Source organism: Musca vetustissima, unplaced genomic scaffold (genome assembly GCF_032173495.1).
Source record: "Musca vetustissima isolate MV318-11 ecotype Yass unplaced genomic scaffold, APGP_CSIRO_Mvet_v1 utg8857, whole genome shotgun sequence".
NCBI classification, from domain to species: Eukaryota; Metazoa; Arthropoda; class Insecta; order Diptera; family Muscidae; genus Musca; species Musca vetustissima.
In genome coordinates this window covers 245,947-318,035 of record NW_026883455.1, presented here as the reverse complement: position 1 = coordinate 318,035, position 72,089 = coordinate 245,947, and the positions used below count along the sequence as shown (strand labels likewise).

The 72,089-nt window shown below is 34.6% G+C and overlaps 5 protein-coding genes across 5 annotated transcripts in view; 3 read left to right on the top strand and 2 right to left on the bottom strand.

Moving 5' to 3' along the window:
* The first annotated feature begins 14,419 nt into the window (after window positions 1-14,419).
* LOC133330322 (protein obstructor-E) lies at window positions 14,420-21,798 on the top strand. The gene is made up of 4 exons (XM_061538768.1): window positions 14,420-14,597; window positions 20,920-21,114; window positions 21,191-21,394; window positions 21,455-21,798. The coding sequence occupies exons 1-4, from the start codon at window positions 14,543-14,545 to the stop codon at window positions 21,709-21,711; spliced, it is 711 nt and encodes a 236-aa protein (XP_061394752.1). The 5' UTR covers window positions 14,420-14,542; the 3' UTR covers window positions 21,712-21,798.
* A 12,074-nt stretch (window positions 21,799-33,872) lies between these two features.
* On the top strand, window positions 33,873-57,384 carry LOC133330320 (protein obstructor-E). The gene is made up of 4 exons (XM_061538766.1): window positions 33,873-33,942; window positions 53,192-53,407; window positions 53,470-53,664; window positions 57,161-57,384. Exons 1-4 carry the CDS (start codon window positions 33,894-33,896, stop codon window positions 57,382-57,384), a joined length of 684 nt encoding a protein of 227 aa, XP_061394750.1. The 5' UTR covers window positions 33,873-33,893.
* A 4,783-nt stretch (window positions 57,385-62,167) lies between these two features.
* Window positions 62,168-64,406, bottom strand: LOC133330317 (uncharacterized). Its single transcript, XM_061538760.1, has 3 exons — window positions 63,938-64,406; window positions 62,810-63,878; window positions 62,168-62,740 (listed from the first exon to the last, which is right to left on the bottom strand). Exons 1-3 carry the CDS (start codon window positions 64,394-64,396, stop codon window positions 62,346-62,348), a joined length of 1,923 nt encoding a protein of 640 aa, XP_061394744.1. The 5' UTR covers window positions 64,397-64,406; the 3' UTR covers window positions 62,168-62,345.
* A 3,378-nt stretch (window positions 64,407-67,784) lies between these two features.
* On the top strand, window positions 67,785-68,360 carry LOC133330319 (adenosine 5'-monophosphoramidase HINT1-like). Its single transcript, XM_061538765.1, has 2 exons — window positions 67,785-67,865; window positions 67,950-68,360. Exons 1-2 carry the CDS (start codon window positions 67,813-67,815, stop codon window positions 68,356-68,358), a joined length of 462 nt encoding a protein of 153 aa, XP_061394749.1. The 5' UTR covers window positions 67,785-67,812; the 3' UTR covers window positions 68,359-68,360.
* A 119-nt stretch (window positions 68,361-68,479) lies between these two features.
* The window catches only part of LOC133330325 (rab-like protein 3), a 4,827-nt gene continuing 1,217 nt past the window's right edge, over window positions 68,480-72,089 (bottom strand). The window contains exon 3 of the mRNA XM_061538785.1: window positions 68,480-68,772. Coding sequence (XP_061394769.1) covers window positions 68,480-68,772 — 293 coding nt within the window. The remainder of the gene's footprint in view (window positions 68,773-72,089) is intronic.

The window sequence follows — 72,089 nt, the reverse complement described above, 5'->3', positions numbered from 1 at the left end:
ATTGAACGCTGTTTTGACTGCTGACGCGTTTAACATTTCCATTGGTTTATTGCATTAGTTAACTACTAAAAATTAATATGTATTTATTTTAATGGTTTTTTTCGATGGCGTTCATATCATTAACATCTTTGAGAAATGCAGAAATGGTACATGTTGTTAAATTCATTGGGTTAACGAATCTAAAATTCGATATAAATATTTCATGTAAATTATGTAAATATAGACTACGAGATAATATCTAATATTTTTGTGACATGAAATTATTGTATCTCATTTCAATTTATTTTACTGCAACATTGGACTCATATTTTGTTAACATATTTGCCCTATATTGGTCCACCTTTAGTAATATGCCTTATGCATAAGTGGAGAAAATGCAATATAACAAATAATGGTAATTATTATGTAATATTTAAGGAATTAAATAATCTGGGCAACGAATCGCCATGTATTTCGAAAGTAATTGGTATATATTTAGCAAATAGATCAAGACTTTTTCATAACCTCCAAAATAGGCGGAGTGTATATTAAATGTGTCATTCATTTAAACCAGTAAGGAAAGTAGTAAAGTCGGACTGGCCCGACTATATGATACCCTTCACCACTTTGGGTATATTCTACATATGTATCCGAAAAGACGTCACCTTTGAAGGAATTTTGAAATGAAATTGAACGAACTTAAATATGTGATTTTTATATCTTTCTGTAACCTATGGTAAATTTCATTTCATTTGTGTAAATTGATTTAAAGCAAACATGGCACACGCTATTCAATATGCTGCACCATTTAAAATTTAATCTCAATCAGACACCTATTGATTATTTGGTCTAAAATTAACATATATAGGTCGAAATTATATATGGAATCTACGATATATCTATATCTGAACCGATTTGAAGCAAACTTGCCAGAGATTAATTTATATTAATTTCAGTACGTTGTGTCGATCGGCCTAGCTGTGAATCTTTAGTGCACAATTTACTTAATATCGGACGAAAATATATATATATATATATAGGAGGTGTACACATCATTCTAGACTTAATTCAATACGCTATGCCAAAATTCGTGCAAATTGAATGATTTTCATTTACCTAAAATCGAACGAAACTATGTACGGGAGCTATATTTAATCCGAACCGATTTTCACGAAACTTAGCACACACATTTTAGACTTAATTTAGTACGCTATACCAAAATTTATGACAATCAAAAGACTAGCAGGGACTTTGGTGCAACATTTACCTAAAATCGGGCGAAACTATATATGGAAGCTATATCTAAATCTGAACCGATTTTCACGAAACTTAGCACACGCCATTCTAATTCAATACGCTATGCCAAAATTCGTGCAAATCAAATGATTTTCAGCTACTTTTGTGCAGCATTTACCTAAAATCGGACGAAACTATATATGGGAGCTATATCTAAATCTGAACTGATTTTTGCGAAACTTAGCACACATGCATTTAAATGCCACTGCTGCTGCCGGTGCCGATTTCGCCGACTGAGATGACAATTGCAACATAACGCAGCTACTGATTCTGTCGCTTCTGGGTTGTTTTTCTGCCCATGTTGGACTACCAATTGCACATCACCTTTTGGATGAAACATCTTCACCTACAACAGTTGCTGATGATGACGACGACGATGATTGAACGCTGTTTTGACTGCTGACGCGTTTAACATTTCCATTGGTTTATTGCATTAGTTAACTACTAAAAATTAATATGTATTTATTTTAATGGTTTTTTTTCGATGGCGTTCATATCATTAACATCTTTGTGAAATGCATAAATGGTACATGTTGTTAAATTCATTGGGTTAACGAATCTAAAATTCGATATAAATATTTCATGTAAATTATGTAAATATAGACTACGAGATAATATCTAATATTTTTGTGACATGAAATTATTGTATCTCATTTCAATTTATTTTACTGTAACATTGGACTCATATTTTGTTAACATATTTGCCCTATATTGGTCCACCTTTAGTAATATGCCTTATGCATAAGTGGAGAAAATTCAATATAACAAATAATGGTAATTATTATGTTATATTTAAGGAATTAAATAATCTGGGCAACGAATCGCCATGTATTTCGAAAGTAATTGGTATATATTTAGCAAATAGATCAAGACTTTTTCATAACCTCCAAAATAGGCGGAGTGTATATTAAATGTGTCATTCATTTAAACCAGTAAGGAAAGTAGTAAAGTCGGACTGGCCCGACTATATGATACCCTTCACCACTTTGGGTATATTCTACATATGCATCCGAAAAGACGTCACCTTTGAAGGAATTTTGAAATGAAATTGAACGAACTTAAATATGTGATTTTTATATCTTTCTGTAACCTATGGTAAATTTCATTTCATTTGTGTAAATTGATTTAAAGCAAACATGGCACACGCTATTCAATATGCTGCACCATTTAAAATTTAATCTCAATCAGACACCTATTGATTATTTGGTCTAAAATTAACATATATAGGTCGAAATTATATATGGAATCTACGATATATCTATATCTGAACCGATTTGAAGCAAACTTGCCAGAGATTAATTTATATTAATTTCAGTACGTTGTGTCGATCGGCCTAGCTGTGAATCTTTAGTGCACAATTTACTTAATATCGGACGAAAATATATATATATATATATAGGAGGTGTACACATCATTCTAGACTTAATTCAATACGCTATGCCAAAATTCGTGCAAATTGAATGATTTTCATTTACCTAAAATCGAACGAAACTATGTACGGGAGCTATATTTAATCCGAACCGATTTTCACGAAACTTAGCACACACATTTTAGACTTAATTTAGTACGCTATACCAAAATTTATGACAATCAAAAGACTAGCAGGGACTTTGGTGCAACATTTACCTAAAATCGGGCGAAACTATATATGGAAGCTATATCTAAATCTGAACCGATTTTCACGAAACTTAGCACACGCCATTCTAATTCAATACGCTATGCCAAAATTCGTGCAAATCAAATGATTTTCAGCTACTTTTGTGCAGCATTTACCTAAAATCGGACGAAACTATATATGGGAGCTATATCTAAATCTGAACTGATTTTTGCGAAACTTAGCACACATCATTCTAGACCTAATTCAGAAGACTATACCAAATTTCGTGTAAATCGAAAGATATATATGGACTTTGGTATCCCATTTCCAATAATCGGACGAAATTATATACGGGAGCTATATCTACATCTGAACCGATTTTCTCCAATTTCAATAGGGTTCGTCCTTGGGCCAAATAAGTGACATGTGCCAAATTTCATCCAAATCGGAACATAAATGCGACCTGTACTTTGTTCACAAAAATACGTGGACGGACGGACGGACGGACAGACGGACATGCATAAATCGACTCAGAAAGTGATTCTATGCATATTCTCAAAAGGAACCATGGGTCTATCTCAATTATTTTTGCCTGTTACAAACATATGCACAAAGACATAATACCCTGTACCACAGTGTGGTGAAGGGTATAAATACAGTAAAATCTCGATAGTCCGGACGAATAACGTTTTTTGTTATGTTTGTTTATGTTTACAAAAACATAAAACTATGATCACTAAATTAAGGGGACCCCCCCCCATTCTCGGTTTCAAAATTTTTAATTTTTATACCCTCCACAACTATGTTGTCAGGATATTATAGCTTTGTGACGCCCCAAGAGTTTGTAACGTCCTAGACCCACCTTTAAGTATACCGATCGACATATCTCGACTAGGTGAGTCTACCTACACATGTGTGTCCGTCCGTCTGTCCATTATAATTTGTAAACACGATACAGGCCACAGTTATTGACCAATTTTGCATGTAGGATGGGTTGTAGCCAATGAAGACCCCAATTGTTTTTGCTAAAGATCGGTTAATATTTAGGGGATGAAATAGACCAAAAGCCAAAGTATAAGCATGCCTGATAAATTTGATAAAGATTGGTCAATATTTAGCGAGTGAAATGGAACCTTACTTTAGTGTGAAAAATTACAAAATCTGTATTTTATGAAGGACATAGACGCGAAAAGTTGATATTATTATATCCAAGAGAAGTGGTTGATAAATTGATACCAATTTTATTGTCGTATGTACTCGGATGTGGGAGTTACACTTAAGGGGACCCCCCCATTCTCGGGGTCAAATTTTTTTTTTTTTTTGATTTAATTCGAATCTACACTAATTCAAGAATGTCCCTACAAAATTTCAAGTGAAAATCTCAAGAACTCTTTAAGATATATCCGATTTATTGTGTCAGCATCAAGTGACGGCTAAAGGGCTTCTCAAACTTTAAACGCGTGTTTCTCTTTTGTGATAACCCACGGTGAAGGGAATATGGACAAGTAATTAGAAGGACTGTACTGAAACTAAAAACCCAATCGATTCCAAATTTTGGGACGTTTTTCTGTGAGTGTGTAGCTATTGTATGAACTAGGATAAATCCAATCGCTGAAGAGCTTCCTTATTTTTTAACTTGGTTTGTGGTCAAAAATATGCGATTTTCCAAAAATATTTTTTCTACAGTCCTCCATTTTATTAACAACAAGAAACCAATAACAAAAAAAAAATAAATTATTTTTCTTCCATTTTAAATCTTGAAATTTATATATGCAAAGTTACAAAACTTAACATGCATTGGTATTGATTTACCAGCCCATTGAAAATCTTGAATATTTAAAATCGAGAATGGGAGGTTCCCTTAATAAACAATTTTACCAATTTTAAAACCTCAGTAATTCGAAAAAATTGGTAATCCCGATTAGTGAGATTTTACTGTACCTCGGAGACTCCATAAAGTATATGCATTCTTGATCAGAATAAAATACTTTGTCGATTTAGCCGTTTCCGTGTGTATGTCCGTCTGTCTATTGAAATCAGGATAGAGTTCGCAATAGTTAAGATATAAGTCCCGCTTAATTTTTGCTATGTCAAAGTTTGTAGCCTAGATTTCCACACTAATTTGGTATTTAATTTTTAAGAGTATAAAGAACATACTAGCCGAAATTCAATGACTTTAGAGGGCCCGGCCTTTTGAAGAGATTCTGAATATAAACCAGTAAGGAATGCTCAAAAGTAGAACGGCGCGGACTATGTGATACACTTCATCACTTTGAGTATGTACAAAATATGCTCTTAAAATTCTTATTTTCATTTTAATCGGACAATCATTGGATGTTTGGTGTAACATTTGCATTAAATCGGACAAACATATATGGGAGTTATACGATATAGACAATCGCATGTGAATCGCAAGAAATATAGGGGCGTTAGTGGTGCATAAAATCGGACGAAAATCTATGTGGGACCTATATCTAAATGTGAGCCGATTTTCTCCAATATCAATAGGGTTCATACTTGGGCCAAATTTCATCTTATAATTTTTAATATACAAACTGACGGACATGAAAAAATAGACTCTATGCATATTCTTAAAAGTAACCATACAAGCATATGCACAAAGACATAATACCCTGTACCACAGCGTGGTGAAGGGTATAAAAACTCGGCCGGCCCGAACTTAACCATGTTTGGTAAATTACAAAATATTAACTCAATGTTTATATATTCTTTATTATAAACACATTTAATGGACCATTATTTTCCTTCAGTATGGAGGTGTTGATTTTGAAAAATCTGAACAGAAAACATAATTTGTTGACATATTATTCAGGTTCTCGGTCTATAACATGTGTTTGCATAGAAAAGTTGATAATTAATATGGTTTAGAGACCTTGCTATTAATAGTCAAAAATTGATTAATTTCCCCTCAGAACCATTCTTGCCGTCTAACTCCAATGGAGGTTTATCTGGATGACCTTAATCAATTGTCCTGCAATAAATGATTTTCCTTACTTTTATTGCTGGGTACGAATCGCGCCCTACCCGTAGTCTTAGCAAGAATTACCAGTGAACCCCTGTCTAAATCTATCACAAGGAGAATCCCCTCTTTATACCTTTCATAACACTGTGGTACAGGGTATTATGTCTTTGTGCATATGTTTGTAACAGGCAAAAATAATAGAGATAGACCCATGGTTCCTTTTGAGAATATGCATAGAATCACTTTCTGAGTCAATTTATGCATGTCCGTCTGTCCGTCCGTCCATGTATTTTTGTGAACAAAGTACAGGTCGAATTTATGATCCGATTTGGATGAAATTTGGCACATGTCACTTAATTGGCTTAAGGACGAACCCTATTGAATTTGGGGAAAATCAGTTCAGATTTAGATATAGCTCCCATATATAGTTTCGTCCGATTTTTGGTAAATGGTACACCAAAGTCCCTATATATCTTTCGATTTGCACGAAATTTGGTATAGCCTACTGAATTAGGTCTAGAATGATGTGTGCTAAGTTTCGTGAAAATCGGTTCAGATTTAGATATAACTCCTATATAGTTTCGCCCGATTTTAGGTAAATGGTGCACCAAAGTCCCTGAAAGTCATTAGATTTGCACGAATTTTGGCATAATGTATTGAATTAAGTCTAGAATGACGTGTGCTAAGTTTCGTGAAAATCGGTTCAGATTTAGATATAGCTCACATGTATAGTTTCCTCCGATTTAAGGTAAATGGTGCACGAAAGTCCCTGAAAATAATTTAATTTGCACGAATTTTGGCATAGCGTACTAAATCGTGAAAATCGGTTCAGATATAGATATATCGTAGCTTCCATATATAATTTCGTCTTATTTATGTTAATTGTACACCAAATAATCAATAGGTGTCTGATTGAGATTAAATTTTAAACAGGGGAGCATAGTGAATAGCGTGTGTCAAGTTTGTTTTGCAAGGGTATCATATAGTCGGTCCAGCCTGACTTTACTACTTTCCTTTCTGGTTTTTCAATACACCAATGATTTCTTCTAACGAAGACCATTTGTAATTGAGGAATGTCTACTTTCATTATCTCACTTATACTTTCCATTAGTTTCCTCAGCGTTCCTGAGCAAGCCCAAGGTTCATGAATAAGATCGATGTTTAATTACCTTTGATTAATTTTTCCATCACAACCACTGTCGCCGTCTCATTCCGATGGAGGTTTATCTGGCGGGCCTCAAACATATATAGATTTTATTGGGAGTCAGACATCTTCTACTACTCGTCGCTTCCCTCACTTCCGTCGCTAGGTGTTTTTCTCTCACTTTCTTACAGCAGGTCTTATTATTGGCCGACAGTTTTTCATATTCAAACTTCAGTTGTGTTCGTAGATATAAGGTTTCATGAGCAAGAATCGGGTAAAAGAGGAAAATATTGCATACAAATATATAAAGATTTTCCTTTAAGGGCTTTTATATTTTTTCCATCAGAGCCAATGTTGCCGTCTCACTCCAATGGAGCTTGTTAATCTGAATGTTTACTGTTCAAGAGATAAACGACGATGGACAATGAAAGAGGACATGTTTTACAGAAATGTTCTTCATTCGATTTGACTGTAGATATGTCACCTCAAAAAAACCTTACAAATATGTAACAATTTTGCTTCATGCACTTTAGAGCTACCAGCAACAAAATTAATTACTTTTTTTGGATTCATAATATACTAGCCATGAGCTTTGACCCCCATAAGATTTTCGGAACAACATTGAAAATTCTCCTAAATTATAAGCATAAAAATGGTTCAAAATGACTAGCCATCGGACCAAATTGGACATTTATTTGTTTTTTTATCAAATTTTGTCATATGCATATAGTCTAGATATTCGACAGTTCAATTCAATAGATTTTTGGAGATTCAGACGACATATCGATTTTTTCTCTTCTGTTAATCTCTCAAATATTTTTTCGTTATTCTGAATTTAAATATCAAATAAACTACAAAATATATTTCAATTTCGATATTAATGATATGTTTGGCAGTATTCCTTTAATTAAACCTGATACCAATCGTCTTCATTATAAATACACATTTTCTGTACCCAAAAATATACCAACGTATCAAAATTAATTTGCATATTATTTTACTTAGAATTCGGTCAGCAGATTCAATCGTTGTTGTCTTATAAAAACGTTTTACCAATAAGTAATTAACAAAATTATATCACCATGCATTAAAAATTCTCAATTTTGCAACAAAGAAGTTTAAATAAAAATTTGGCCAAAATGGAATGAGTGTATATGTTTGTGATTGTCACTAAAGAAGGAAATAAAATTGGTGCCGAACTGTCTTTATCATACACATATCATTACATACATATTGAATTCTCATGCATACAGAAAGTTAGTATTAAAAAAATTATTGAAAATACAATATTACATGATTCGATATAATATAATCTCTGAGTACCCTTGAAATCGATCAATCTATCTTTAAAATCACTATTTTATATTTATTTGTTATGAGCCATTTCTTTTAAAGGAGTGTCTAATTATACTTTTCTATGTGTACTAAAACTTTTGAACCGAGCACCTTTATTTTAACCACCTCCATGATTATAAAACGGTACTATGCACTTTACATAAGTACTCAAAAAAAGAGAAAGAAAATTTAAAATTCAACAATGAAAATCTAATAAGAAATTCCCTACACCACGCCAACACACGATCAGAAGAAAGAAGAAATGGTGACATAAAACTAAAGACTGTTACACTTCTTCGATTGTTTTATTTCTCACATCACTCACACACAGCCATAACTTTAAAACGTTTATTGCATTTTAATTTGTTTTCTTTGAAAATCGCATTGGAATATTAATTACAAAGCACCTTTCAGTTGAATCTAACAATAATTGTTATGCTTTGGACATGAGCTTTGTTGCCATAACAGTTTCAATTAAAAATAAAAGAAATGGTTTACAAAAGTAGGGTGTTGTTTTTTAAATTAAATTAGAAAATTTAGATTTTCTAATAAACTTGTAAAATGTGAAAATCATATCGGTGCTTCAAATGAAATTGTTGTTAAATTAGATACTTGGCAAATTTTTTATGAAAATCATAAATTAAAAAACAAGAAAATAGTCACCTATCCACTATGTTTATACCCTCCACTATAGCGTGGAGTGGAGTAAATATATCATTCCCTTTGCAACACCCCAAAATATTCATCAAAGATCCCTTATAGTGTATATATTCTTTGTCAGAATAAATTTATATTTCTGTCTGTTGTCCATTTTCAAGCTTGGTATTGAAAAGGGATAATATATCGATTCACGTTAACTGCACCCTCTCTATTTTGGGGAGTTAGAACACGTTTACCAACCAAATTGTATGCAAATTGCTCCATTTTCTGTATATCTTTAAGCTTTAGTGTTACCCGCATTTTTATACCCTTCATCACACTGTGGTCCTTTTAAGAATATGCTTAGAATAACTTTCTGAGTCGATTTATGCATGTCCAACCGTCTGTCCATGTTACATTTTAAAGAATGTACAAGTCGTATTTATGATCCGATTTGGATAAAATTTAGCACAGGTTATCTATTTGGCCCAAGAACGAACCCTATAGAAATTGAGAAAAAAAATCGGTTTAGATTTAGATATAGTTCCCATAGAGTAACTTCGGGTAATGTGGACCACCATTTTCTTTTTTGATATTGTGGGCGTAACAACGGTAAAAAAATAAAAACAATTTTTTTTTCACAACATAGTAGATTTGTCGGCTAAATATATATCAGGTCAAACATTATATATATTTGTCTAAAAAAAATTTATGGCATTATATTTCAAAAAACTCTAAACTGCGAATAAAAATAGCTTGGCGGGAAATGTGGACCAGTATGTGTGGGTAATGAGGATCAGTAAGTTAAAGGTAGGTTGTGGATTGGTTGTGATAAATTTACATTTATTGCACTCTTGGATAACAATGAATGTAAAAATATATGGGTTAATGTTTTAGAATAGCCCCCATTTAAGGATACCGACCCATTTGCGGTATTTTGAAGGTCCTGGCACTTGTAATTTCGCATATCAAGTTTTCAGAGGATAGAATACCTACTCGCATATTAAATGCGCCCATGTTTCGAACTCCTCCTCATGAAAAAGTCCCACTTTTTTATAGTGGTCCACATTACCCGACATGGAATATTTTTATTAAAAAATAATTGTCGGCTTCAAAAATGAATAAAAATTATTTTTATTTTTTTAATTTTTTTGTCAAAGAAAACAAGAAAACCACATAACTCTTTATATTCGAGAAAAATCAAGTGTTCGACTATTTTGCAAAAACGTTCGACTATTGTGCTAAAAATTTTTAAATCAGACTTTTACAATCATAGCTACATTTTCTACTACTAAATTTTGAATATTGCGCATGGGCGCATTTATCTTTCGATTTGCAAGAATTTTGGCAAAGCGTATTGAATTGTGTCTAGAAAATCGGTTCAGATGTTGATATAGATTCCATATATATTTTCTTCAGATTTTATGTTAATGATGCACGAAAGCCCTTTCTTTCGATTTGCACGAATTTTAGAATAGCGTACTGATCTAAGTCTGGAATTATGTGTACTGATTTTTGTGAAAATCGGTTCAGTAGTTGTTTCCCAGCGTTCCAATAAATATAGCAATTAAGACGATCGCCGAAAAATGGAATATACTGAAGAACTATACCAGGATACCGAAAGATTTATTTATTGAAATACTGACTCTTTGTATAAAAGATATTTTATAATTCAAGACAAGGTGTACGAACAACGCAAAGGACTTCCAATAGGTGCACCAGCGTCACTGATCATAGCTGACGTAATAATGGAGGAATTATTGGACACTTCTATAGAAATGATGAGGATGAAACCAAGGTTATTAACAAAGTACGTGGACGATATTTTTTGTATAGTAAAGAAAAAGGAAGTGGAAAACACACTAAGGATTTTGAATTCATTCGACAAAAACATACAATTTACGCACGAAGTAGAGAAAAATGACAAGCTCCCATCTACAATAATAATCAGACAAGACAATAACCTTAAACTAGATTGGTACCAAAAACCAACAGCATCCGGAAGACTGATAAATTGTCATTGAAATCATCCCCGTAGAGTGAAAATAAACACGGCAACGAATTTTATATATAGAGTGTTCAATATAAGTGACCAACAATTCCATCACAACAACGAAATAAAAATACGACGCATATTAAAAAAGAACAATTTTCAACAAAAAACAATCGACGACCTATTAAAACATGCAAAGCAGAATAATAACGTGAGAATTAGAGACGAAAATGAAAAATGTTATAAATCTTTGACATACATCCCTGGATTTTCGGAGAGATTTGACATATCCAACTTTTACAATAAGGACAAATACCAATTAGCTTTAAAAATCATCAACTGTAAATGTCAACAATATGTTCAGCAAAACTAAAACGAAGACTAACAAGTGAAAAAGCGTTAAGTTCGGCCGGGCCGAACTTTGGATACCCTCCACCATAGATATACTGACAGGTACTAGAAATGAAAATATAGGGAACATACCAAAAAGTGGACCTATACCAACATTTCTAAAAACGGATTGTGTATACCTTAATACAGATTGCAGAAAATTATTAAAAATTTATTTATAATAGATAATTATACCCTCAGCATTATGGCTAATGAGGGTGTATACACTTTAACACGGTGAAAATGTGTCTGAATGTGGTTCCAGACCCCATGTTTCTTTAGACCAAATCCGTTTCAGAAAATTTAGATTTCATCCAAACTTTGTCCATCTTATTATTTCTCCAAACTTAGTTCAAATTCGAAGAAGGGGAAAATCGGTCCACTCCTTCTGGAAGCTCCACACAGAGACTAGGTACAAAATACCAAATTGCAGCAAATTCGATTGAAAAATGCGCTCAAGGGGCTATCCGAAAAAATTGACCTATACTTATAATTTTTTGTTGAGAGATTTGCTACGCAATAAGAACTTAAAGTACCAAATTTCAGCGAATTCGGTTGAAAAACGCGCTCAAGGACCCCAAAATACCGAAAATTGGGGGTACCCTTATATGGGGGCTACCCGAAAAAATTGACCTATATTTATAATTTGTAGTATAGAGATGTTCTAACCAATAATAACTCAAAGTACCGAACTTCAGCGAATTTGGTCGAAAAATGAGATAAAACCCCCCAAAATACCGCAAAATTAGGGGTACCCTTATATGGGAGCTATGACTAAAAGTGGACCGATAAAGGCCATCATCGAACTTGACCTGCCTGCAGACAAAAGACGACTCTATGCAAAATTTTGACGATCTATCTCAATTCGTTTAGACGCTAGAGTGATTACAACAGACAGACGGACATGGCTATATCGTCATAGAATTTTACGCTGATCAAGAATATATATACTTTATAGGGTCGGAAATGATTATTTCGATGAGTTACAAACGGAAAAACAAAATTAATATACCCTCCATACTATGGTGGAGGGTATAAAAAAGAAGATAAGTGCAATGTAGTTTATAGGATGCATGTAACGGTGACGAATCTGATGTATCAATTTGTAATCAATTGTTTATTTTGTAACAGATCCCTGAATATGATTGTCGATGACAATCGAAATATTGGAAGAATAATAAACTAATAAAACATAAACAATTTTTTTTCATTGACCTTTAGCCGAAACATCATCAAAAACATTAATTATTTTTATTTTCACCTTATTTACCTTAGTACTTAGTACTATTACTTTGAATAGCCGCTTAACGCTGTTTTTTTTTGGCACGGAGTCTACAACGATGATTTACAACGTTTAATTATTACCCGGAATATTCAATTCATCAGTAAAAGAGAGAAACAACTAATGTTGTAATTAACGGGAGCAAAAAGAACTGGGAAAACAATACGAAAATAGAACGACGGGGCAAAAAGAACTAGTTGAAAGAGAGCAGAAGGAGCGACTGGAGCAAAAGGAACTAAGAGAACGAAAGATCATGACCTATAGTTCCTCATTTGGAATAATTCCTTTGGACTATTTTAAATGGTGGCCGTATTTCATGGCAAGGAAAAAATCCCCATGCCAATATATTCCCACCACAATGTTTAATAGTTTTTTTGTATATTGTGGAAGAAGTTCGGTGGTCGGTGGTCTTCTTACATTCAGAGTTAAATAACTTGACTTTAGTTTCGTTTGACCATAAAATCTTCCTCCACTTTTGCTCTTGTAAAAATTTTAATCTATTTTTAGGAACAGTTTATATAAAAGTGGAACTAATCGACCACTTTTGACTTTTAAATTATATCTTAAAGAGGTTGCAAATGTATCATTCTTTCTATGGCGAACAATTTGTCTTTCTATGAGGAGTGTGTTCTGTGATTTTTTCTTCTAGTTTAAGCTAAATACTAGTAATTTGCTGTATTTTGGACCATTTTATATGAGCAGCCAATTTGTCTGTAGCTTTTACTTTCATAATAAAGTTTCCTTTTAAAAATCCCAGACTTCAGGACTGCAGTGATTGTCTCTTCCCATTTTCAGTTCTAATATTTGATTGTCTTATTGATAAATTCGATATTATTATTCAAAATTAATGAGACTAACCTTTAATAAAAACTGAAAATTCTATTACGTTTTCCAAGTTAATCTATTTTAGTGAACATGTGTTCTCCCAACAAAATCAATATTTACACTATTTTTAAGAAGACAGACGCTTGCAAATTTTTAACTCTTACGGGGTTATATTCTTAACTATAAGAGATTTAGAACTGGTGAACTTTTTGGAGAGCGGGTGAATCTAGAGACTTCGTTACCTGAGTTTGTATACAAAAATATCCGTGAAATATGTATATATCGTTTCCAAATCAATCCTCTTCACTTTAAGGAAACCAGCAAAAAACTACACATTTGAAAATGTCAATGAAAAAATATGATCACTGAACTTAAATAAACTTATGAAAAACACATGTTTGCGCATGTCAAGATAAGATACTTGGCCAAATTGTGGTATTTCGGTATTTTCTTAATGCCTACCTAAAAATAAAACCTTTAAAAGATTATGCATTTTTTTTTATTTTACCAACTCTTAAGCTTGTTGACTTGTAGTTTGTTTTTATCTCAAAATTATGTCTCCCTCTAAACGATATGCAAGAAAAGCAAGCATGTTTAGCACACACGTTGATGTTAACACTTCAGCGTTTAGATGTCGTGTGCATCAGACCCCTGGCCCCAAAATTTGCTGAAAACAAAACGAACTCCCTACCCAGAAATGAAACTAGTAAGGCAAGGCAGAAGCTAACAGCAAATATAAACCGCAATAACAACAAAGCGATGATCATCAGACAGACACACAAACAAACAATTAAACCCACCAAGTATTGCAGGTTTAGCTTTAGTATGCGCATGCGCACGCGTTCCACAATGGCAACTTACACCACTCTCTCTGCCAACTGCAGCAGCAAAAAGTTTAGCTACGCTGCTGTTATTCTTCAAAAAGAAAGAGCGGCTAACGTTCCACCAATAGTTCCAGCCCAGCCAGCGTTCAGTTAAGACGTCGTCTATATAAACTGATACGCCATACAAGTTTCTCCAGTGTAGTGTGGATTACTTTTAAGGACATAACACCTCAAAACCGAACAAACAGAGAAAAAATGAAGCAATTCGTTGTGTGTACCATTGTGGCAGCTTTGTGCGTTGCATCTGCAAGTGAGTGTTACAAAATTTTGTATAACTTTTTTTTGTTTTGCTGTGTGTTGTTAAGAAAAAAAAATTAAGAAAAAAAGAAATAATTGAGAAACAAATTGTAAACAAAATATGGCTGAACCACAAAAATATATATAAACGAATCAAGTTATTTATATTTGGTTTGAAAATATGTGGATGCGGAAAGTGCCAAACAAAGTTATGAAAAACATTTTTTTGAGGAAGAAGACAATTTAATAGAAAAAAATATTAAAAGTTGTTCATTGTGAGAAGTGAAAAGGGGTCGAAGAGTCATTATATTTTACCGGAAAATACCCTCTTTTTGTTTTCAATTTCTTTCTATCGCTCTCTGGCTTAAATTTCATATAAAAAGTAAATGTAATATCCCATTTGTGAAAAGTGCTGCATAGTTTGAAGTATTACTGATAGTAATTTTTGGCGAAATATATATGAAAACTTCATGAATATTGAACTGAAAAATATGCTCTTCGTCTAAAAATTAAAGAAAAATCCTGTTACTCCTCTTGGGAGCATAAAACTTTCACAGAGCATCTCCATTTTACTCGATTAGACCTTCATTTTTTATTATTACAGCTACGTAGATGATGGCCTGTCCTAGGTGATTGGGATGCCATCTATTATTGCCTAGAAAAGAAGCCTCCTAATCAAGTGCTGCGATTTTTCTCTAGGTGGCACAATGTCACGTCATTCCCATTTTTGTGTTATCCTCATGTGTTTAGGCTGAGATTGTTTATTAGGATGGCAGGTGGCTTCGGATGTATTTCATTTTGAGGGGATATAAGACCCTTTTTACAAATATTCGAAAATAAATTTAAAAAAATCCTCCTCAGCTAGGATTTGAACCCGATACTCATTGGTTTATAGTCTGGCACAAAATACCCTGCATTACGCCAATTCAAAAACAAAGCTATTGGGAATATATTTGGAACTGTTTTCTCAAAATCTATTAATAAGGTTATCCGGCTAGCCTGTCCTAGGTAATGGGGCTGCCATCTATTATTGCCTATAAAAATGCTCCTATCTACTGTTGCCATTTCCTCTTGGTGGCACTATGTCCCATCGTTCCTATTTTTGTGTTATCCTCATGTGTTTATGCTGAGGTTGTTTCCGATGTAGTTCATCTTGAGGATGTGTTTTTTTAAATATTCGAAAACCACTCCTCTGCTGGGATCTGAACCCGAAACTCATAAATTAGAAATCCAAAAATATTTGTCTAGAAAAAGTGCTTTGAAATATTAAAATATATTTAAAGTTCGAATTTCGGATTCTCGCAAGTTAAAGATTTTCAAAGCTGAATATTTCTCAATTTTAGGTATTTTTAATGCTAAAGCTCAAGGCGAGTTTGGAATTTTGTTTCTAGTCAAACGAATCTATTCACAAAGTTAATAAATCAAAAATTCTCTTCCTGAAATTTCCAAAATTATTTTGATACTGTTTTCCGAAGCTCTTTGTCAAAACGTCTTCAGTAATTATTTATGCATTCCTTAATTTCCCATGAACTTCAACTCTTCTTTAGATATTCCGGACCACTTTTTCCTTACAGTGTTGGTTTTTTTTTTTTGTAAAGATTTCTGCAATGTTGCCTGTTATATCTTAAGGACCGTTTAGACTTAGGTTTTATCGCAATAATGTACATTACCGAGATCCTATGCTAAATCGAGATAATTTCAAATACAACCCTAAAAATAAATGCAGAACTTCTCCCAAAAAGTACAAAAATGGCAAAGCTTATGTTAAAATTTTAATTATTTTGCTTCGTGGTCTAGTTAGCCATTCTTAAATTCAACATCCAAAAATGTCCAGTTTATAATCTGAAATAGCCACACAATCAACTACATTACATTACAATCGAAAATTTAGATTCCCCTCAATTCAATGCTTTGTCGTTTTGATGGTTTAAAAGCTTTCAAAATGATGAGTATTGATTTCTATGGGAATTTATCAAAGCGTGGCTTTATTCAGACCGCATCATATCTATTTAATTTTGTTATAATTTAACGCCTAAAACACGTGTTTTATGAAAATACGTCATCTATCATGAAATTGATACTTTAAATGGCATGTTTTATTAAAACCGGTTTCATAGAAACAAAACCTTAAATTTTATAGCTGCCTGATTGTTTAAATTTTTGACGATATAGCTGCTTAATTCTTTGCGAATTCTTGTCGATTTTAATTTAAAACCCCCCGGCTAAAGTCTACTGACGTCTTTGAATTTGCAAAAATATAAATATTTTGCTACCATTTAGATGACAGCTGATCAACCAATTATCATAAATTTGAGACTGCATTCACAATACTAACAAAAATTTTCCATAACTAATTAACGAAACTGAAAGTTTATAGTCTTTTGAATTAATTTAATGTTACCGTCCCATTCAAAAAAGCCGGTCGGATGTTGTTTGACCGGTCATTTTATGATAATTCCCATAGAAAACATTTCGCAATATTTGAACTTGAATTTCGTTGGCTTCTTCGTGTTTGTATATTTTAACATTTATTAATAAAATTAAAATAAATAAATAAAATATGCTAAACATATTGGCATTGACACCAAAAATCAACCAAGCAAACAATTTTGCCAGACATTCACCTAGGCGGACACGAGAGAGAGAAAAATATATAAACAAACTATACACAATTTCATAACCTGAACTTCAAGTCATGGCAAAAAAGAAAAAAAACTTCCCCAACACATTAAAAGTCATTAAATTTAATGCAGATATATACAATAACAAGACAATATTTCCAGTCATAATTTATTTAGCTTTCTGGAAAAAAGCAGAGATAAAATGTTAAACTGGTATTTTAAGTTTCAAACTCAGACATTATGGAGGCTGCTCTATTTGTATGTGCAGTTGTAATGTCAATTACCTTCACTCCTAAGGGTTAATCAATGACATGAAATAGTTTTGAAATTGCGTGCAATTACCTTGCAGCATTGTACTGCACTGCACCGCCGCACCCTTTAAATGTCAAACATTACAAAGTGTTGTCATGCCATTCACAACTAAACCATCGAAAAGTAAAAGTATTATGAGTAGTTGTCTGGTTTCAGGCAATTTGTTATTGGTTTTCTCTGGAAATCCAGAAATGCCACAGTTCAAATATCTATTTACTTTTAATGTTAAATTAACATTTAAACTGGTTCCAAAGCCGATGCTGTTGACGTAGACATTTCGCATGAATTCTTTGGTTGGCAGGCATAGAAAAATTGTCTTCTTGTTAATAACTTGTTTGCGAAAATAAAAAAACAGATTAGATAAAACGTGGTTTAAATGTTTATAAAATTGAATAATGAGACATAAAATCATTGATAAAATATATGAAATATTTTTTTAAAGGCAAATGTCAAATTTTCAATTTGGCAAATTACAATTTTGGCTAACTTTGACAATGATCGTACCATGGCACATTAAAAAGGTAGTCCACTTAGCGCAGCTGATGTCTCCATTAACTGTCAAAGTGCGCAGTTTTTACTTGAATTCGATGTGCAACGTAGTCCATTTAGAGCAGTTGATGTCTTGATTTACTGTCAAAGTGTGTAATTTCTACTTGAATTCGATGTGCAATGCTGCCAACTTTTTGAAATATTATAAGGAAAAATTTGACAGATGGTCGGCACAAAAACAAATGTTATTGTTTTGATACATCACCTTATTATTGCATCATGCACTGTTCTACTTGCATTCGATATGCAATGTTGCCACCTATGTGAAATATTACTAGGAAAAAATTGACAGATGGTTCTAATGTGCAATATTAAATATATATTTTTTTTAATTTCTTTCTTTCATCCTTGCACCAAAATGATATATAGTAACTAAAGATAGGTGTTATAATATTTTTAAAATAAATAAAACGGCATGTGCATTAGAACTGTAATTCAATGTAAATGTACTATAAGCCTTAAGAAGATCAGCTGATTCATTGAGAGGAATATACATACATTTTCATTTCGTTCTAAAGGATTTCCGGTTTGGTAGCAATAAGCTGACGAACTTCTAAACATAGATTTATGTTCAAAATATATCCAATGTAATATTGTAATGTCAAATTTTCCATAAACCATATGACCAAAATTCTATTAAATGAAACTAATTTGTCTTTCTCAATTCATTTTTTCTATTGTTGTTTCATACAATTATTGACCATTCGGACTCTGAATGAAATAAAATTAACTTTTTAAAATATTTGACGAAACATCTGTTTCATAAATCAGCTGCTCGAATACTGCTTGAATACTGTTCGCAGTATCTTCCTTCTAATTTAGAATATAGCATTTGATCGTGGATTAGTATGTATATAATCTCAAATACAACACTGTTTTTGTATCACAAATTGATAAATCGCCCTAAAAGTACTAAAAAGTACAAATTAGGCGTACAACAAAATATGGCAAGGAGCTGAAAGAATTTTTATGGATATTAAATAACTTTAAAGTAACACATTTTTATATATTTGTATTCAACTAATGGAGAATAATTCCCATTTGAATTATGAGAATGTTATTAAATAATATGCATAAATATGTAAACAAATATCAGCTGACTGACTTTCTATCAATTTAAAACCAGTGTAAACATCTAGGATTTAGTTGCTCGATTTAAAAATCAAGTCGATTTAGAGAGCATAGTCTAAACGCGTTTTAACATCAGCATGTAAGAGGATTATTAAACTTCCCTTTAAGGACACGTTTATATCAGACCTAAAACATCTGTTTTATGTTTTTTTATGCAAACTTAACCGGTTACAATTTAAATACCTCTCTGGCACCTTTATACAATTCTCCCTAACAATTAATACCGCCAAAAACCACTTAAATCCCCCCAACATTTTCCCTGAGTGCATTTCAATTTCTGGTTTTAACTCTGCCTCAAATGCAACGCTGTTAACTGCAGCGTCACTGCTGTCGGCAGCAACGTCTGTCAGCTAATTATGCAATTTGTATGTATGCTAAAGTAAATCTAATTGTAAGAGAGGCAAAGTATAAATCCACCTCTGATTAATTTTTTTTTTCGAAATGCATTTTTTTCTTTCTTCTTTTTTAAAGTTCAAAAGCATAGAAAATATTTGAGTAATGCATTTAATTGCCATGGCAATAGAGACAGCAGCAGACAACAACAGCTCATTTGAATTGAATTCCATTATAAATCCACAAACAACAAGCGGTGCATAGGCGGAATAACTGATAGGTTTAGTCATCAAAACCCGTTAACGAATACGACGTACGTACTTGTGCATGTGCTATTATTATGTTTAGCTGTGGCTGTTGTTTCTTCTATTCGGCCGACTTATTTGGTTATTTAGTTGTGGAAAAATTTCCTTGGTTTTAGTTTTGAAATTGAAATTGTTTTCGTATATAGGTAGGTAAACCCATATTTACAATTGAGGTTAATGTACTCATGATCGAGCGATAGAAATTGAAACTATGGAAAGTGAAATTTCATATTTGGAGGTTAATTTGAATTGATTGTTTTTATAATTTGTGAAACTCGCATTCTGATTCTGGTTTGTAGACTATGCTTTCGAATCGAATCGATTTGTAAATCGAGAAATTAAATCCTAGTTGTTTATATTAATATTAAAAGTTGTCAGTCGGCTGATATTTGTTTACGTTGATATTTATACACGTTGGTACATTTTCGTACTTTCGGACAAGTGGTACCTTTTTAGGTGCTGAAACAGTGTTGTATTTTAAATAATATCTATATATAATCAGAGGCTTATTTGTTGTATGACATATCGAAATAAATATAGTTCGATTTGGCAAATAAAACTAGGTAATACATTATCACAATAAGTTATGGTCTAAACGTGCTTTATGACTAGTTAAAATATTTAATTGACAGTTCAATATTGGATTTTCCCTGCAAGAAAACTTGACATTTCAAACAAGATAATCAGAAAACTTAATCGAAATCTCATTTTTATTATTGGACTTATAAGAGGTTTATATTGTACTGGATTTCGTTAACACAGTAGTTTTAGATTGTCAATTTCATTGCATATATGTCAAATAAATCCACATTAAGTAACCTACCCGAAATAAAACGGCATATACATTAGAATTTTTACCGGGTTAACCTACTTTATGAGGATCTATTTGACATTTATGGAAAGGAATTGACAATTGAAACCCACTGGCTTAACGAAATCCAGTTAAATGTAAACGTACTATAAGTACACAATGTACATGGCGTTTTAATATTAGTATTCGAATCTCCTCCCAATCACAATATATCTAAACCTTCTTGAATTATTATATTAATTTCCAAAATTTCTTTCACTTCTTTTCCTCCAGATGCCGCTTTTGAATGCCCCAAACCAAATGGTCAGTTCCCCGATGAAAAACAGTGTGATAAATACTACGAATGTGATGATGGTGTTGCCAAGGAGAAATTGTGCCCTGATGGTTTGGTCTTCGATCCATTGAACCGTCAAATCAACAAATGTGATATGCCTTTCAATGTTGATTGTGGTGATCGTGTTGAATTGCGTAAGTAAATCAATCAACTCAACCTCTAAGAGATTTAAAATTAATTCGAATATTCGCCTCTCTTTGACATTTGCAGAAGAACCAATTTCCTCGAAATTCTGTCCCCGCAAGAACGGTTTCTTTGCCCATCCTGATGAAACTGTTTGCAACATCTTCTACAACTGTATCGATGGTGATGCTTTGGAAACCAAATGTACTGTAGGTTTGCATTTCGATGAATACAGCGGTACCTGTGTGTGGCCCGAAACTGCCAAGCGTGAAAACTGTGTTGAAAAGCCAAGTATGTAGAACTTATCTTCAATTTATCCTAAAAAATATTAATTATTCTCCTCTCCCACAGAAATGTCCGCCACCGGTTTCCAATGCCCCAAGGACAAGCCAAAGACTGATGCCCGTGGTCAAGTTGTCTCTCATCCCAGATATCCTCACCCCACCGATTGCCAGAAATTCTATGTCTGCTTGAACGGTGAAGATCCTCGTGATTTGGCCTGCCAAGCCGGTGAAGTCTACAATGACGAATCTGAAATGTGCGATGCCCCCGAAAATGTACCCGGCTGTGAAGATTGGTTCAAGGATTCCGATGAAAAGAAAGAATAAATTGATATTCTCTCTCTTATAGCAGAGTTGTAACATCTCTTTGTTTGACTATTTTTGTGTAAAAAACAAACCAACAACAATTTTCACAAATTTAGTAGTCATATTTAGGTTATTCCTATTATAGTTTGTAATGTAATATCCCAAAACGATATATAGTCCACCTTATCGATGTCATTGCATGATGTCCTCTACACAACCACCCACACACACACAAAATACAACTCATTTTTTTAGTAGTTCGTTAAACCTTAAGATGGCGTTGTAGCGCAAAAGTTTAACACAAATGAATTTAAACTTTGACTGATCAACTTGTGCTGTAAAAAATATTTTCCACCTTCTCTCCTCTACAACTATTTTGTTTTTATATATATGCTGATTTTTTATACAAAGTCAAAGCTTTTTGTGTATAAAATGTGTATCTTATCGTAAACTTTTTGTTGTAAATATTTAAGACAAACAAAAATAAACAAAATATTATTAAACTATTTAAAAAAATATATAAATGCACTTGTCTGTTTTATTATGAAATGTTTGGCCTGGCCATGGGACAATGAATAGGTAGTCCATTTAGAGCAGCTGATGTCTTGATTAACTGTCAAAGTGCGTAATTTCTACTTGAATTTGATGTGCTATGTTGCCAAACATGTGAAATATTATATGGACAAATTTGATACATCACCTTATTGCTGCATCATGAGCTATACCACCTATTCTCGCACATCGACATAGTCAGGCGGATCGAGCTGCAGCGACTACGTTGTCGAGGCCATCTTGTGAAGATGCCCCAGCTCAAAAGGCATATAAAAGCGAGCCAAGCGATGGTTCACGCAGAAGGGGAAGGTCACGAATCCGATGGAAAGATCAAGTAGAAGACAACATCTCGGAAAATGGTATTTCAAATTGGATAAGATTCGCACAAGACCGACGCGCCTGGAAATCTTTTTTTAGCTAAGTAACTAAGTTTGGCCAGGCCGATTTTTTTATACCCTCCATCATAGTATGGAGGGTATATTAGTTTTGTTTTTCCGTTTGTAACGCATCGAAATAATCATTTCCGACCCTATAAAGTATATATATATATATATTCCTAATCAGCGTAAAATTCTATGACGATCTAAGAATGTCCGTCTGTCTGTCTGTTATAATCACTCTAGCGTCTAAACGAATTGAGAAAGAACGCTAAAATTTTGCATATAGTCGTCTATTGTCTGCAGGCAGATCAAGTTCGAAGATGGGCTTTATCGGTCCACGTTTAGGCATAGCTCCCATATAAGGGTACTACCCAATTTTCGGTATTTTAGGGTTCTTAGGCGCGGTTTTCAAGCGAATTCGCTGAAATTTGGTATATTGAGTTCTTATTGGATAGCAAATCTCTCCACTAAAAATTATAAATATGGGACCATATTTTCGGATAGCCCCCATATAAGGGTACCCCCAATTTTGCGGTATTTTGCGGGGTTTGATCGCATTTTCGCTGAAATTCGGTACTTTGAGTTCTTATTGGGTAGCAAATCTCTATACTAAAAATTATAAATGTAGGTCATTTTTTTCGGGTAGCCCCCATATAAGGGTACTACCCAATTTTCGGTATTTTAATTCGCTGAAATTTGGTACATTGGGTTCTTACAGGGTACCAAATTTCTCCACTAAAAATTATAAATACAGATCCACTTTTGCTGGTAGCCCCCATATGTGGTACCTCCCAATTTCCAGTTTTTGGGGGTTTTGACCGGATTTTTTCACCGAATTGGCTGTTATTTAGTAATTTGAGTTCTTATTGGGTAGCAAATCTCTCCACAAAAAATTATAAATATAGGTCAATTTTTTCGGGTATCCCCCATATAAGGGTACCCCCAATTTTCCATATTTTGCAATTTTCTGCAATTTTTTCACACGTAATGCCACATTTCTGCTACTTTGGTGAAAAAAAACCTTCAAAATACTTAAAATAATATAATATAAAGGGGCAATACCAAACAATGGACCGATATAGTAATATGCGTGATAAAAAAAAACTCAAAAATGACGATTATGAAATATATTGGCAGGCATTTAGGCATCTCCTCAACATAGTGATACCTCCTGAAGGAAAAGATTGAGATAAACAATTAAAATATTGGGTTTAAAGTTGGCATATACCGGTCATTAATTAGGCATAGCCCTCTTATAATGATATCCCCAAATATTCACTATTTCCTACACTATGTAATATCTATATTTGTCAATATTGGTCCCCCTTTAGGCATACCCTCATATAACTTTGTAATCTAACTACAGTAGTTTGAGGATTTTATACTCTACCATGCGTTATCAGTATCAGTCCACTTTTTGGATCTTACGGATTTTAAGAAAAATCCCCATTAAAAATTGCTGAAGTTTGAATTTGGTGTACATAAATCGGTTTGTAGAATTATCGGTATATGCCCATTTTTTGGTATGTTCCCTATATATTCTTTGGATGTATCTGCCAGTATAACTATGGTAGAGGGTATCCAAAGTTCGGCCGAACTTAACGCTTTTTTACTTGTTATACTTTCCACCGTGAAAATTTAAAAAATCCTTTTCGGCGGCGGGCATGATTTCCAACCACTAAAACATCCGAATATAAAATTCCAAGGTGATTCGGGAAAGAGTTTGGCTTTGCTATGAACTAGGATTATTAACATCGCAAAAAATAACAAAATGGCGGTCATATGAAATTTCAGTTTTTAAAAATTCCCTATTTTTGACCACAAACCATGTTAGAAAATAAAAAAAATCTTGACCGATTACATTAATCCTAGTACATACTATACCTGAGTACATCCTGAATAACTTCTTAATGATAACAGGTTTTTTATACTCTGCGAAATTAAAATATCAAATTACAGACACTCAGGTTTGAAAATTAGGACATAACCTAAATTATTTATAGTGGACCGGCGAAATTGGCCAATAGTTATAAAGGGCTGAACTGAATTTTTTTTAAAGAATTTTTAAATTCACCAAGAAACTGGTAGTTAAATGCTGCTGAAACCTTCCAAAATGTGGCTAATACCATAAAAATGCGGAAATTGGAGGGAGGCCTTTATAAAGGGGCTATGTTAAAACCTGACCTTTATTACAAAAATATGGTTTGTATGCGTCAAGAACACTAAAGGCCAAATTGCAGAAAAATGGAGCTAAAACCTTCCACATATCAAACCAGTACGGAAAATTCTGCAACTGGTAGTTAAATGCAGCTCAAACCTCCCAAAATGTGGCTACAACCTTCAAGGAGGAAGGCCCTTATAATATATATAAAATATTGAGTGTTTGGTCCACCATTTAGATAAAATCGGATGAAAATATATATGGAGCTATATCTAAACCTGAACTGATTTTTTCCAATTTCGTCCTTGGGTGAAATAAATGAGTTGTCCTAAATTTCATCCAATTCGGATCATATATGCGACCTGTATTTTGCTCACAAATATACATTGATGGATATTCTCAAAAATGAAATTTGCGGCTAAGAGCTTCAAAATATCTACAAACATTTTCTGCAATTTTTTTCACACGTAATGCCACATTTCTACTACTTTGGTGAAAAAAAACCTTCAAAATACTTAAAATGGGGCTGACCCCCTATAAAGGGGCCATACTAAAAAATGGACCGATATAGGAGCAGTATCAATATGTGTGAAAATATTGTTCTCTATCGTGATTTCTAGTATTGAACATGGCTTAGTGAGTTTTGTTTTGTTAGGTACCCATATAACGGTACCACCCAAAATTCGGCATTTTGAAGCTATTGGGTACGTTTTTCAACTTAATCATTTGAAATTTGATATTTAGGCTCCTCACTGGATAGAAAGTATTCCTACTAAATGCTATTAACCGAATTAGCTCAAATATTCCTAACAATAAAATATCTATCGTTTTGATATATCCCTTCATTTTCTAATCAAATGTGATGCAAGACTTTCATCATACATATGCCACATCGATTGTATTTGAAATATATGTTTGCAGTTGACAAATTTGTAAAAACATAGCATATTTTAAGGCTTAGACATATTTTGAAAGATATAACAGTTATGAGAAATTATAAAATCTTACCACAACCAATATTAACTGATTTCCATTTTTGTACCCTCCACCATAGTGTAGAGGGTATATTAAGTTTGTTTTTGCTTTTGTAACTTATCAAAATAATCATTTCCGATCCTGTAAAGTAATTTGTAATCTTAATCTTGCTGAAATTTTGCATAGAGTTGTCTTTTGCCTGCACACAAGTCAAGTCCGAAGAGTGGATACATCGTTCCACTTTTATGCAAATTTGCAGTATTTATACCCTTCACCACACTGTGTATTATGTCTTTGTGTATATGTTTGTAACAGGCAAAAGGAAATGTGATAGACACATGGTTCCTTTTGAGAATATGCATAGAATCACTTCCTGAGTCAATTTATGCATGTCCGCCCGTCTGTCTGTCCATGGAATTTTTTTTTTTGAATGGATGAAATTTGGCACAGCTCATCTGTTTGGACCAAGGACGAAGCTATTGAAATTTGACAAAATCGGTTCAGATTTAGATATAGCTCCCACATACATTTAATGATAATGCTGGACAAAGTCCCTGTATATCTTTCGATTTGCACGAAATTTGTCACAGCCTACTGAATTAAGTCTAGAATGATGTATGTTAAGTTTCTTGAAAATTGGTTCACATTTAGATACAGCTCTCATATATATTTTCGTCCGATTTAATGTAAATTTAGTACACAAAAGTCCCTTAATATCTTTCGATTTAGTCGAAATTTGGCATAGTGTACTGAATTAGGTCCAGAATGATGTGTGTTAAGTTTCGTGAAAATCAGTTCAGTTCTATATATATTTTTCTCCGATTTTAAGTAAGTGATGCACCAAAGACCCAAAATATGGCCGATAGGAACAAAACGCACTGAAATTAGTATAACCTAACCTATTTTAATCGGTTCAGATTTATATATAGCTCCCATATATAGTATTGTCCGATTTTAAGTAAAGACCCAATGTTAAGCCGATTGCCACAAATTTTTGCACTGCTTACTGAATTATGTCCAAATTAATGTATGCAAAGTTATGTGGAAATCGGATCAGATATAAATATAGCTCCCATATATCCATATTAAGTAAATGGTGCAACAAGGACCCAATGTTAGGCCGTTTGGTACAAAAGTTTGCACAACCTACTGAAGATAGTGTAGTCCAACGTCTGTCAAATTTTATTGGTATCGGTTCCGATTTAGATATAGTTCCTATATATATTTTCCTTCGATTTTAAGTAAAAGAAGCACCAAGGACCCAAAATATGGTCGATAGACACAAAATTGTGCACAACGTACTGAAGTTAGTATAGCCTAACGAATGGTAAGTTTTGTTCAAATCAGTTCAGATTTCGATATAACTCCTATTCTATTTTTCTCCAATTTTTAATAATTTAAGTAAAGGACATTAGCCTTCAAGTATATTTACCCAAAGATTGGATGCATCGAAATCAGCAGCTTAAAAAGACTTTGATATATGCTTCCAAATTTAATATTTAATTGTTTTTTGTCAACCTTATTAATTTATTTCAGCCATTTCGTGGTCTGAATGGCGCCCAACTAAACATAAAGTCGTCAAATCATAAAAAATCAAATGTGAAAGATTGTATGTACAAATTATATCTATAAAGAATGGCATCCCAATTCAGCATAGATCATTGAGATTTAAAAGAATTTCGCAAAACCAATTCTGTAATGAAAACAATGTTGTCCACTTTATCGCAATGGCCGATTAACAGAATGGGCCATATAACAAAACATTATCTACATTACATCATTAGATATACATCAACGCCTTACTGAACTGAATTTAAAAATATTTATTTATTTACACAAATGTGTAGCTCATGAATAAGCAACTGGGTTTAACCTACATTAAGGGCAATGATCGACAGTAAATCTTAGAAACAACAAATACCAGAGATTAACTGCATTTTCGAGGTCACACATTATCGTCATTCGTCGTGCAAGTTTTGTACACACACACGCACGAACGCATTGGTTACTTTTACAAAACCAAAGTATGGGTAGTAATGGTAACGGCAACAACAACAGTCACACCAAAAACTTCAACTAAAAGCCAACTCAAATTAATAGCTCTGAAATTATGTAACACGGATCGATCATTGCAGACATCATACACCGACAGACAGACAGACATTGTTATATGTCAATCAAACAATGATCCAACCAATCAACCGTTCATTCAACGACAAATGAACAAGCAGAGAAAAAATCGTAACAACAAACTTAATATCGAAGAAGTTAACAAAAAGAAGAAAAAAACAACAACGAAACATAGTGACGACGAACAATAACAAACCGCAACAAAATAGCATCGATTTGAAAGCTATGGTTTTAGTGAGCTAAACTATAAATATTGGTCATTTACTTAGCATTCATTACATGATTTAATATGGGTGGAAAATTGCTACTTTTTTCAGAGTTGCCAGGTTTTCATAGAAGACAATGAAAAATTCTTAAGTATTTCCTAGAGAGTACTAACTACAAATACCAAAACGAATATTTGTCTTTGGACATATGTCCGGCGCATGATATCTTTCGAAGTGAGTATCCGATTTGATTCAAACTTTGCACATCGACATATATAATCCAAACATAAATCAAGTTTGCACATAGGGAATATCGGGTATTCAGTACTGTTAAATAGTGGTTGAATTTTCTTCCACACTTCGATGGGGCTTGAGCAGGCGCTCTGTGCTGTATGGTGGACTTTTTGTTGCCAGCGCAACTTATGGTGCACCCCAGCCAGAAACTCTTTCGTGTCAGCGCTTCATCATGTTAACATGTTTGCCAGTGTGTCTCACTGTTTCCACAGAGGCGTATAAGCTTAAGCGTGGCTTGCAGTTGGATGAGGATGATTGGCTCAGGCCTTCTAATCTGGTAGATGAGGATAGTAGGCGGTACAGTACTATCCTTCAGGAGTGTGTTGTTTATAGGTGCATGACTAGGTGGACGGACAGTGATAAAGGGAGGCTGACGTACGAATTTATTCGTGATGCAACGTTCGTAGTGAACCGGCCAGACTTTCGCTTCGGCTTAAGTACTGTTTTTTTTACTGACGCGGCATGGTTCTCTCAATGCGTTTCTGAATAATTAAGGGCGGATTTATGTGGTTGAGGAATGACTGAGAATTGGAAGCATATACTGACGGAATGCTGTGTGGGAGTTCAATAAGCAGGTACTCACACAAATTTCTCCAGATACTGTTGTTGTTTACTTGTTATTGTTTTTATACCCTCCAACATATTACCATCCACATTTAGTCATTAAGCCAAATTCAAGGTAACCTCCGATTTTCGGTATTTTTGGAATTCTTGAGCGCGTTTTTCAACTGAATACGCTGTAATTTTTTTTTGTAGTCGTATATGGTAACAAATCTCCCTCCCAAAAATATTAATATTCGCCCTTTTTGGGGGAGTTCCCACCACAATGTGGTGCAGGGTATTTTGTCTTTCTGCATATGTTTGTAACTGGCATAAGGAAGCTAGATAGACCAATGGTTCCTTTTGAGAGTATGCATAGAATCACTTTCTGAGTCGACCTATGCATGTCCGTCCGTCTGTTGATGTTAAATTTTAAACAAAGTACAGGTCGCATTTATGATACGATTTTGATGAAATTTGGTAAAGGTCATTTATTTGGCCTAAGGACGAACCCTATTAAAATTTCTGAAAGTCGTTTCAGATTTACATATATCTCCCTTATATATTTTCGTCCGAGTTTATGTAAATGGTGCACCAAAGGTCCTGTATGTCTTTCCATTCGCACGAAATTTGATGAAGCTTACTGTATTGAGAATTATGTGTGCTAAGTTTCGTAAAAAATCGGTTCTGATTTATATGTGGCTCCCATATATATTTTCGTATTGGGATCTGGCAGGCAAGTGACATTTCTGTTCTCGGTTCTTTAATAAAAAGTGACAGCCCCAGTCTGTTAGCCAGGAGCCATCTGAGTGACAACAGTTGCCAGAGGTCATTTGTGCTAGTGTTCCGCTATCCCACTACTCTCTGCCTGGTATCATAGTTTTAAATGATGTGTCATTCTTATTTCAGGTATTCCGTATGACTCAAAACTATTAATTGAGGATCCGATTGTAGCCTATAATATATTTTTGTGAGGTATATTCCTAATGCTGTTACGGCCGGTTCATATTTTATTTGAATATCAATTGGATGTATACACAATATAGACTCTAAAGTTGGCATCTCGTATGACCTTTTCCAGCAAGATGTTAAACAAGTCGCACGACAAACTGTGACCTTGTCTGAATACTCGTATGGTATTGAAGGGCTCCGAGAGGTCCTTTCCGACTTTAACTGCTGAACTAGTACCAGTTAGAGTAATCCTGCATAGCCGTATTAATTGTGCCGGAGCGAGCGCAGACATGGCTTTAAACACCTCTGAACGGATAGGTCTGACGAATGCGTCTTCATAGTCGAATAGGTGGAATGTGTCGATGTGTTTTTCGTGAGTCTTTTCCACGATCTGATCAATGGTTTTGGTTGTTGTCCGCATTACCCCATGTTCTCTGGACTTTTTGTAATAGTTTGGAGTAGTATTCCTTATTGTTCTCCAAAACATTACTATATGTCTATATTTGGAGGAAAACAATTTTCTGCGTAAAATGTTCAAAATAGGTCCAAGTTTGGATATACACCAACTTTCGGATTTATTTAGGTTTCCCATCGAGCTTTCGAAATAGGCTCCTATGTTGACTAGTCTCCACATAAAGGACCCGGTATTTTGAAAGCTAAGCAGAATTATCGACTGAAATTCCTGTAATTCATTAAGCGCGTTCGAGAAGAGCGAAAAAATCATATTTTAGGCAATTTTCGATATCAGTCGATGTTTTAACATACTTACATAGCTGACGGTTGTTCCACAAGCCGAGCTTAAAAAAGATTTCCAAGCGCATCGGTCTTGTGCGCACCTCATCCAATTTGAAAGACCATTTTCCTAGATGTTGTTTTCTACTTGATCTTTCCATCGGATTCGTAGCCTTCCCCTTCTGCGTGAACCATCACTTGGCTCGATTTTATATGCCTTTTGAGCTGGGGCATCTTCATCCTTTCTCACAACATGGCCTAGCCACCGTAGCCGCTGCAGCTCAATACGACTGACTATGTCGATGTTCGCGTATAAATTGTAAAGCTCGTGGTTCATTCGATGCCGATATTCACCGTTGATTCAGATCGGCCCGTAAATCTTTCGGAGAATTTTTCTTTCAAACACCCCAAGAGCTGCCTCATCTGCTTGCGCAAGTACCCATGCTTCAGATCCAAATAACAGCGCGGGTATTATCAGTGTCTTGTAAAGTGTGAGTTTGGTATGGCGGGAGGTGGCCTTGTTTATTGCCATCGATGTCATCGGCGTAGGCGAGTAATATGTGTTGTTTGGTGTACAGTGTGCCATTTCTGTTCACCTTTGCGTCTCGTATGACCTTTGCCAGCAGGATGTTAAAAAGATCACACGACAAACTGCCACCTTTCCTGAATCCTCGTTCCGATAGGAGGGCTCCGATTGGGTCCTTTCCAACATTTACTGCTGACCTTGTGCCACTTAAAGTTATTCTGTATTAATTTTGCAGGAATGCCGAACGTAGACATGGCTTTAAACACCTCTGAACGGATAGGGCTGTCGAATGCGGCTTTATAGTCGACGATTAGGTGGCATGTGTCGATGTGTTTTTCGTGGGTCTTTCCCAGGATTTGGCGCAGAGTGAAAATCTGGTTAATGGTGGATTGGCCAGGTCTGAAGCCGCATTGGTATGGTCCAATGATGTCATTGACCATTGGCTTCAATCGTTCACACAGCACACTGGATAGCACTTTGTATGCGATGGGAAGAAGGCTAATTAATCTATAGTTGGCACATATCGTCTTGTCTCCTTTTTGTGCACGGTACACAGGATGCTGAGGTTCCAATCATTGGACATGCATTCCTCTAGCCAAATTGTACTAATCAGCTGGTGCATGCTCCTGACCAGCATCTGACCACCAGTCTTGAATAGTTCGGCTGGTAACCCATCGGCTCTTGCTGCTTTATTGTTCTTGAGCCGATTAATTGCTTTTATGACCTCACCTTGGCTAGGTGGTATACACTCTATACCATCATATCTTATTGGTTCAAAATGCTCCTTCCTGATCCTCAACACGCTGTCTGTATCTGTCACAAGGTTTCCTTCTTCATCTCTACAGGAGGATGTGCCTGCACCAAAACCTTCCATTATTTTCCCTTCCGATTTTTGAATTAAAATCTCCTATCAGAATTTCAATGTCATGGCCAGGGCAGCGATCATATGCTGTTTCTAGGCGCTCGTAAAATGTGTCTTTGGTCTGCTCATCTTTGTCTTCGGTCGGAGCATGGGCGCAAATGAGACTGATGTAGAAGTACTTCGCTTTTATACGGATTATAGCAATTCGCTCATCTACTGGAGTGAATCTGGAGACGAGGTTTTTTATTCTCCTGTTAACCATAAATCCGCAGCTAAATTCATGTCTCGTTTCATGGCAGCTATAATACAGGGCGTAATCGTCTGATTTACTTACGCCTGTCCCTTTCCATCGCATTTCCTGTAAGGCAGTAATATCAGCTTTGTACTTCTTGAGTACATCCGCCAAAGCGAAAACTGCGCCTGTTCTGTACAACATGCGCCCATTTCAAGTGCAGATCGTGGTCCTTTATAGGGAGGGGGTTGGTGGTTTTAGTTTTCATTTTCTTTGCTTTTTCATAGTAGGATGCGTTTCCGACAGGGCAACTAACCCGACGCCTCAACCTATTTTTTTATCATATCAGCTCACTATTTCAACGGGTGATGAAAATAGGTAACACAGGTGACACCGCGGGGGTCCGTGTCCACAATTGTGATGAAAGAAGGACCAAGCTAAGCATGGACTTCGCCATGTTAAAGCCAATAAGAGCCGTTGCTTGGTATCTATCATCCACTACGCAGCCCACATCTTTCCACATAAGATCTCTAAAAAATCTTATGTCGCTAGTATACCTCGCTAGTAGACCTCCTATCGAATTCATCTCTGGTATCCTAATCCACTGTTTATAGTACTTAATAATAACTTATTTTGTTTTTAAACATCATTTACTATGTAATAAGTCAATTTTGTATAATTATAATCAAATTATGTGGCAACACTAATAATAATTAGCTCAGCTACATTTTGCAATAGGTGTTTTGTGATCATAACATAAACAAAGAAACAAACAAAACGACAAACAATCAAAACATCGCCATCGAACCATAACCTCTACCAACATAAGTACCACAACCTCCAAACCGATATATTTTTGGCTGGTACTACTACTACATCGGTTACCTTAGGTAAGTTACACATGAGCTGCGCATGCGCATATGAATGAAATAAATGCCGTACATGCAAACGAACCACCCATGCAGCGGTTTCCCTTTCATTGGCAATGCAACCAACCCAGAAGTTGGATATCAAACCAAAACATTGTTTTTACTTTCAATCAAACCGACTGGTAGCAAAGCTTTTACCATTCGGGCTTTTTGTGGATTCCAAACACCGAAAAAATAAATGTTTTCCTAACAAACTGAGGCTTGTGCAAAGTTTCGAAAAAATTTAAATAAAATCTACTTGTTTTTTTTTTCGTTGACGTCGTTTTGATTAAAAGAAAAACAACAACAACAGCAACAATTGAAATGCTTACATTGTGAGATTTATGAACGAAACGATTGGCGTGGACAGACAAAAAGGCAGGCAGACAGACAGACATCGAAAGGCATAGCTGGTGGGTCCGCACAAGCTTTGCAAACTTTAGTCTACCAATTTGGTTTAGTTAAGTTTGGAACGTGTAACCGTTAAAACGTCGCCTCCGACTTATTCGCACGGAAGTGAAAACCGCCCAAAAGAAACAAAATTAACAAAAACAAAACACCTTCAACTCAATTTTTGCAAAAACAAAGTAAACGAAACGAACCAACGGTCCTTCTTAGTTGTTGGTAAAATTGGCATGCAAATAGTTGTGTTGAATTTTTAATTAACTTGAAAAGACACTTAACCACCGATCGCATCGGATATTATTTAACAAATTTCGAAAAGTAGTTCCCAGAAAGAAACAAACGCCTGAAAATGAAACCATTTGGAATTATCCTAGGATTGACCCTATTGGTCACATATGGTAAGTTGATACGCCAGCAATCAATGAATTCGGAACGATAACATGTTTTTTTTTTTAAACGGAGTCAATAATGTTATGGCCAATTGCCCCGAGACAATTTGGCACTTCGTGGCTTACTTTCAAATAACAAAAAAAAACAGAGACCGCAACCACTGCCCCGCTGCCGGCAGCAACAGCAGTTACAGAATATCATAGTTATGACTTAATTTTAGCCAATAACTGGAGTAGAGTTGATAGCCAGACACAATAGTGGTTGGTGTTGGCCTGCCGGTCTGCTTGCCTGCCTTGAGTGTATTGCTCATGACTGGTGGTTTTTTCTTTGTTACCGACCACCGATCGACCAGCAGTTATTCAGACCACCGTCAATTATTAAATCAATTTCAATTGTGTTAAGTTACCTACTTTCAATTATTGTTATTACTTAGTCCGAACCCCGAAATGAACGGCCTTTGCAGTGGAACTCAAACAACGGCACACACACGTTCACATGGTTAGAAACAGGTGAAGTGCTTGAACCATTTACAATTTTCTTGGTGTGTTTCTTTTGTTTTTGTTATTCATATTACAAAATTAGATTGTGTTCTGCTTGCGCGCTTTAAATGGGGAGTGTACATATCTTTTTGCGAAATAATTGCATATCAATTTGAATACATTCCCAATTTGATTTGGAATTCAATTTGTGTATCTTGTAAGCTACCCGCCAATTAATAGGTTCCGCAAATAATTCAAATCTGAAAATAAGAAATGTAAATTCCTAGAATGTATATGTTTTATGAAATGATTTTTCAGAATTTTTTTTGGTAGGTTGTTCCAAGACAACTATAGGAGATTTACACCAACTAAGGACTAGGGCCAACCCGAGCTATATTGGACTGGAACAGGCCGCATTTTTATACCCTTCACCACACTGTGATACAGGGTATTATGTCTTTGTGGATATGTTTGTAACAGGCAAAAGGAAACGAGATGGACACATGGTTCCTTTTGAGAATATGCATAGAATTACTTTCTAAGTCGATTTATACATGTCCGTCCGTCTGTCTGTCCATGTTAAATTGTAAACAAAGTACAGGTCGCATTCATGATTCCAATTGGATGAAATTTGGCTCATTTATTTGGCCCAAGGACGAACCCAATTGGAAAAAAATCGATTCCATTTTAGATATAGCTCCTATATATATTTTAATCCGATTTAAGATAAATCGTGCACCAATATCTTTCGATTTTCACGAAATTTGGCATAGCGTACTGAATAAAGTCTAGAATGACGTGTATTAAGTTTCCTGAAAATAGGTCCAGATTTAGATATAGCTCCCATACATATTTTCGTCCGATTTTATGTACACAGGGCACCAAACTCGCCACATATTCTTGGATTTGCACGAAATTTGGCATAGCATACTGAATTGTGTCTAGAATGACATGTGGTAAATTTCGGAAAAGTCGGTTCAAATTTCGATATAGCTCCCTCATATTCGCATATGTTCGTCCGATTTTACATAAATGGTGAACCAAACTCCTAATGTTTATCCGATTAATACGAAATTTTTTACAACATATCAAATTGAGACTTGAATTACGTTGTTGGGGTTTGTTAAAATTACTGCAGATCCAACTATAGCTTCCATATTGTATTCTGAACGGGTGTCTGATTGAAATTAAAAGTTGAACAGTGCGGCATACCGAATAGCATGTATCAATTTTGCTATAAATCGTTTTCTGTAAATTTGTTCCATGGTACGCAGACTACTCTAAATCTGCCCGAATGAAATAACGATCCGTATATCAATATGTGAGTCCAGGACCAATATTTCGTTACAAACTGTTGAAACACAAACACTTATGATACGCTCACAAGTAGCTATTAATTGAAATTTAAAGAAATATAGATCTCATTACAAACTATAATCAAATTTTCTTATATTAATTTTTAGCACTTTTTTCTGCCACTTTTCTAAAATTTTTAGCACTTTTTTCAACTAAATCTAGCATTTTTTCTCAATCAAGTTTTGGCAACACTGGTTACAAGAGACATTTGGGTATGAAAGATTTTTTGTATAGAAGCAATAGCTTCTGGGGAGAATATCCCAACAAAAAACTAAGGGAACTGATGAGGATCAGTGGCGTGATCCGAAACTATAGTCTTCCCTATCTTACCCCTCGGTAAACAATGCCATACATTCCCCACTAATAAATAGTTGTTTTTTATAAAAACAACAAACTGGGATTCAGTCTGACTATTTTGCAAAAACAAAATACAAATGGTATCCCAAATAAACCGCCAACACTACTGAAGTATGTATCATTTTTTTGTGTATTTCTGACTTCCACGACATTTTGCAAAAACGTGATGATTCGATTTCATGTAAATGACGCACAAAATTCATATTAGATTTATCTGGTATATAGAATTTTGTCTAATTTTCGAAGGAATCGGAATGGAAAGCTAAAATTTTACATAGACGAATCTTTTGTTTTCAGGCCCACGTTTCCACGTAGACCTTCTAATTTTCTGATATTTTAAGGAATGAGGAATTCAGCATTTCCGCGAGGAAAATTATTGGAACAAACACAATGTAAATTACACAGCGTGTATGTCACCTTAATCATGTGCACAAATCCTGTGGATTATATTTGACTTAAACTCCTTGTACATTAGAACTTTTTATCGGGTTAACCTACTTTTTGAGGATTTATTTGACGTATATGCAAAGGCATTGACAATTGAAACCCACTGGGTTAACGAAATCCGGTTAAATGTAAACGTACTATTATACTCTATGTTATTGACACTTGAGATCGAGTGGATTTCATAAATCTAAATGCACTTTTAATTTCTTGTAAATATAATTATCAAAATTCCCATAGCACAATATTTGTAAATATTATTTAGCCTTACAATATATTAAAAATAATCTTAATAACTTTCGAGGCTGTCAAAATATTATATTTATATTGCAATGAATATTAAGATAATAAATAATGTATTAAATTAGAAAATTATGATTTAAATGTGATTAACTAATTTAATAATATAATTTATATTATTTGAACTTTGATATTATTAGAAAATATATTTATCTCTCAATAAATGCATAAAGTTTGAATGTGAAGGTTATGCTCATAATTTTATTCTTTTATATAGACATCGACTATAATAATTTAGTTTTTTGCCAATGGAAAACATTTGGGGTGTAATCTAAATTTTACTGTATACTAGCAATAGCGGTAACATCGTTATGTGTATTCGTAGCGATGTGAAGGCGCATACCTACCCTGTAGGGAAATGAACCAATTTTAAACTAACTTTAAACTAATTTTAAAATAGTCACTACTAGTCCATTTATCGATAATTTTTCTTTGGACCAACTGACTATTTTTACATGACGACTGGTTACAAACTAGTTATTTTTGACCGATTTATAGTTAGATTAAAAAAATGCAGATAGTCATCGGTCTAAAATAGATTAATTTGTATGTAGACTTTTCGAAATGACTATTATTTGGTATATTTTAATATAACTATTTACTAACTTAACTTGGCTAATTTGTAATTATACCAATACTGCAATGTTTGAATCTATGAAATAACGTTGGACAATATACAATTTCAGTTTAGAATTCAATATATTGAATTATAAATTGCTGAAATTTATATACATAGGTGGAAATACATAAAATATGTCACTGGAAGTGATCGCAGGGTGTCCATAAGGAACTCGAAAACATTTTGTAAATCTTTTAGGTAGGCAGATGAGCATCTGAAATATAGTGAAATTAAAATTCGAATTAGAATAGTTGGTTTTAATTTATATAATAAATTACTTACTTAAATTCATGCTGAGGCGTTTCACTGATTTTGGCGGGGACTCCATGTTTTTATTGGATTAGAAATTTTACAAATATTCTGCATATGCGGTACAAATTAAAAAAAGATGTGTATCTATATTTACATATTCTTCTCTTTGCTTTTTACATAATTTTCTACGATGTGACTTCAATTATATTATTAAAACACTTACCAATTTATTTTTAATTTCACACTTAAAAAGCACAATTACAATTAATTACGATTTACACGTCTTCACTCTCCGAACTTTCAAACAGAATGATTTTTCTTCATCTTTGCATCCTGTGTTGTTGTGTGGAATGCAATTCTAACGGTTTCTTGTTTTGCGTGTGTTATGTTTTTGATGACATGAACATATTTTTGGTTTCAATGTGGTTGAGTCTTAGATGACTTTTTAGCTAATTTATAATCAGTTGATTAATAATTTCTTTATAACTAAACATTTTATAAACTAGTTGATGAAAGTCCTACAGGGTACTTACTTAGCTGGCTTGTGACCGAACATTTGTTCCATAAGCCGAGCTTAAAAAAGATTTCCAGACGCGTCGGTCTTGTGCGCAGATTTTCCAATTTGAAATACCATGTTTCGAAATGTGCTCTTCGCGGTGTCAGCTGGGGTAGCTATTTTCATCATCCGTTGAAATAGTGAGCTGATATGCATCGAAATTCTCATACAATTTATATCGTTGATTAGATAAGTATTTCGATTTTTCCAAAAGATATGTGGGTATAAGGTTTTTTGTAAATAAGCTGTAAATATCTTCTGAAAAGAGGACTATCGTTGCTATGTCAAAACGTGGACGTACTTTTCGGTAAATATCTTTTTTGATCTCCTAGAAAATACCCTTAAAGGTAGAAAAGACACCTAAGATGGATGAATAAGAAACCGTCACTTTGTTGGAAAACGCTCCTAGGACCAGGAGGAGGTCTTCGGAGTTATACACAAGTTTTATTATTCGTTTTATATAAGATGAAGGTTTAATTAAAGATATTTAGGTTTTAATGTTGATAACATATATAAAATTTACGATTTTTGAAGGAGGTACCAGAAGGGCCCCACATTCGGGCTTGATCTAGGCTTCAAATCGGGCATTTCCTTCGCCTAATATTGGATTTATAAATATTAAAAATTTTGTGTGAAAGGTACCAGAAGTGGAGCAATTGGGCACATCTTCAGACCTAATCTAGCCTTAATAAAGATAAGATGTTGTACAAAGTTTGGTTCAAATCGGACATTTCATTAGCCTGAAATTAGATTTATAAATATTGAAAATGTTGACCCTTTGTGTGGGAGGTACCAGAAGGAGTGGACCAATGAATGGATCCCATCTTCGGACTTCGGATCTAGGCTTGGTAAATATAGTAGTTTATACAAAGTTTGGTTCAAATCTGGCATTGAATTTGTCTGATATTTGATTTATAAATATTGGAAATTTTGACCATTTGAGGGGGGAGGTACCATAAGTAGTGGATCAATAGGTCGCATCTTCCTACCTGATCTTGGCTTGGTAAAAATAATAGGTTGTACATTTTACCCTTTTGTGGGGGAGGTACCATAAGGAGTGGACCAATGGGTCCCATCTTCCTACTTGGGCTTGGTAGAGGTAATAGGTTGTACAAGGTTTCGTTAACATCGGATAGTCCGTTTTCCCAGAAGGAGTGGACCGATTCCCCCCATTTTCGAACTTAAACTAAATTTGGAATAAATATTAAGATGTGAAAAGTTTGGATGAAATCGATTATTCCCTTCGAGAGTTATCGTGCGCACCAGCCTGCCAATCAACCAGACAGACGGACAACGGACGGACATGGCTAAATCGACTCCAAATTTTCTGAAACGGGTTTGGTCCAAAGAAACATGGGGTCTAAAACCAATATTTCGAAAAGGCCCATTTTCCCCGTATCAAAGTTTATATACCCTCATTAGCCATAAGGCTGAGGGTATAAAAATAACCTAGAATGCCATACCCCGAAATATTCGTCGTAGACCCCATACTGTACATATATCCTTGATCAGCAAAATGTTGATCATTTGTAGGGGAGGTGGTCTGATTTTCTCCACCTTCAAACCTGATCTATGTTTGGAAAAAAATAATACGATTTACAAAGTAACTCCTTTCGAGGGTTATCGAGCTCACTATTCGGCCCGATAGGTATTTTACAGCCAGACATATATTTCTATCTAAAGCTGCGTGTACAAAAATTTAGTTGTTACGTAAAAACGCTTTCTATGATTTTTATGTTAATGAATATTTCATTAAAATTAAATTGGATTTTTTTTACAAGAAAATTTCAATTTTCTGGTATAAATCCAATTGGCTCACTTTAGTAAAAGTAGATATATACTCAACATCCGTAAATATAGTGTTAATTCCCACCAATGCCGCTGTAATTTGGCATTCCGGTTTCTGGCGAATAAATAAACTTTTAAAATTATTCAATATAGGTTCTTGATCCCCAACACAATGATCCTTCTCAATACCCTAGATAAGATTTACATCCTGAGTGTCTATAAATTTGTAATTAATTTTTTCATTAATAAACAACCTACTATGTAGCATATGAATGTACATGTTCCGATATAGGCGTATGGACTTGTGCGGGTTCTAAATTTCATATTGTTGTCCGTCCTTGTTCAACAATAAATTTCGGCACTAAACTACTCTGTAGATTTAGAACCCCTACAAGTCCATACGCCTGTATCGGAACTTGTGCAATGACATAATACCTATGTAATGGATCCGATCTATTTAAAAACCAGTAAGGGAAGTAATAAAGTCGGACGCCGCCGACTATATGATACCCTTCACCACTATGGGTGTATTAAACAGGACTATTAACATGAAATTGGATGAAATAAAATATGAGATATTTATCTAAATGTGAATCTACCTAGATCTATCCATAAAGTATGAAAATCGACTTCAAACAAATATAAATAGGTCATCCGTTGGGCTATGTCTGTACTTCTACAAAACGCAACTACGTAATTGTATGCTCAATTTTGTAAGTTGTACAAAATTTGATGTTAATCTGACTAACATGAGGAGTTTGATGCCCAATTTACTTGAAATCGGGCACAAAAAATATATGGAAGCTCTATCCAAATACTAAGCGATTTCAAACAAACTTGTCACAGTTTAGGTTATACTAATTTCAGAACGTTTCGTCCCTATCAACTATATATTGGTTCCTTGGTGCGTCAATTACTTAAAATCAATCTATAATAAAAGGGAGCTATATCTAAATCTGGACCGATTTTCACGAAACAAGGCAGACATCACTCTAGGCTCAATTCAGTACGTTTCCATTTACATGAAATTGGACGAAACTATGTATGGGAGCTATATCTAAATCTGGACCGATTTTCTCGAAACTTAGCAGATATCACTCTAGGCTTAATTCAGTACGTTATGCCAAATTTCGTGCAAATCGAAAGATATATAGGGACTTTGGGGCACCATTTATATGAAATCGGACGAAACTATATATGGGAGGTATATCTAAATCTGAACCGATTTTCTCAAAACTTGGCAAACATCACTCTAGGCTCAATTCAGTATGTAATGCCAAATTTCGTGCAAATCTAAAGATATATAGGGATTTTGGGGCACCATTTACATGAAATCGGACGAAACTATATATGGGAGCTATATCTAAATCTGGACCGATTTTCTTGGCAGACATCACTCTAGGCTTAGTTCAGTACGATATGCCAAATTTCGTGCAAATCGAAAGATATATAGGGACTTTGGGGCACCATTTATATGAAATCGGACGAAACTATATATGGGAGCTACATCTAAATCTGGACCCATTTTCACGAAACTTGGCAGACATCATTCTAGACCTAAATGATTAGGCTGTGCCAAATTTCGTGCAAATCGAAAGATATATAGGGACCGTTTACACTAAATTGGTTAAATATATATATGGGAGCTATATCTAAATCTGAACCGATTTTTCCCAATTTCAATAGGGTTCGTCCTTGGGCCGAATAAGTGACCTATGCCAAATTTCATCCAATTCGGATCATAAATGCGGCCTGCACTTTGTTTACAATTTAACATGGACAGACAGACGGACGGACATGCATAAATCGATTTAGAGAGTGATTCTATGCATATTCTCAAAAAGAACCAGGTGTCTATCTCATTTCCTTTTGCCTGTTACAAACATATGCACAAAAACATAATACCCTGTACCACAGTGTGGTGAAGGGTATAAACATTTTCATACACACCACATGATAGAGGGTATAACAATTGGTCTCCATCGAACTTAAACATCTTTTTTACTCTTCCTCTCATGTATGTTCGATGTATTTAGAAGTTTCTAAATTCCTTCTCAGAATATTAACGAAATCAAATAACGGGTTTTTTGCTAACGCTGTTTTATATACCCTTCATAATTTTTTATTAAAATATTCTGATTTCTGAAAGAATTGCTTCGAGAATTTCAAATAGACTTATTCTAATTCATACAATATTTCAATATTTTGAAGCTACAAAAAATAAATTCCCATGCAATAGAATCGATTTTGGTCACGGACAACAAATTAGTCTAACAACAACAACAAGTACACAAACAATAAGAAGAACCAGAATGTTTATTAAACGGGAATACCAAATTAAAACAACTACAAATAGATGGTAATGACACCGTCCTCGTCTCCACCTAAACAACACACCAACTAACACATAATAATAAAAAACATCGCAAAATAACCTAAGTGAATAAAAAAATCAAAACAATCGATCGATGGTTGGTGGGAAATTGACAAATTATTACAAATTCTGAACAGCAACTAGCCGATTGACAAGGAACCATAAAAAGCGGATGATCAGAAATGTTGTGGGACACACAATGAAAGACCGACCGATCGACAAGCTAAGTAGTGAAGTGAACAACTTGCTGCATCGACGCTGCAGAAGCGGTTATTCCTTCTACATACCTTCACTTTCGGCACATACTAAAAACATTAACATGTATATTTCCGACTTTACGACATTTATGACCATTTATGCCATAAAATAGTTATGGCATTTTGGTGTTTGTTTGTATTTTTTTTTTTTTCACAACACAACAAACAATCAACAATTTCAAAATCCATAAGTTTATTGGTAAAAGTGAAATAGTCTTGTCGAAATTATCTGCAGTTCAGCTTAGGCTGCCAATCAGCCAGATTAGGCTCAAACGTAATAGTCAGACCGCAAAAAAATTAATGCTTTTGGCATAACTTAATGCCCTGTCAAAAGCTTCTAGTCCAAATTATAACAATTGGCGGTGGATGAGGAGTAGGAGGACGACGGGGGGAGTGTGTGCTCATGTTGTTACACATTCATCTGATTGATATTCAACATTCTAATATTATTAACTATTCCTCCAGACCATAGTCATGCCTACTACTACCTACCAAGCTATCAGTCTATCTATCTACTTCTTGCTTAGATTATTTCCAGTAACAGTCCTCCAAAAAAAAAAAAAAAACAAAAAAACAAAAAAAACGGTTAAGACCAACTTAGAGATACTACCATTGTTGTATAATATTGAATTTTGGCCATAAAATGAAAGGAAAATTAAACAACAAAACCAGTCTTCAACATTTGAAGAGAAAAAAATAGATACGAACTAGATTTATTAAAAAAACTACAACAACGACGAAGCCATTCAATAAACAAGCCGCCAAACAGCAGAAACAACAGCAATAACCGCACGTTGTGATGGCTAATATTCTCTGCAAAAACCAATTAAAGGCCGTTGAAATCAGAAAAAAACAACAAAACGACACCCAAACCACTTTTTATTGGCGTATCGTAGGTAAATAGAAAAAACTTAAAAGTGGTTTAACTTTTTCATGCTCAAGAACCAATCGCGCTGACAGCTGTTAAGCGAAACTGGACCCAAGCATCAACGTCATTGTACCAAAATGAAAAAAACGTGTTTTATTTTTTTTGTTAGAACTTTGACATAAGTTAGTGCGTTTTATTGGCATCTATTAACTTAAGTGACAGCTCACATCAAAAATTAATAAAAACCAATGTTTTTTACATTTTATATTTTTTAATAAATTAAATGCATTAAATAGTAACAATTTATTCGGAGGAAAATAATATCCTTGTTTATACCCATCACACTATGATACAGGGTATTGTGTCTTTGTGCATATGTTTGTAACAGGCAAAAGGAAACGAGTCTAGAATGATGTATGTTAGGTTTGGTGCAAATCGGTTTAGATTTAGATATACACTGCGTATCATAACTATAGACGTACCCTTAATTCAATTGGTATGTTAGTTGACAAATAAAATGGACCCATTAAGTTATGGTTCACAATAAAACGATCAAAATCACATATTATTCAACAAAAATAATTAATTTATTCTTTATGGTTTCGCCGAATTCTGCACTTTCAAAATTACTGGTGTTGCATAACTATAGAAGCACTTTTACAAAATTAGAAAAATTTATTTTTTAAAACTTAAATAAAACAAACAAAAAAAACTTTTAGAAATAAGGGGTAGGGCCTCCCTAATTTTGAATAAGTTCAAAAATTTTATCTATCACACTGTTGATAAAAATTTTTCGCAAGTCTTCAACGATTGACCGCCATTCATCGATAATCACTTCTTGGAGGTAAAATACAGTTTGGTATTGGCAGTTTTCTGCATAGACACGATGAGTCAAGATTCCACACATATCCTCGATCGGATTCTTGTCGGAAATTTTAATATTTTTCGATTTTAACCATGCTTGAGTATGGCGACTTTTATGAACTGGTGCGTTGTCCTGCTAAAAACGAGTCCTTCATTGTTGCTGCTTTCCCAAAATGGCAATAATTTGTCTTCGAAGACTTGAACGTACTCCATTGAATTCATCCGACAACATGGAAATGTCAAATAAAGCATTCCGTGGCTATAAAATGCTCCCAAGGCCATTAAGGAACCGCCAACGAAATATCGTATTAAGAAATAACGATATTTCGGTAACCGCCACCTTGGGAGCATTTTATAGCCACGGAATGCTTTATTTGACATTTCCATGTTGTCGGATGAATTCAATGGAGTACGTTCAAGTCTTCGAAGACAAATTATTGCCATTTTGGGAAAGCAGCAACAATGAAGGACTCGTTTTTAGCAGGACAACGCACCAGTTCATAAAAGTCGCCATACTCAAGTATGGTTAAAATCCAAAAATATTAAAATTTCCGACAAGAATCCGATCGAGGATATGTGTGGAATCTTGACTCATCGTGTCTATGCGGAAAACTGCCAATACCAAACTGTATTTTACCTCCTAGAAGTGATTTTCGATGAATGGCGGTCAATCGATGAAGACTTGCGAATAATTTTGATCAACAGTGTGATGGATAAAATTTTTGAGCTTATTCAAAATAAGGGAGGCCCTAACCATTATTTATAAAAGTTATTTTATTTTATTTAAGTTTAAAAAAAAAAAAAATTCTAATTTTGTAAAAGTGCGTCTATAGTTATGCAACACCAGCAATTTTGAAAGTGCAGAATTCGGCGAAACCATAAAGAATAAATTAATTACTTTTGTTGAATAATATGTGTTTTTGATCGTTTTATTGTGAACAATAACTTAATGGGTCCATTTTATTTGTCAACTAACATACCAATTGAATTAAGGGTGCGTCTATAGTTATGATACGCAGTGTAGCTCTAATATATACTTTCGCCAAATTTAATGTAAAAGTCGCTATATTTCTTTTGATTTGCACGAAATTTGGCATAGCGTACTGAATTAAGTCTAGAATGATGTGTCTTAAGTTTCGTGAAAATCGGTTCAGATTTAGATATAGCTCCCATATATATTTTTATCTGATTTTATGTTAATGGAGCACCATAGCCCCTATAAGTCTTTCGATTTGCACGAAATATGGTGCAGCCTACTAAATTAAGTATAGAATGACGTGTGTTAAATGTCGTAAAAAATGGTTCAAACTTAGATATATCTCCGATATATATTTTCTTCTGTTTTTATGTAAATTGTGTACTAAAGACTCAAAGTTTATCCTATTGGCACATTGCGTTTTTTTTTTTTTTTTTGAAATTGGTGCAGATGCACACATGGAATTGAGATTAAATTTTTAACAGCGTTATAAATATATTAAGTTTGCTATAAATCGATTTACATACATTTGTGTCATTGTACGCAAACGACTCTACATCTAGCCGAATGAAATGAAATTTAGTAGAGGTTGTAGAAAGTCATGTGTAGGGATTGATGTTAGTCGGTTCATTTATAGATAAAGATCACATATTTAACGGATGGACGGATATATACTAAAAGGTGGGCCTGGGCGTTACAATATTTCGCTGCGTTACAAACTCTCAGTGCCACGCAAAGCTATAATACTCTGACAACATAGTTCCTCCATATTATGGCACTGTCCAATTTTTTGGTATTTTGGGCACGTTTTTCGACCGAAATGTCTGTAATTTGATTTGACTAATTTGCGTTCTCATTGGGTGGAAAATCTGCCTAATTCTCCATAAACGGTACCCCATTTTTTATTTAAGGGGACTCTCCCCGTTTCATTTTGTCAATTTTTGAGCGAAGTCAATAATTCTAGTAACACCGTTGGAGTTATAATGCCCGTGAGGAGTTATAATGCCCGCCATCAAAAAAATGACTTTTCTTTAATCACAAAAAACAACAACAAAACTATAACAAAAAATATTTGTAAATTATTTTTCTTCCTTTTTAAATCTTAATATATATATGTGCAAAGTTACAAACCTTAACAATCATTGGTATTGATTTACCAGGGTTCCCTTAAAGGATGTTGGGAATATTTAGTACACCCGGGTCACAAAGTTTGTCTGATTGAGGCATATATTGTAGTCCGATTTTAAGTAAATTGCTCACCCAAGACCCAAATATTAGTCGATTGTACAACATTTTGGACAGAGTACTGAAATAAGAAAAGATTGAATTGTGTTAACTTTTTTTTTTAATTTTCCATAGATTTCAGAATGACATGTTTATAGATTAATTAAAATAGGTTCATATATCTATATAAATCATATATGCTCTCTTGATTATACTCAAAGTTGTGAAGGATATCATACATCAGCTCCGTCGGACTTTTCTGATTTCCCTACTGGTTTTTATAGAAATGCTTGCTCTTAAAAAATAAATTTCTTCATTTTCTATACTTTGAAGCGGTTGTAAGCTGGATTTTCGCTGGGTATTTTTCTAACATTGGTTCAAACATTTTGGGTATGTAGTCAGCGCAGACTATGAGAAGTCTCAAGATACACTTATCAATTCTCGATGTGGTCATGTCGTGGTGGCTGAAATTAAAGAATGTGTTAATAATCCTCCATTACCTCATCTGAACCCCTACGTTCAGCTTTTCTGCCAACCTCAATGTTGTATCTAGTTTCATAAGGGTTGTTGGGTCCACACTGAGGTTACCATCTCGAAGCAAATTGCCTCTGTGGTGCTCATCCGATGAGGTTTGAGTTCCAATTGCCGCTGAAGTCGACGTATCTGTCACGAGTACTAGATTTCGGGACTGAGGGTGCTAAGGCAACCCCAGGACAAGATAGGGTTTCATAGACGACTTTTGCAAATCGAAAGATATATATTGACTTTGATGCACCATTTACATTAAATCGGAGGAAAATATATATGAGAGCTATATCTAAATCTAAATCATTATGCTATGCCAAATTTCGTGCAAAACGAAATATACATAGGGACTTTGACTCACCATTTACATTAAAGCGGCACCGATTTTCAGTAAACTTGATACACATCAGTATAGACCTAATTCATTACGCTAAGCCACATTTCGTGCAAATCGAAACATATATAGGGAATTTGGTACACCATTTACATTAAATCGGACGAAAATATATATGGGAGCTATATCTAAATCTGGACCGATTTTCAGGAGACTTGACACACATCAGTCTAGACCTAATTTATTACGCTATGCCAAATTTCGTACAAATCAAAAGATATATAGGGAATTTGGTACGCCATTTACATTAAATCGGACGAAAATATATATGGGAGCTGTATCTAAATCTGATTTTCACGAAACTTTGCACACACCATTCTATACTTAATTCAGTACGCTATGTCCAACTTCGTGTAAATCGAAATATATATAGGGACTTTGGTACACCATTTACCCTAAATCGGACGATAATATATATGGAAGCTATATCTAAATCTTAACTGATTTTCACGAAACTTAACATACATCATTCTAGACCTTATTCATTACGGTGTGCCAAATTTCGTGCAAATCGAAAGATATATAGGGACTTTAGTGGACTATTTACCTAAAATCGGGGGAAACTATATATGAGAGCTATATCAAAATGTGAACCTATTTTAACGAAACTTTGCACACATCATTCTACACTTAATTCAGTACGCTATGCCAAATTTCGTGCAAATCGAAAGATATATAGGGACTTTGGTACACAATTTACCTTAAATCGGACGAAGATATATATGGGAGCTATATCTAAATCTGAACCGATTTTCACGAAACTTAACACACGTCATTCTAGACCTAATTCAGTACGCTGTGCCAAATTTGAATCTGAGCCGATTTTTCTCAATTTCAATAAGGTTCCTCCTTGGACCAAATAAGTGACATATGCCAAATTTTATCCAATTCGGATCATAAATGTGACCTGTACTTTGTTTACAACTTAACATGGACAGACGGACATGCGTAAATCGTGATTCTGTGCATATTATCAAAAGTAACCAAGTGTCTATCTCGTTTCCTTTTGCCTGTTACAAACATATACACAAAGACATAATACCCTGTACCACAGTGTGGTATAAAAAACAAAACTCACAACATATTTTTAGGTCATACAAAGTAACAAATAAAATGCACATATCGCTCATTTGCAGCAAAAAGTTTAAAGTTTTCAATTGACACACACCTTTCAAGGAAAAGAGGAACTTCTACAGCTTATCAATCAGAGTGTGTAAGAGATATTCATCCGAATATTTTACACAACATGATGTCTGATATAGCGAATAATTCTTCATCATTAACTCAGAAATCACGATTTTTGATTTATGCCGGTCTTGCAGCAAATGAATGAATGATATGTGCTCACAATCTCATACACACATTTAACATTTAGCTCCATAAACCCGATCCAGTGCCATTTCAATTAATATGGCCACTGGGGGAGTAAAAATCTCAGAAATGCAACAGAAAAAAATAATATTTCTGGAATTCCATTCATAGTGGCGACACACAAAAATTAGTTGATAGTGGAAAACAGACAGACACACACACACCTAACCTGGTCCAGCATTTAAGCCATGTGCCATCATTCATGCGGCAATAAGTTACGTCACTAACGAAACCCGTTTATTTAACCAATGCGGATTACCTTGTTGTCTGTCATTCGCCGGCAGCAAGACATTTAGCGTTGGCAGCAGAATCTTAAATAACTGTAAATAAATGCAAGCTAGGATTGAAGATGAGCTTTTCTGCACAACACAAACAAAACTTGTTTTGCAAACAAAGTTATCTTTCGAAATAAATAGCAAAAACATCAGCACCACAACAATTTTCCGATGTCTTCACCTTTTAGATTTATTGAGGAAATTGCAATCGTTAGCTAGACTCGCGAAACTTTTTGTTGAATGCAAATACAATAACAACGTTGACAACAACAACCAAATGTTTGTTTGGGTTTTTCGAAATTTTGTTGTGACTATTTTTCTTTCACACACATCTGCTAATATTGGCTTAAAAGTACTTCCGATAAATGTCAGTTTTTTGTTTTGGATGCTGCAGTTGTTGTCAGACTCATCTTCCTGTTTGTTTCCGGGATGTTTTAATGAAATAAGACTAGTTTTTACTATCAGTGGGTTAATTTTTGGGAAGTATTAAATTTTGCCACATGATGCAACAAGCCAAAGTCCAGTTTTAATATGATAAATGACAGGTATTTTCATAAAAAGCAAAATGCTACGATGTACAAATTTAAATATTGGTTTGGTGTAGAGGTGACTAAAGATAGTTTAAATGACGAAGAAAATTTGTTTACAAAAAAATCGCTCAGGAATGTATTACCAAACATGGATCTACGTAGAAATTGTCTGCTCTAGTTTGTTTAACTTCTTCGAAAAAGAAATTTCAAATGACACACATTTCCGTTGGAAAATTCGGAAAGAACCTTCAACATACCGATTAGCGAGATATTTAAATGGGGGCTACATAAAAACATGCAAATATATTGACAAAATTGTGTAAAAACATTTGACTCGTAATGATAGCCCAAAATATCAAATTAGAGCCAATTGGTAAAAATCTTGCACAAAATACAGAATAAAGGAGGGTATCGATATATGGGATCTGCCATAAAAAACTTGCATCAATATTTTCTGCTTAGATATATACCATCCTCGAAAACCTGAAAAACTAAAAATGTGGCGGAATTTTATATGGGGAATATGGACCTATATTAAAACCACTTCGGTTGAAAAATACGTTAAGGGTCATTTAATTCCCAAATTAGAGCGGCGGAAAAATAGTAAAATAAAAAATTGTAAAACCCCAAGAATCCCTAAATCCCAAACTACAGCTACCACCGTTCTAAATGCTGCTAAAACATTAACCCTTTCTGTGTTTTTGTCGAATATATTCGACATTTAAAATTACTCCCTTCCTTTGTAATTTTTCGGTTATCCTATGTACCGTTACAATTGATGTCTTTGTTTTTGCTGAAAACCGCAATCCCAAACATTTCGGTGACCATAAAAATTCCGAAAATGGGGTGGTACCTCTATATATGGCCTAGGTTAAACCATGGACCTATAATGAAAATTGCCTGCAAATATTATTTCCATACTTACCATCTCGAAGCGCAAATTGCAGTCACTTCGTTTGAAAATCGAACCTCAGTTATACTGAGGCACTTTTTTCTATATATGAAACATCGAACCTCAGTCCTACTGATCTGAGAGAAAAATCGAACCTCTAATACTTTTTTTTAATTAGAAACCAGTGAGCGGAGCAGTATAGTCGGACGGGGCCGACCATATGATACCCTACACAACTTCCACGAAAATCTAACTTTCTATGGTTCTATATTCAAAGCTTTGCCAATATTTCGCGATCTAATTCTAATATTCTAATATAACATATTCAGTACAGCCCTTCTAATCACTTGTACAAATTCGCTTCACCGTGGGTTGCGTTGTGATGTTCGGCTTTCAATTTTGGCCTATAAATCGACTCGAAAAAAAAACACCAAAAAATAAGTTTTCTTTCCACTTCATCCCAAAATTATTATCTGATCATAACCGAAAATTATAGGCGTTGTCGGTGACCATAACTTAAACCTCATGGAAAATTCTAAGCGATCAGCGCTATATTTCCGCCCTCTAGTGTGGTAATGGGTTACTAAATAATATATAAATATGTAAGCACCTGTAAATATTTACGTGTAAGTCCCACATCCGAGTACATACGACAATTTAATTGGTATCAATTTAAAGGGGAACCACTCCTCTTGAACATACTATCAACTTCTCGGGTCTAGGACCTTCAGGTGAAAATATATACCCCATAGAATAAAAATTTTGTAATTTTTCACACAAAAGTCAGGGTCCATTTGACCCGCTAAATATTGACCATCTTTATCAAAACAGGCATGCTTATTCTTTGGCCCCCTTCCCCCTTCTCCGTGCAAAAATTCGCGGTGTTTGGGTCATAATTGCGGCGTCTAGAGCGACCACAATAACCGACAAAAATAAAGTTTTTGGTCCATTTCATCCCCTAAATATTAACCGATCTTTTCCAAAAACAATAGGGGTCTTCATTGGCCAGAACCCATCCTACGTGCAAAATTTCGTGAAGATTGGTCCATAACTGTGGCCTGTATCGTATTTACAAATTATAATGGACAGACGGACACACATGTCTAGATCGACTCAGCTAGTCGAAATATTACTGACAACATAGTTGTGTAGGGTATAAAAATCGAGCCTCTAGTCCGTAAGGTAATCTAAAAATCTAACTTCAGTTCTGCTTGGGCACTTTTTTTTTAAAGTTAACCTCAGTTCGCTGACGTACGTTTTCTATTGGAAAATATTGAATGCCAGTACTCTGAGGCACTATTTTCATAAAGTTATGAATATACATAAGTTGGGGCGGAACCTATATAAAAACTTATGTAAAAACATGCAAAGAAATTTTATCAACATTCGGAAGTCCGGAATGCCACATTACAGCCTCTTCGATTGAAAACTGTTGCTAATTTTCCACCATCAACAACGGTTGAAAAATGTAACTAAAATGGGTTGTCATTTTTATTTTAGATAGATCCCCGTTTTGGGGGCTACAACGAGTATTTCGAGGTTTTTTCGGAATGACAAATTTATTTATTCGAACCTCAGTTCACTGAGATATATTTTCTGTAGAAAAAAATCTAACATCAGCCTTCCAATAAAAAATCTGCTGTGGCACTTGTTTTATATAAAAAAATCGGTAATCTTATATTTTGGATTCTCATTGAGTAGAAAAACTCCAGTAGTAAAGTCTGACTGGGCCGACTATATGATACCCCTCACCACTTTGGGTGTATTCTACATATGTATCCCAAAAATTTCATGTCAATGTTAGCTCGAAGGAATGCCGCAATAACGCCATTCTAGTCTCAATTTGATACGTTGTGCAAAATTAAACAAAATTAAACCGATTGCCACGAAACTTAACACACATCTTTCTAGACTTAATTCAGTACCCAATACCACATTTCGTGCAAACTTGAAGATATTTAGGGACTTTGGTGCACCACTTACATTAAATCGGACGAAAGCTATATCTAAATCTGAGCCCATTTTTTCCAATTTAAATAAGGTTCGTCCTAGGGCCATATAAATGAGCTGTACAAAATTTCATGCAATTTGAATAATAAATGCGACCTGTATTTTATTTCCTTTTGCCTGTTACAAACATATGCACAAAGACATAATACCCTGTATCACAGTGTGGTTAATGAACAATATTCCCATATTAATATTCCCCCATATAATGGTACCTCCCATTATTCGGTATATAGGGAGGCTTGGCCAGGTTTTTTCAAAAAAAAAAAAGTAATATAGATTTACGTTTTGGTATATCTCTCATACAATGGTACTGACCGATTTTCTCCATGTTGAAGCATTAACCGGATTTTTCCATCAATGTGGCTGTAATTAAATATATACATGTTTTGACATAATCTTCCATTTTCAGAAATTGTGTAGGTCCAGACAAATTAAAGGAATTTTGAATTTACGGTCCTTAACTTAACATGGGTTTCAATCGATTTATAAAAAAATCGAATTTCTTCACAAAATCATTGAATTTATATTTCATTTCTTTATTTTCAGTTCACTCCGTTCCATTGGACACCATTGAATGTCCTGAAAAGTATGGCGTTCAAGCCTATGCTCACACTGAAAATTGCGATCAATTCTTCTTGTGCACCAATGGCACTTTGACTTTGGAGACCTGTGAAAATGGTTTGTTGTTCGATGGTAAAGGTGCCGTTCACAATCATTGCAACTATAACTGGGCCGTTGATTGCAAGGGCCGTCAATGGGATCGTAAGTATAAAATAAAAATTGATTTACCAAGTTAATTTAAAAAATATGATATTTGTTTGTAGCTACTCCTATTTCTACCCCTGGCTGTGAATATCAATTCGGCATTTATCCCGTATCGAAGGAATGTTCGACAACTTACATTAAGTGTGCCTTTGGAGAACCCATTGAACAGGAGTGTGATGCCGGTCTGGCCTATGATGAACGTATCCACGGTTGCAATTGGCCAGATCAACTTTTGGACACATGCAATCCTGAAGGTAAGGAAATTAAATGATGCAAGAAAAAGGAATAGAGAAATAAATCAATTTTCAGTGAATTTCCAACTTTTAGAAGGCTGACTAAGTTAGATCAGAAATTCGTTACATCAAAAAGCGTTAAAGAGAGTAGATGTGTAAAAATCAGTAAACGGAGCAGGATTGGTTGACCAGATTCCCTTCTACATGTGAAATTTCAGCGACCAGAATAAAAGTCTAAAATAAATTTAATATTCTAAATATTAACATATCTTTGACCTACATTCAAAGTTTTGTGACGATTGGTCCATAACTGCGGTCTGTACTTTGATTACGAATTATAATGGATAGACTGACGGATAGTTTCAGATAGTTGAGATATGACGATCGGTATACTGTTTCCGTATAGACTTCATAAAATCGATATCAATATCGTTATTATTAAATTCTGATCAATGGGAATATCATTGCCATCAACATCCACCTCAATAGCCTATTGCCATGGTAGCATGGACTTGCCGCCATGGAGTGGTTCTGTTTTTACACGAAGTATTTTTACACGAATTTGAAATAACACGAGTAAATACGAAAAAATATTTCTATTTTTACACGACAAAAAAAAACAAAATTACTTTTTTTACATGAACTATTTATTTATTGAAGAAAATTCTGGAATGCTTTTGCTTAAACATCCCTGCCTTAATTAGAGTAACAACCCTGCATGGCATGAATTTCTGATATGGCAACATTTTATATAATTTTTTTTTTTTACACGAATTTCTCGGGAACCATTCTATCGTGTAAAAACGGAATTAGGTGTACCATCTTCTACCACCTATGATAATTCTCCTTAAGGGAACCCCACCCATTCTCGATTTTAATTTTTCAAGATTTTCAATGGGCTGGTAAATCAACACCAATGCTTGTTAAGGTTTGTAACTTTGCACATATATATTTGAAGATTTAAAAGAGAAAACAATAATTTACAAAAAATTTTTGTTATTGTTTTGTTGTTGTTTTTGTAATTAAAGAAAAGTCCTTATTTTTGATGGCGGGAATGATAACTACTCACTGGAACATCGGAATCCGAAAATTCCAACGGTGTTAGGAAGAGTACATGTCTGGCTCTCGTATGAACTAGGATTATTGGCTTCGCTCTAAAATAAACAAAATGGCGGAGCTTTAAAAAAATATTTTTGAAAAATCGCCGTTTTTGACCAAAAACCAAGTTAAAAAATAAGGAAGATCTTCACCGATTGGCTTTAGTTGGCCTAGTTTATACGATAGCTATACACTCACAGAGAAACGTCCCAAAATTTGGAATCGATCGGATCATTAGTTTTGGAGTTATCGTGCCCGCCTTTCGCAAAAGAGAAAAACGCGTTTAAAGTTTGAGAAGCCCTTTAGCCGTCACTTGATGCTGACACAATAAATCGGCTATATTTTCAAGAGTTCTTGAGATTTTCACTTGAAATTGTAGGGACATTCTTGAATTAGAGTAGATTCGAATTAAATAAAAAAATAACCCCGAGAATGGGGGGTCCCCTTAAGTTGGAGGAGTTACCTTGTGTGATATACCTTGTTTGTCAGAGGCGAATCATTTCAGAGGTAGATCCAATTTCCTCAAATAAAATTGAGGAGAAGATCCGACTATCTCTCCAGACTTGCGTTGATGTCCTCAAGTGTGATGGGATTTTGAAGATCATTACAACAGTCCCCAGTAGAGTTAGCAGAGGTCGATGTCATTGGAGGCTTCTAACCAATTGAATCCTCCAAATATCAGCAAAACTCTGTTCAAATACAGTCGGTACACTGACTGCAAACCATAAAACACTGATGTCTCGAGGTCGCTATCATCCTAGCATTTTTCTAATACCTTTAAAATGGATTAGTTAGGACGTCAACATTGATTCGATGATCATTTCTTCCGGGACTCTCCCGCTACTACTTTTTGATTCGCAGCTACCTAATGATTTTCATTGAGTTTAACACTATGTGTATCCTGTGGACGCGTCCAACAGTTTTTATTTGAAACGAATCACAATTTTATGTAGCAACAATTTCCGGCCATATACTCACTCAAACATCAAAATACTACAATTGTCCGGCTATGGTTTCGATCTCATTGTCATTGGAAATATATTTCGATGTTATTCCATCAACTTGAAGTTAAACCCGATCGACTTTGAATAATAGCTGAAAAATGAATAAATAGCTGCAAAATCAAATCAGATCCAAATCGGATGAAAAACGTGTCTAAACCCCCAAAATACAGATTGATAGGAGGTTCCATTATATAGGGACTACTGGGAAACTTGAACCAATATTAATATTTTTTGGGAAACCAAAATACGAATATTGGCGGCAACCCTAAAAAGTGGACCTGAATATGTAGGTTATGCCAACACTTGGGCCTATATGGAATATGTTTTTACCCTCAACCTATGGCTAATGAGTTTTAGACCCCATGTTTATTTGGAGCAAATCCGTTTCAGACACTTTGGAGTCGATTTACAAATGTCTGTCCGCCTGTCTGCCTGGCCGGCACACTATAACTCTCGAAGGGATAAACCGTTTTCATCCAAACTTTACATATCGTAATATTTCATTCAAATTTAAAGTTCAAAGATGGGGAATATCGGTCCATTCCTTCTAGTACCTCCCACAAACACTGACTGACAATTTATTACTTGTTTATTGAACAAAAATGCCGGCTCTCTTCGCTGCAAAAGAATTCCTGCAAAGCCGAATAATAAAGAATTTTCCAGTCGTTTCTTGAGGTACATATAATCGAAATGTATAACTTTCAATGTCGATGTCCGCCCGTCTGTCCATGTGTTTTAGTAAATTCCTATATATTTTAATTTATTTCATGTCTGTCCTATGACATGAAAATTTGCATGGACTGCCGTCTTGAGCCCAGAATGTCGTATATTGAGTATTGCCCCAATATATTATCAGATTTTTATATCGGTTCAAATATATATGTAGCTTTCATGTATAAATCGTCCTATTTCATGTACTACATCTATCCAATTGATGACGAAATCCGCATGGGCTTCTGATTCAAATCGGTTTAGATAAATCTTTCACATATAATTTCGTCTGTTTGAAAATTTGGATATCGATATATTCCAGCCATATATAATTTATAACACGTTACCATAAGCTTCTTAGAAATCCTCTTGTATAAATTCATAATACTATAGGATATAGCAGACACAGTCCGTCTGTGGTCGTTTCTTTGTTGAAAGTTGGGACACGTTTCCCAATCTAATTGGAATTAATTTGATATTTTGTGTTGTCATTCTCATAACAAATCTTCAACTTTATTTTGTGTTCCGGTTGGGTAACTTTATACTATAATAATGGTACCTCCAATTTATTTAGCTATTAAACCATTTAGCTATTAATCCATTCGGTATTGGCCCATTTTTCAATACATCCATTTATAATGATCCTTTCATTTTCATTTCTTCGTACATAGCGTGTAATCATTGTTATTTTTATATCTTTTCAGCTGTTGTTGGTTTCAAATGCCCCACTAAAGTTGATGGTCCCGCCGCTCGTTTCTGGCCATTCCCACGTTTCCCAGTACCCGGTGACTGTCACCGTTTGATTACTTGCGTTGAGGGACATCCACGTTTGATCACCTGCGGTGAAGATAAGGTCTTCGATGAAACTACCCTTACCTGTGAGGATCCCGAAGAAGCCCATTCGAAATGTGGCAGTTATGGCAAATAAGAACTCTACAATACTTCTGAATGAACAAAACTCTCAATAAATCAAAATATGTAAATCAATTTTTTTATACAATATCCTAGCACTTGATTGTTCACTTCTTATCGTCTCTTTGATTGTTTATGTAAATAATTTATCACTTTTTCTTCACGTAATAGAAAAAATTAACGAAGCAGAAAACAAAATTTATTTAGATAATTTTTTATATATATAAATTACACCTCCTATTGGTATCAAGCTTCTCTTCGATATATATTGTATGTAAATGTATAAATACTGTTGTAAAAAAATCAAATTAACAATAAAAATATTTTATTTTTATTTATTTAAAATTGGAAACGGATGTTTGTTTTCAGAAAAGAATTTGGGGTTTATTGTATGAGTGACTTAACTATTAATTTATTTGAACGGACCAATGTTATAGTTATGAAACGGCTGTATGAAACTATTAACAAATCTATGACGGCAGCAGATTCCTGTTTCCAAACACCGCGACAAATGTTAAAAATGTAACCGACCTCCGTAATGATTTACAAACTACCAAAAAAAGTATTTTGGTAAACTGGCTGAAGAAAATAAATATATCTGTAAATGCTACCAGATGTTCCTATTTACTCCAAGTAGAACGCCTCTTCCTCCTACAGAACGTGTTAAATTGCTTGACTTTCACTTAAGCGTGATTTACCTCACCATTAACACACAACGATCCATGGTAATTGATCAACGATCCACCGGAATAATAAGTTAAACACGCCTGAGTAAAATGGCGCTTACCCTTGAATAAGTGTGGGCGGGAACAGAAGAAAAAAGTTTCTACAGATGTAGTGGTTTGGTCTGGTGTGGACAATTACTCAAGGAATATCAGAAAACTCAAATAAATTAGACTCCGACCGCAACACAAATAAAACCATCGGTAGACCCCCTCGGAAAAATGGCATAATAAGCTGCACAAATGCATAAGTTTATCATAAAACGGAAAGCTACAAGTCGAATCCTCATTAGGTGCCTCAGAATCTTCACTTTTCGTCGAAGATGATGAGATATCTTGAAGAGGAAGTCATTGCAAAGTCCCTGAAATATCTTATGTCTCAAAAAGCCAAGAACGTGGTACAAAAATGTTTTGAAATTGGCACAGCTTTGCTGAGTTGACAGTTCTCAAATTCGGGTCGTTGCGGAGCATAGACCCGATTTTCGTGGGATAAAACGAACATCTCTCCAGATGTGCAGAAATTTGAAACGTGACTTGCAGCCGTTATAAAAAAAACAAGTGAAAAAGCGTTAAGTTCGGCCGGGCCGAACTTTGGATACCCTCCACCATAGGTATACTGGAAGAAACTTTAAATGAATATATAGGGAACATACCAAAAAGTGGACCTACACCGGCATTTCTACAAACTGATTATGAAAACCATAATGTATTTATTTATTCTTTGATATTTATATCCTCAGTTTATATCCTCAGTATAAACTTTGATACGATGATAATGTGCCTCATCGAAATATTGGTTCTAGACCCCATGTTTCTTTGGACCAAATCCATTTCAGAAAAGTTGGATTTCATCCAATCTTTGCACATCTTATTATTTCTTCCAAACATAGTTCAAGTTCGAAGATGGGGAATATCGGTCTACTCCTTCTGGTACCTCCCACACAAATTGGTCAAAATTGTGGGTTGGGTGGAAGGTGATGTTTCTATATGATAATTGGTATTGCAAAAAAACATTTGTATGAGTACGTCCCAGGAGGTTATACCTTAAGTGGAACCAATGTTGATTACATCGTGCAGGAATTGCCGAACATTTTGTAGTTATCATTATATGAGATGTTATGCCAAATTGATGAATGATATAGGTCTATTTCGAAACTAAAATTGTTGAATCAGAATAATTTTTTTACGCTAACTATTAAAAATACCTAAAATCGGTTTGTATTATTATATGAGGGCTAGGCATAAATGCGGGCTATAGTTCATTATCGAACCTTAAGTTATAGTTCTTTTTATCTGGATATCCTCCACAGGTGAAATGATTACAACAGAGTTTTAGAACCAAACCCAAAACGCGGAACAAATAAAATAACTATTTTAATATAAACAAGTGAAAAAGCGTTTAGTTCGGCCGGGCCGAACTTTGGATACCTTCCAGCATAGATATACTATACCGATTTCTACAAACCGATTCAAGTTCGAACATGGGGGAATATCGGTCCACCCCTTCTGGTACCCTCCACACAGGGGCTAAGCGTAAATATATAAGGTTAATTATCGAACCATATGTTCTGGTTTTTTGTAGATTGGGTGATTACAACAGAGTCTTACAACTAGGGTTTGGGGACGGGAATTCCCGTTCCGGGTATTCCCGGGATTTCCCGATTTTTTTGATATCGATATTCCCGGGATTTCCCGATAGTATTTCCCGGGAAAACGGAAATGGTATTTCTAAATAAATATTAATACGGAATTAAAAATTTCCATGTTTAAGGCATAAATAGAATGGATCCGTTGATCCATCCGTTTTATTATTTGTTATCGATAATACAACAACTACAAGGGGAGATTTAATGTGTGTATAAGTGGAAGATGCTCATTTTAAAACCGATTTATAAAATAGACGGCTTCGAAATTCGCTGTAGCAACTGTTTGAGATAGGGCGAACGTCATGAGAAAATTTATTCTGAATGTCCTATTAAAGGGTTATTTTGCTAGAATCATGCCATAAATTTAAATTCTCTGTATTGAAAACATTGTAAGATCAACAAACTTCCATCGGCCATTCAATTTCACAGATATTACAAAAAGAAATAAGTGACCGACGTGACTTCAAATATATATCTAAACTAAAGTTTTTAAGAGACCCAGATAGTTTAGCGAATACGGATGTGCCAAAAAAGACTCAAATGTGTATACAGAAGATATTTAAGTTTTAAATGAAGTCGAATCGGTCATCTAGTAGTGATGAATATACGCCAAAGGTATACATGTTTTGAAATTAAATTAAAATGGTTACAAAGTCGACCTCTATAAGATCAAAACCTTGTCACAGTAGTTTTTTTTAAGAAATAATCTTTATATGAAGTGAGTAAAACTCCATAAAATGTGGGAGAATATTTTCAATTGCTGGACACTTTGGCATCAACATAAGAAACAGTATATCAAGCAACCTTTGCACAAATTAAAAATTCTTCATATGATTGTTAATACAATGTTTTGAAAAAACATACTAAAATACTTTTATCTGAAAATGAATTCTTTATTATTTCTTTTTAAGTGTTATTGTACAAAGACCTAGAACGTAAATTTTTTATAATTCTAATTATTTAATTAATATAATATCATTCCTACCCTTTAATATTTTTGCTTACAAAGGTTGTGAAAAGTCCCGGGAATTCCCGGGTACCCGGGAATGAAAATTTTGAATTCCCGATTTCCCGGGAATGTAAAAAAGTCGGGAATTCCCAAACCCTACTTACAACCAAACCCAATCACGGAACAAATTATATAACTATTTTAATATAAAAAGGGGGTTATATGGGGACAACTCCAAGAAGGGAGCGAATATTAAAAATTGTTGGTAGGGAGATTTGTTACCACAAAATACCAAATTGCAGCGAATTCGGTGGAAAACCGCGCTCAAGAACCCCAAAATACCGAAAGTTGGGGGTGCCCTTATATGGGAAGAGATTTGGTACATATTAAGAACTCAAAATACTATATTACAGCCAATTCGGTGGAAAAATACGATTAAAACCCTCAAAATACTGAAAATTAGGAGGTACCGTTATTGGGGGCTACCAGAAAAAGTGGACCTATATTTATAATTTTTTTGTGGAGACATTTAGTATCCAATAAGAACTCAATGTACCAAATTTCAGCGTATTCGGTTGAAAAACGCGCTCAAGAACCCCAAAATACCGAAAATTGTGGGTACTTTATATGGGGGCTATCCGAAAAAATGGACCTATATTTATAATTTTTGTGGAGAGATTTGGTACCTATTAAGATCTAGAAATACTAGATCACAGCCACTTCGGTGGAAAAATAAGATTAAAACCCTCAAAATACTGAAAATTAGGAGGTACCGTTATTGGGGGCTACCAGAAAAAGTGGAGGGTACTGTTGAGCTATGCCTAAACGTGGACCGATATATCCGATCTTCGAACTTCGAGCAGTACCATGTCCAAATGATTTAAAACGCTTCATATTCGAATTTAGTCATCACAATTATTTTTATTCTTCTAAACATGAAAATGGAGAATAAAAGGTGTTAAAAAGGCTTATTAATAATGTCATAGTTATGTACCCAATCCGCGAGAAAAATATTTTCCTTGAGGATCCAATTACTTTCGGATATTCATGATTGAGCTGAATTTTTTTCCAAGTAGTAAAAATGCCCATTCCGCGTTTAAAACCATCAAGAAGGGGTTCCCTTCGGGCACTCTCTTTCAACCGTAATTCCTCTTGGCAATGTGATTTGAATTAACACACTAAATAACAAATATTTAATTTAAAAATACAAAATCATTCCCCCAATAATTCAGAAAAAATAATAAATATTTTCATATTTTTGAATAAAATGTATGTTTGTATATTTCGTTTATCGTATTAATTATAAATTTATAGTAGATTGAATATAATAAAAAATAAAATAAAATGCAACTTGACAATAAAATAAAACATTCTTGAGATTGTTCAATAAAACAAAACACATAGAAATATAACACAATACAATAAAAAGATTCAAGTCGCACAATAAATACTTATAATGTGTTTTTCTTTTCTTTTTGTTTGAGTATACGGGACAAGAAAATAAATTGGAGATACATTGATTTGTCGTATAATTCGTAAAAAATACTTTAGTTTGTTTTTAACAAATTGTGTGCTTATTGCATTGCAGTTAAGAAAAAAGTCTTCAAATTCCAATCCATGCTCGGAAGTCATATGGCCACACTAATGCCACCGGACAATTTTAGTCAATTATGTGTCGTGTATGCTCCTGGGGAGTTGAGAAAACAATTGCCCTTATAAGACCACAACGTACCGATTCACTGGGATCGCCAACATTGAATGAGAATTTGACACGATTGCATTCGACATCGAGTACCGAATTGTACATCGGATACCAACCAATTTTGTTAAATACCACAAATACTTTGTAAATTTGATTACGATATATGTAGACGGGACGATCAAAAGAGATGTCCAAAAGTGAATCGTAGCGAACACGAGATGTACAATGTGTATAGCTAAGACGAGATCCTTGTATATCCTGGATGTGGGCATAGAGAATTTCACTATACCGTTCCGAGAATCCAGCTGAATTCATAAGTTCACCACAGAGAACTTGAGTGGGCACCTGGACGCCTGTAAGTAGAGAATAATTATGATTACATTGTTGTTTTTAAAATAAGTCGAATAAGTTCAACCCCTTACCAGTTATCCAAATATTTGTATCGACTTGAAAAGTTAATCCGCAATCACTAACACTGGTATTACGATAATGAAACTGGGGACTTCCAGTGCAAACACAATACGAACGCCTTGTATCGTTGGTGGCCACTTCATTATCACTTACTGGTACAATGGGTATCCCAGCACTGACTCTTGGCATTAATGGATTTGGATTTGAAACCGGAAGATTATTACAGGGATTGGCACGAGTCGAAGCCAACACTTGAGCGGGGATGTGATCCATGGAGGAATCCATGGGTGCAAAACTACAAATATTACCACTGCCAGGTGGTGGTAAGGAGTGGCGATATGAAGACAAATCACGATTGGTACGCTGTTCATAGTAATTGCGACTGCAACGCGACCTACAAAAGCCCTCTGGCATAGGACAATCATTGATGGATGGGCTAGAGATCTCAATGAGGATGGCCAATGCCTCATGTTGCTGCAAAAGTTTGGAGCGAGCTGGGCCATCAGCAAACTGCTGTGGAGTCATGGTGAGGAAACGTATTTTCTTAACAGCCTGCCTTAGCATGGCCTCATCCACCATAAGACGCTGGTCATCCATGAAATAATTGAGATTGTCAACAGCAGCGGCTGCAGCAGCATTGGCAGCCGAAGCAGATGTTGAGGGTTGTTCATTAGGTGGCGGAGCAACAGGATGGGGAATATCATTTTCCACAACCACTACATCCGGAGATGGTGATTCATGATGATGATTGTAATTACCATCATTATTTTCTTCGTTAAACTCCTCCTCGTGGCCCTGCATCATGGCATTAACATCCGGTTCCATTTTAATCTCCTCTACCGGTATTAAACCCATGCCACCGTTTATCGAATTATTTGGATTATTTTGCGTTGGGAGATTTGGAACACTATCATCCCGCAGCATACTCCGCTCGTTGGCAAAACGCAACAAGGCATTGAAAAGGTCCAATTCCGAATCAATGTTTAATTTATCCTGATCCAAAATTGCCATCAATGTGGACACTTCAATATCCAAGAAACTGGGATCTTCCAAGACTTCTCGTGTATTACCAGCAATTAACTGAAATAAATGACACGATGATTATCGAGTATAGGAATGTTTTCCTCATAGGGACTTACCTCCATACTGCTCTGCATTAGACGAGGCTCATCGAAAAGTTTAGCAAACTCATATGCCCTACAGGCATTTTTCGGACTCAAATCAGCCCACAAATATTGCGTGCATTGCTCCACCACATATGGCAACATGTACTTCTTGGCCACATAGCATAGCTCGCATGCCTTGTCAAAAGAGGATATATTAATATTATCCGAATAGATATACTCCAGCATTGCCTCAAATGCATCCGGCTGTACATCGGGTATAACAATTGGATCATCTTTATCCGCCAAATGTCCATAGAACATTGTCTCAAACACTGGGGAGGCCATTGCCAGGATAAGCTTGTGGCCACCTATGATTTTTTGATTCGGTGCTGTTCCCACCAAAAAACGACAATCGGCCCATTTACCTGTGGCCAACAAATGCATACCCCGCTTCTTTATTTCGATAAAGTCATGCTGCCAATCCTGACCCATTGTGATTTATCTTCTTCGTTTTATTTGTTTATATATTGTTGTTGAATCTATTTATTTTTTACGTCGTCCTCCAATTATTTTGCATATATCCCGCAAGAAATTCTCTAGAATTTTTGTTTATTTATTATTGTATATTTTTTTGCATATCTAACTGCACAAATACTGATTATTCGATTACTTTTTCTCTATTGCGTTTTAATTTTTCTTCGTATGTTCCGAGGGTTGCCAGATCGTTGGATATTGTTTGGCTATGTAATAGGAGAGATGACCAAAATTAGTATTTGTTCACACACAGGAGAATTTTATCTTAATACATAAAAGAGCTTGGTGTTTATTGGTGTTTTTACCCGATATGTATTTTACATATGCGCTGTCACTTTATTTACATATGGAAATCGAACTCGCCATGTGGAACATACGGACAGCACATACGTAAAATACATATCGTGTAAAAACACCATACGTGAGTGGCTGACAGATCAACGCCCAGACGAAACGGCTGAAGTTAAAGCTTGAAATTTTGAGTGTGGCTTGTTGTTGGTGTGTAGGCGTGAGATAAGGCTGGGTTTTTGGAAATTCAAAATAGAAGGGTACGAATAGTACTAAAATGTACTAAATATGGCACTCTTTATATAAGGTAAACGGGAAGAGATAGAATTCTGAAATGTAGAATGTAGGGACACTGATAGAAAATATTAAAGAGTTTTTGGAAAATCGAACTATATGTGTACGAAAAATACTAAACTTTACTAAATTTAGTTCTAATTTCATTCATATTGATAGAATCTTAAAATTTTATCTGGAATATAGGTTGCGAAGTGGTGTTGATGTATGAAATTGGATTTAGAAATTCGTACTTTTCTGTATGAAAAGTACTAAATGGTACTAAATTTGGTACTATTTGCACTTAGTGGAGCGTATAGATGGTATCCTGAAAATAGGAATTAGGATTATTATTGGAGTACAGGATTGGGGTAGTTTTAAGAAATCGTGCTTATTTTACGAAAAGTACTAAGTGGCACTAATTACTGTTGGAGTATACAATTGAGGGTACAAAAAGTACTAAATATGGTACATCTTGATTTTGTGTGAAGGATAGAGCTGGGATCCTAAAAGTTTTGCAAGGTTGAGGTAGTTTTGAAAATTCGTACTTATAGGGTACAAAAGGTGCTAAATGGTACTAAATTTGGTACAATTTGCATTTGGGTGATATGATAGAGTTGGATTTTGAAATTTGGAATTTATATTACCGTTAAAGATGGAAAACTTAAATGTGAACTTAATGGTACATTTACATTATCGTTAACCCAGTGGGTTATAATTGTCAATTCCATTGTTAAATGTCAAATAAATCCTCATAATGTAAATGCCGTTTAAGATTATTATTGGAGTATAAGCCTGAGGTAGTTTTGGAAAATGTACTAAATTTAGTACATATCAGATTTTGCTGAAGGGGTAGAACTGGAATCCTGGTAGTTGCACGTTACTGTCGGAGTGTAGTAGTACGTTTACATTTAACCGGATTTAGTTAACCCTGTGGTTTTCAAGTGTCAATTCCTTCGCATATATGTCAAAAAAATCTTCATAAATTAGGTTAACCCGGTAAAAAGTTCTAATGTATATGTCGTTTAGGATAGAGATAGTTTTGGAATACGGGTACGAAATGTACAAAATGGAACCGAATCTGGTACAATTTGGATTTTTGCGAATAGATAGGCTGGAATTCTTAAATTTGGACTTACTATTACTATTTGAAAGCAAGATTGATGTACATTTGATACAATTTGGACTTTGGTGGAATTAAGATTGCTGTTAAAGTGTAGGATTGATGTAGTTTTAGAAATTCTTTCTTATGAGTATGAAAAGTACTAAATGGTACTAAATTTGGTACAATTTGGATTTGGGTGAATGGATAGAGCTGGAATCCTGATATTTGGAATTTAGATTAATGTTGAAGTGTAGGGGTGCACTTATGCGTTCCAAAAGTGCTGAATGGTGCTAAATGTGGAAGCTGTAGGTATATCCTTGAAATTCTGGTACTAAATGGTAGAAAACTTGATATTAGATGTAGGAATAGAGAATTATAGTAGAACAAATTATACAGTATTCACGATTTCCATTTAAGATATTATTAATTTTTTTTTTTTTTATTTCCTTTCTACATAAGAAGTAGGGGCACTTCGCTAGTAATAGTGTTTTTACACGATATGTATTTTACATATGTGCTGTCACTTTTTTGCATATGGAAATCGAACTCGTCATGTGAAACATACGGAAATTTCAATGTGTCAAAACGATATGCAATTACATATGTATTTTTTTCCGAATAGGACGCGTTCTATTTTCGTATGTGAAACATGAGGAAATCAGCTGTTTGAATGAAACACATTGTTGGAAGAAAATATTTCCATTGCAAGTCAAAGAAAAGGCAACAATTACAAACTATTATTTCGTTTGTAGGTGTTTAATAAAAAAATATGTTGATTTAAGAAAAAATAAAAGTGATTTTTTTGTTTATAGGTTATGTCATATGTAAAATACATATGCCGATTTGAACACAAAAATAAATGTTTTGTGTACGCAGCTAACAGTACGTTTACATTTAACCGGATTTCGTTAACCCAGTGGGTTTAAATTGTTAATTCCTTTGCATATATGTCAAATAAATCCTCATAAAGTAGGTTAACCCGGTAAAAAGTTCTAATGTATATGCCGTTTAATTTTGACACACATAAGGAATTACATATGGATGAAATAAGTGACAGCACATATGTAAAATACATATCGTGTAAAAACACCATAAGCAAATAATTGTGAATAGGGTACTTTATATGATGTGGATTTACGAAATCCTAAAAATAAATTTAGGCTATTTACACCGGCTTTGAGATAATTCCAAATGATTGTCAGCTGTTTTTTATTTACATATATACACACACTCACAATTGATTACAAAAGTAAAAAATACCAAATTTTTATTTAAAATAATTTGGTATTTATATTTGTTATTTAACTAAAAATCATTTTAGCCACTCATGAGATTCCTTTAATAGTGTGAATTCAACTATATCATGCAAAATGTATAATGGCGATAATCTTTATTATTTAAAAAATTTATTATAAAGTCAACTGTTATGACTATACCAAGAACTTTGATACAGTTGTTGCATTTACTTGAAATGTTCTTAAAGTATGAATAAAAACTGGAAAAATTGAAGGAAACGTTATGAGTTCTTCTCAATATTATGTTTGTGGCATTGTTTTATAAATATTTTTCATAAAAAAGTAAATTTATGGACGGAATCATTCCCCAAAAGTTTACTATTTAATTTAGCGATTTTCCCTAACGCCAAATTGACATCACTGACAATAACTATCAAACGACTACAATACGCAAATCTAGAACAATTTGACAGATGAGTTTATTGAGTTTGCTATCTCGAAGCCGGTTAATTTTAAGGAACACTTGGTAAGGATAAAACCTACATTTTACCAAATAACAGTTAACATTAATTGCAAATTAACATATTTCCATTTATATTCTATTTTGCAGTTTGAAGACTCCTAACAATTTTAGGGTTATGTCTTCTGAAGTAGAAAAGGCCCAATCGGCTGCGCCGACAGAGGACACTATCTTTGGGAAAATTCTTCGCAAAGAAATTCCCTGCAATTTCATTTATGAAGATGATAAATGTGTGGCCTTCCACGATATTAATGCTCAGGCACCAACCCACTTCTTGGTCATACCACGTAAACCAATTGTAATGTTGTCCAAAGCCAGTGAGGAAGATGAAAGTTTGTTGGGTCATTTAATGTTGGTCGGCAGCAAGGTTGCCAAGGATTTGGGTTTAGAGAATGGTTATCGTGTTGTCATTAACAACGGCAAAGATGGTGCCCAGTCGGTGTATCATTTGCATTTACATTTCTTGGGTGGTCGCCAAATGCAATGGCCACCAGGCTAAGATTGTGTTGTATTATACATGCATGAATTTTCAAAGCATTTGTAAAATGTTGAAACTGAAATAAAGAATGGAATATAATTCCTTTATAAAGTAGTAGTAAAATAGGTTTTTTATTTATTAATTATAAAACATTTGGTTCCATTAGTATATTTCCCGTTTGTGTGGGTGAGTTTGTTTTCGTTGCATTTCCGGCTGTTGTAATATTGGTCATATTGTAAGGCATTGTAGAGGCTGTATTGTAACGTCGCCTATCAGTTATGCCACTACCATAAAATCCTGTATCACGTGTCTGTTGTTTCTTTTCTATGACCCGATCGAAAAATCGTGATAGCTTCACAGCATCTGTTGTACCCGCCGATATACTTCTGGGATCGCGGCAATTAAGCCATATTTCTTCTGCTCCACATTGTTCAGCTATAATGAAAGATGAATTATGAAATTAGATAAGAAAATATTTACATATTCCAAATTCTTCAAAGTCCAATATTAAGCAATTACAAATCACTTTTTAAAAATATTCCAAGTCATTTTATATTTGAAATGTTGTTGGTTTTATTGTTTTATTTCTGATTTGAAGTAGTTCGAGTCTTTATCTCTAAACGAGATAGCCATAGAGAATACACAATTCGTGCCGGTTATTATCTTTGCAAAGTTCTTGACGTTACATCTTGATAATAAAAGCGGCAAAATATTTTTTTAATATCTTAGTATATCTTAATATAATTGGTCGTCCAAATAAAAAGGTCTGTGGCATCTAGTAGTTTTAGTAGCCGTTCTGAAATCTGGAAAGTGTACAGGATGTAAATGTTTAAACAATTGAGTGAACCTGGTACAATACAAAATAAAGCGTATGACTTCTATGATGAAGTGTGTGGGCATTGGACGTAATATTTGGGCTTGTTCTAGTCTAACCAAAATCTGTAGACGCAAAATGATAAGATTGAACTAGTGAGCGGAGCAGTACAGTCGGACGGAGCCGGCCGTATGATACTCTACACAACTACTCTATTCTTTCTATGGATCTATATTCCGAGCCCGGCAATAGTTCACGATATTTGAACCCTCTTGACAGATTAAAGGTCAGAAGCTCCTCTTTCTTACCCAGGCCTATTTTCCGAATATTATGAAAACAGTCCTCCTAATTTGTTGGCCAGATTCCCTTTGCCTTGAGCTGTGTTGTAATGTCCGACTTATAATTGTGGCCTTAGAGCGGTCAAGATATACAAACAAGTTATCGTAACCGTTCCTCTAGGCGTCGTCCTTGGCCATAACCTGAACTTTATGTAACATTTCTTAACCATCATCTCGACATTTCTGCGCTCTAGCGGTATAATGGTAATACTGAACAATACCAGAATACGTACACACCTGTAAAGTTTTATGTATGACTCTCGCATCCGAGTACATACGGCAATACAATGTGAAATTACAGGTCAACCACTCCTCTCGGATATATCAAGTCTATGTCCGAGTCTATGTCCTTCAGGAGTAAATATATACGCCATTTCACCTAAAAGTCTGCGTTCATTTGACCCACTAAATATGAACCGATTCTCCTGAAAATAACCATGTATATTCCTGGCCAGACTCCATCCCGCGTATAAAATTTGGTGATGTTTGGATCATAATCCTCTTAAAATTAACGGATCATTACCAAAAACAGTAGGGGTCTCCTTTGGTTAGAACCTGTTCTACATGCAACATTTCGTGGCAATTAGTCCATAACTGTGGCCTGTATCGTGTTTACAAATTATAATGGACAAACGAACGGACACACATGGCTAGATCGTGGCGTGACAAAGCTCTAATACCCTTACAACACAGTTGTGTAGGTTGTAACAATATTTATTGAAACCCTATTGACGTATTCTAAGAAGATGGAACGCGAATGCCAGACCTCCTTAATATATTTATATTGGTATGCGACAGAAATTCTAGGTCTGGAGCGGGTGCGAATCATAATAATAATCAAATGCTAGTTTGAGGTAATGACCTCAAGGCATTCGTACGAACAATTTCCTTTAATTGCACGTTTTATGAAAACTCTTTTCATTCCGCCTCTAACATTTTTTAGGGAAATTTATACTTCTCGATATGTAGGGTACCAAAGCTGATTAAATCAGTGCACGTCAAATTTTAGATTTGCCGTCTTATTTCTCTTGCGCTTAATATTTTATTTTTCATTCGGTTTTCAAACCATCGAAATATACGAAACCCCATGAAGTAAATAAGAATTAAATTATATGTCTACTTAGGAATGTCCTTATGTCTATTGAAATCAAGATTAACCGCATTTCCAACCGAAAACAAGTAAGGAAAGTAGTAAAGTCGGACGGGGCCGACTATATGATACCCTTCACCACTTTGAACAGATGAATCCTAACAGAAGTCGCATTTTTAAAGGACCAGTAAAATGAAATTGGAACCATAAACACGTCATTCTGCAACCGATACTAAATTGTTCATTTGGTCAGATATAGAAGCTATATCTAAATCTGAACCGATTTCAGGAAACTTAACACACATCATTCTAGACCTAATTTGTTACGCAGGGCCAAATTTCGTGCAAATCGAAAGATATATAGGGACTTTGGTGCACCATTTACATTAAATCTAACGAAAGTATATGTGGGAGCTATATATAAATCTGAACCGATTTTCAGGAAAACTACACACATCATTCTAGACCTAATTTGCTACGCTGTGCCAAATTTCGTGCTTAAATCGACTCAAAAAGTGATTCTATGCATATTCTCAAAAGGAACCATGGGTCTATCTCGATTATTTTTGCATGTTACAAACATATGCACAAAAACATACTACCCTGTACCAGAAAATAGAATTTGGTTTAAGAACCTCAAAACCTGGGGGCTACCAGAAAAAATTGACCAATATTTATAATTTATAGTGGAGAGATGTGCTACCTAATAAGAACTCGACGTACTAAATTACAGTCAATTTGGTCGAAAAATCCGATCAGAACCCCCAAAATACCAAAAATTTTGGGGTACCGTTATATGGGGACTACCAGAAAAACTGGACCTATATTTATAATTTTTAGTGGAGTAATTTGGTACCCAATAAGAACCCAATGTACAAAATTTCAGCGAATTCAGTTATAAAACGAGCCCAAAAACCCGAAAATACCGAAAATTGGGGGTGCCCTTATATGGGAGCTTTCTGAAAAAATTTACCTTTATTTATAATGTTTGGTTTGATTTGCTACCCAATAAGAACACAAAGTACCAAATTTCAGCGAATTCGGTCGAAAAATGCGATCAAAACCCCCAAAATACCGAAAATTGGGGGTAATCTTATATGGGGGCTATCCGAAAAAATGGACCTTTATTTATAATTTTTGGTAGGGAGATTTGCTACCCAATAAGAACTCAAAGTACCAAATTTCTGCGAATTCAGTTTAAAAACGCGCTCAAGAACCTCAAAATACCGAAAATTTGGGGGTACCCTTATATGGGGGCTATGCGAAAAAATGGACCGTTATTTATAATTTTTGGTAGGGAGATTTGCTACCCAATAAGAACACAAAGTACCAAATTTCAGCGAATTCGGTCGGAAAATGCGATCAAAACCCCCAAAATACCGAAAATTGGGGGTAATCTTATATGAGGGCTATCCGGAAAAATTGACCTTTATTTATAATTTTTGGTAGGGAGATTTGCTACCCAATAAGAACTCAAAGTACCAAATTTCAGCGAATTCAGTTAAAAAAC

Excerpts from the sequence above, each read along its gene's own strand:
- LOC133330322 (XM_061538768.1), top strand. The coding sequence starts at position 14,543 with ATGAAGCAATTCGTTGTGTGTACCATTGTGGCAGCTTTGTGCGTTGCA. Across the intron at positions 14,598-20,919 it reads TTTGTGCGTTGCATCTGCAA|ATGCCGCTTTTGAATGCCCC; the intron begins GTGAGTGTTACA and ends CTTTTCCTCCAG. Across the intron at positions 21,115-21,190 it reads TGGTGATCGTGTTGAATTGC|AAGAACCAATTTCCTCGAAA; the intron begins GTAAGTAAATCA and ends TGACATTTGCAG.
- LOC133330320 (XM_061538766.1), top strand. The coding sequence starts at position 33,894 with ATGAAACCATTTGGAATTATCCTAGGATTGACCCTATTGGTCACATAT. Across the intron at positions 33,943-53,191 it reads GACCCTATTGGTCACATATG|TTCACTCCGTTCCATTGGAC; the intron begins GTAAGTTGATAC and ends CTTTATTTTCAG. Across the intron at positions 53,665-57,160 it reads GGACACATGCAATCCTGAAG|CTGTTGTTGGTTTCAAATGC; the intron begins GTAAGGAAATTA and ends ATATCTTTTCAG.
- LOC133330317 (XM_061538760.1), bottom strand. The coding sequence starts at position 64,396 with ATGGGTCAGGATTGGCAGCATGACTTTATCGAAATAAAGAAGCGGGGT. Across the intron at positions 63,879-63,937 it reads TAATGCAGAGCAGTATGGAG|TTAATTGCTGGTAATACACG; the intron begins GTAAGTCCCTAT and ends CATTTATTTCAG. Across the intron at positions 62,741-62,809 it reads TACAAATATTTGGATAACTG|GCGTCCAGGTGCCCACTCAA; the intron begins GTAAGGGGTTGA and ends CTCTACTTACAG.
- LOC133330319 (XM_061538765.1), top strand. The coding sequence starts at position 67,813 with ATGAGTTTATTGAGTTTGCTATCTCGAAGCCGGTTAATTTTAAGGAAC. Across the intron at positions 67,866-67,949 it reads TTAATTTTAAGGAACACTTG|TTTGAAGACTCCTAACAATT; the intron begins GTAAGGATAAAA and ends TCTATTTTGCAG.